This window comes from Galeopterus variegatus, unplaced genomic scaffold (genome assembly GCF_000696425.1).
Source record: "Galeopterus variegatus unplaced genomic scaffold, G_variegatus-3.0.2 Scaffold87, whole genome shotgun sequence".
Classification (NCBI taxonomy): Eukaryota; Metazoa; Chordata; class Mammalia; order Dermoptera; family Cynocephalidae; genus Galeopterus; species Galeopterus variegatus.
Genome location: NW_007726198.1, coordinates 854,790 through 910,330, shown reverse-complemented (window position 1 = coordinate 910,330; position 55,541 = coordinate 854,790). Strand labels below are relative to the sequence as shown.

General features: G+C 35.7%; 1 pseudogene; it reads right to left on the bottom strand.

Annotated features, from left to right (window-relative positions):
* Positions 1–30,521: 30,521 nt before the first annotated feature.
* LOC103596992 lies at positions 30,522–32,860 on the bottom strand (annotated as a pseudogene).
* Positions 32,861–55,541: the final 22,681 nt, after the last annotated feature.

Below are 55,541 nucleotides of genomic sequence, written 5' to 3'. Positions count from 1 at the left end.
TTGCGCGCAAAGTTATGCCCAACAAAGCCAGAGCAATCAGGCAAGAGAAAGAAATAAAGGGAATCCAGATTGGAAAAGATTAAGTCAAACTGTGTCTATTTGCAGATAACATGATACTGTATATAGAAAAACCTAAGGACTCTATCAAAAAACTACTAGAGCTGATTAATAACTTCAGTAATATTGCAAGATACAAAGTAAATACTCCCAAATCAGTTGCATTTATATACTCAAACAATGAACTAACAAAAAGAGAAATAAGAAAGTAAGCACATTTACAGTTGTCACAAAAAATAAAATAAAATAAAATACCTAGGGATGAATTTAACCATGGAGGTGGAAGATCTCTACAATGAGAACTACAAACCACTACTGAAAGAAGTTAAAGAAGACATGAAATGATGGAAAGATATTCCATGCTCTTGGATTGGAAGAATTATCATTGTGAAAATGTCTATACTACCCAAAGCAATCTATAGATTCAGTGCAATCCCCAGTGAAATACAGATGACATTCTTCACAGAAATGGAAAAAAACAATCTTAACTTTCATATGGAGTAACAAAAGACCTGAATAGCCAAAGTAATCCTGAGCATAAAAATAAAGGCAGAGGTATAACACTACCTGATTTCAAATTAAACTACAAAGCTATTGTAACAAAAACAGCATGGTACTGGCATAAAAATAGATACTCAGACGAGTGGAGCAATTGAGAACCCAGAAATCACTCCTCAGTCTTACAACCATCTGATATTGGACAAAGTCAACAAAAATCGACATTGGGAAAAAGACTACCTCATCAATAAGTGGTGCTGGTAAAACTGGATATCCATATGTAGAAGAATGAACTAGATATGCACCTCTCACCATATACTAAAATCAATTCAAAATCAATTAAAGCCTTAAGTTTAAGACCTGAAACTGTAAAAGTACTAAGGTAAAATGTAGATGAAACACTTCAGCAACGAGGTCTGGGCACAGAGTATATGAACATGAGCCCAAAAGCACAAGCAGCAAAAGAAAAAAATAAACAAATGGGACTATATCAAACTAAAAAGCTTCTGCACAGCAAAGGAAACAATCAACAGAGTGAAACAACAACCCTACAGAATGGGGAAAAAGTTTTTGCTAACCATGCATCTGACAAGGGATTAATATCCATAATATACAAGGAATGCAAGCAATTACACAGTAAAAAAAACAAATAATCCAATTTAAAATGGGCAAACTGAATAGACTTTTTTCAAAGAAAGACATACAAATGGCCAACAGGCACATGAGAAAATGCTTGACATCACTAGTCATCAAGGAAATGCAAATTAAAACCACATTGAGATACCACCTTACCCTGGTTAGATAGGCTATAATCAAAAAGATGGTAAATAACATATGCTGGCGAGGGTGTGGAGAGAAGGGAACACTCCTGCACTGCTGGTGGGACTGTAAATTAGTATGAGCACTATGGAAAACAGTATGTAGGTTTCTCAAAAAACAACAGACATATCTTTCATACAATCCAGCAATCCCACATCTGAGTATATACCCTGAGGAATGAAAACCATCATGTCAAAGGGATACCTGAACTCCCGTGTTGATCTCAGCTCTGTTTACAATAGCCAAGATATGGAACCAACCTAAATGTCCATTGATGGATGATTGGACATGGAAACTGTGATATATATACACCATGGAATACTACTCTTCCATAAAAAAGAATGAAATTCTCCCATTTGCAGCAACATTGATGAGCCTGGAGAAACTTAAGTTGAGTCAAATAAGCAAAGCTCAGAGGGATAAACATAACAGGTACTCACTTGTAAGTGGGATCTAAGAGAGAAAGAAGGAAGGAAAGAAAGACCACAGTTGTGTGTTGGTCTCACAGAGGGAGAGAGCATACCTTGGGATGCAAAGTGGAATGGGAGTGAAAGGGGGAGAGGGAGAGAGACTGAGGACAATTTGGTGGGGGACACTGGTTACGATCGCGATTTGTAGTGATGGGCATGCTGCTAGTATGGATCTGGCCTTTACTCTTTGGGTACAAGGGGTGACAATCTGGTTTGTATATCATGAATATTCATAACCAGTAATAAACAAACAAACAAACAAACAAATAAAACCAAAATACTATTGCAGAGAAAAGAGTATATATGGCTTTCAGGATATGGGTGTAAGCTCACTATGAAAATAAATGTGAGCTCACATGGTGGTAATTTCATTCACACATAAATGACACAGGGATCACATGGGTAGTCTCACCACCTTTAAACAGAAACGAAAATAAAGTATTCTGTCATCTGCTGGACTAGATTCATTATTTACGTCCTTTGACACCATCAATTTGGTACATTTCTATTTCTCAAAATGAAAAATCAATGTCTTCAGTTCTTTGTGATATACTTTGGTGTAGTTTGAAAGTTGTCCTGAAATCCTAAGATTTAAAGAACTGAAATATTGAAATAACCTTTGGAGATTACACACCCTTTTGTGACATTGACTATAGAAATCGTAAGTTAAATTGTTCTGCAATTACAAATAAGAAGTCAGCAGTTAAAAAAAATAGTGTGGCTATTTCATACTGTGTATTTTTGGTTTGATTAATTTGTAAAACATAAAGTAAAAAATATTGTAGTTATCTTATTTTAAATGACATGAACTGTAGTATGGTAAAGAAAAAACATGAAGGTATTAGGATGCTAGAAGCCCACAAAAATAAGTGACGTGCTTTAGCCAGTCATAAATTATGTACTTCACTCTAAAGAATTTATTTAAAAGAAAATGTGCAAATTAACATAACTAAAGGAAATAAATTGTCATCTGAGAAGGAAATTACACATAGGGAGCAATAATGTCATCTTACTAGGCTATATAAGTGTGTATATATCCACATTCGTATATATACAATCACATATGAACATGGTTAGTATTTATTAAAGTGTCGCATAGAATATTGAAAAAAATTGTTATACACCTGAAATGTGAATATTGAAACTTAAATGTGGACTTACGATATTGCATGTATCTCTTTGTTCTGTATCTAAATATACGTCTAAAAAGAATGCAAGTCGTATTAAACAAAAACTGTGTTAGTTCCAAATTTTCAATTCCCTTTTGAAACAACCAGTGAATAAAAATCTTTAGTAATGATTGATTGAAGCAATTAGAAATGTAACTGAGGCAACTCTTTTCATAATTTCCATATACTTCTCTCAGCAAATCACAAAATAAACAAAATTACACATGTTGCAGTAAGCAGATTTAGACAAAGTAGTTATTTTTGTTTCTTTTGATTTTAAAATAATTACATATTTCTGCATTTTGTTTTGTCTATATACAGAACTTAACATTTTTAACTCAAGAAAAAATATTCATACAAAATTTTTTAAAAAGGTAAAAACAGAAAAATCCACTAGATTTATTCCAGGTATGCCATTAAAAAAAAATCCAAGGCCTGTCATCATAATACCTAGATATTATCTTATGTTTGTTAACAGTCATTTTCATCTGCCATTATTTTTATTCATTATTTGTGTATAATCAGAGCAAAAATAATTAAATGCTGACTATAGTTAACAGAATTTTTTCAACAAAATGTAATTCAAATATAAAAGCTTATGTACAAAAATGACTCTATAGATGCACACTATAATATGTGCATACTATTTTTCATTTGGATAAGCTTTGTTGACAATTTTAATCATATGAAACTATATTGAATTAAGAATAATTTATCAAGACGCAATGCTGGTTTTCTGCAGTTGAGTTATGCTGGAATTATTTCTCCCTAAGTTATGTAACAAGTTCTGTTTCTTTCATTTTTACTATTGCTAAGGTACTTCACATAGCTGCTTTGGCTTGTTAAAATTTGTGCTTGTGTTTTTGCTATGATTAGTGGTAGTGAAGGGATCTCTCTTTTGTAGGTGCCGTTGTGTTTATTGATTTTTCTCCTTACACCTCAACTTAAACTTATTACACCCACATGATAAAACTCTTTGAAAAAAAAAAAATATATATATATATATATATAAATCACCTCGAGAAATGGAGCAGTGATATACGTACTTGCTGCCAAATTTTGACAGACTTGGTGATCATTGGGTTAGCCAGGTGGTAGATTTGGGTCATTCTGATAGCATTCATTAGTCTAGCAATTTGGAAGTTTTCTTTTTCTTCTTCAACATCTTCTTCAGACCAATGTTTATAATCACACTAGCAGTTCTCCATGTAAAAATAAACCTACCAACTCTTATTTATCAGCACTGTAAATTGGAATAATGAAAATGATAGCAAAGTAGTAATCGCCTAACATAAAGACCCTGGTTTAATCAAAAGATGGAAAAGAAGTCTTATGGCTGCTTATTTCTATTAAATATTATTTGTTCTTCCTCTGAAAATTTTATTTGTATCAGAAACATCTTTCAGGGATGAAATTCTCAGATTAAACACAACCATTTCATACTAATATTGCCAAAAAAAATTTTAAAAACTGCACAAAAATAAAAATAGTTTTCCCCATATCTCCATAATGTCATAACAGGCTTAAAAGCTTTCTTTTCTTGTATTTGTTTATTTATTTATTTGTTAAATTATATTTAATTTTTTGTTGCTCTTTTCTATTTTGCCAAATATCTGATTATCTGTGCATATTTTTGTTGTTTTGCTTATTTTTTTGTAGTTTTGTTGTTAATTTAATTTCTATCAGTTTTAACTAAATCAAGAATTCACAGTATTAGAAATCTGACTTCATTATTTTTATGTGCACATGAAAAATAAATCATTTGGGAAGTCACTGGCAGCCCCCTCCTGCTGCCTGAGCAAGAGCTGAATGAGAAACCTGTGATTGGGCACCCAGCCAGAAGCCACTGGCAGCCCCTTCCTACAGCCTAAGCACGTGGCAAGTGAGTGACCTGCAACCAGGCACCCAGCTGGAAGCCACTGGCAGCCACCTCTTGCAGCCCAATCATGAGGCAAGTGAGTGACCCATGGCAAGGCTTCCAGCCAGAAGGCATTGGAAGTACCCCCCAACACCAGAACAGGAGGTGAATGATCATCCCACAACTGGGCACATAGCCAGAAGCCTTCACAGCCCCCTCCCACTGCCCAAGCAGGAGGTGAGTGAGCATCCTGCAACCAGGAACCTAAAGAGAACCCACACCCTCAGGCTGTCCAAACATGAGGCAGGGAACATCCTACAGCTGGGCAGCACTAAACACTGTTTCTGTACAGGTGGTCCACCACAGCCACTGCCACAGCTACTGCTGCTGCAAAGAGGGCTTACTGCCACAGTAATAGCCAAGACCACACTGCAGGCAGCCCACTGCATACTCAACTGCATCAACACAAGGAGAGTCACCAGCAGAGCCTGAAAATAGAGGAGGAAGTCTTTCTCCTCAAAGTCCACTATGGAGTAATAGAAGAAACAACTTCTCTACCAGATGACCAGGCATCAATGAGGAGACATTGGAAATACAAACAAACAAGAAAATATGAAACCACCAAAGGAATACAGTCATTCTCAAGTACCAGACCCCATAAATCAGGAAAACCTTTAAATGTCTGAAAAAAGAATTCAAAGCAATGATCTTAAGAAAACTCAAAGAGATAAGAGAAGGCTCAATTAGAGAACAGAGTGAAACAAGAAAAAGTATCTAGGATATGAAGGAGGAAATTTACAAAGAGATAAATGACTTAAAAAAGAATGTAGCAGAACTCCTGGAACTGAAGGATTCATTCAATGATGAAAAACACAACTGAGAACTTAAGCAGCAGGTTAGAGCAAGCAGAAGAAACAAATTCAGATCTTGCAGACAGTCATTTCAAAATTACCCTGATGGACAAAAAGAAAAAGGAAAAAAGAATTTTTAGAAATGAAGAAAATCTGAGAGGTAACAGACAACCTTAAGGGCACAAACATTTGAATCATGGGCACTCCAGAAGGGGAGGAGGAAGGAAAAGACATTGAAAACCTATTCAAGGAAATAATAACAGAAAACTTCCCAGGTACAGGGAGAGACATAGACATCCAGATCCAAGAAGCCCAAAGATCACCAAACAGATTCAGTCCAAAAAGAACCTCTCTGAGATATATTATCATCAAACTGGCAAATCTCAAAGACAAAGAAAGAATCATAAAAGCAGCAAAAGTGTCAGGTCACCAATAAAGGATCTCCCATCAGACTAACAGCAGACCTCAGAACTGAAACCCTACAGGCTGGAAGAAAATGGGATGATATATTCAAAATACTAAGTGAAAAAAAATACTATACAAGAATTCTATACCCAGCAAATCTATCTTCAGAAATGAGGGAGAAATAGTGCATTTCCCAGATAAACAAAAACTGTAGGAGTTCAACACCACACCACACAACCTGACCTGCAAGAAATTCCCAATGGAGTCCTGCATCTGGAACCTGAAAAATGATAATCATTATAATGAATACACAAGAAAGAGCAAAACCCACTGTTAAAAATGCAAATAAGAAAGAGAAAAACAAAATCATACCACCTCAAAAGACCAACAAACATTGAAGATGAATAATAAAAGGGTAAGAAAGAAGCAAAAAATATTTAAAACATCTAAATAAAAAGGAATAGAATGTCAGGAGTAAAGCAATACCTGTCAGTAACAACCTTAAATGTAAATGGATTAAACTTTCCATTCAAAAGACACAGACTGACTAATTACATTAAAAAGCTAGATTCAACTATATGCTGTCTTCAAGAGACTCAGCTCACCTGTAAGGATACACACAGATTAAAAGTGAAAGGATAGGGGCCGGCCCATGAAAGGATAGAGCGCGAGGGTTCGGATCCCACATACAGACCGGCCACTCACTGGCTGAGCAAGGTGCGGGCGCAACACCGAGGGTTGCAATCCCGTTGCCGGTCCCGGTCCGGTACGGGCGTGACACTGATGGTTGCAATCCATTGCTGGTCACGAAAAAAGACAAAAAGGAAAAAAAAAAAAAGTGAAAGGATAAAAAAAAGACATGCAAATGGAAACAAAAATGAGCCAGAGTAGCTATTCTTATATCAGATAAAATAGACTTTAAACCTAAAACCATGAAAAGAGACAAAGAAGGCCACTATATAATTATAAAGGGATCTAACCAGCCAGAAGACATAACTATCATAAATATGTATACATCCAATAGTAGAACACCCAGATATATAAAGCAAACACTACTAGGCCTAAATAAAGAGATAGACCCCAAAACAATAATTGTTGGGGACTGGAGCACCCCTCTTTCAGTATTGGACAAATCATCTAGGCAACAAATCAACAGAGAAACGAAGAATTTAACCTACACCTTAGACCAACAGGACCTGTCAGATAACGACAGAACATTTTGTCCAACAACTACAGAATATACATTCTTCTCTTCAGCACATGGAACATTCTCTAATATAGACCATATATTGTTACAAATCAAGTCTCAACAAATTTTTAAAAACTGAAATAATTTCAACTCTGTTTTCAGAGTACAGTGAATTAAAATTAAAAATCAATGGCAAGTGAAACTTTGGAAACCATATAAATACCTGGAAATTAAACAATGTGTTCCTGAATAACCTACTGGTCTAAGAAGAAATTAAACAGGATATCAAAAAATTTCTTGAAACTAATGATACATCACACCAAAACCTATGGGACACTGCAAAAGCAGTATTAAGAGGGAAGTTTATTGCAATAAACAATTACAGCAAAAGAATAGAAAGACTTCAAATAAATGATCTAAAGGTACACTTTAGAGAACTAGAAAAACAAAAACAATCCAATCCTAAGAGTAGTAGACAGAAAGAAATAATTAAGATCAGAGCAGAAATAAAAGAAATAAAGACCCAGAAAATGATACAAAAGATCAATGAAACAAAAAGTTGTTTTCTTACAAAGATAAATAAAATAGACAAACCATTAGCTAGGATAACAAAGAAAAGAAGAGAGAATACCCAAATAACAAAAAACAGGAAATGAAAAAAGAGGCATTACAAACAATACCAAAGAAATACAAAGAATCATTAGACACTATTATAAACAACTATATGCTAACAAATTTGAAAACCTGAAAGAAATGGATAAATTTCTGGACACATACAAACTACCAAGACTGAACCAAGAAATAGAAAGCCTGAACAGACCAATAATGAGCAATAAGATTAAAGCAGTAATCAGCAGACTTTCAACAAAAAAAAGCCCAGGACCTGATGGCTTCACTGCTGAATTCTACCAAATCTTTAAAGAAGAATTAATTCCAATTATTTTCAAACTATTCCAAAAAAATTGAAATGCAGGCCATACTCCCAAACTTATTCTACGAGGCCAGCATCACCGTAATACCAAAACCAGACAAAAATTCAACAAAAAAAGGAAATGACAAGCCAATATCCTTGATAAACATAGACAGAAAAATTCTCAACAAAATATTAGCAAACAAAATAAAGCAACACACTGAAAAAATTATATGTCATGATCAAGTATTCGTTTGTTTTTAAGAGTGGCTTATTTAGTTCCAAGGAAGAGGCACACTCAAGTTGATTCAGGTAAAGAGAAGCTTAGTGTAATGGACTGGCAGAGCAAAAACACTTACAGAATCTCATGTATATCCAAAAATTCCATAAAGAGGATCTGGTTGTAAAGGCTTTTTAGGAGACCTCTAAAACAGGAATTTGGTTAAAAATAATGATTCAGTATCAAAATTGCTTAGAGCTCATTCTAGGCTTCAGCACTCATTAGGAGAGTGATTTTTGGAAAATTACATAAGGCTTCAGGGTTATTTTCTTTTTTTTAATGGGAATAATAATATGTAACTACCTTGTAGAGATGTTGTGAAAATTAGACAAGACCCTGTTGTTACATGTTTTTCATGGTAGATTTATTATTTGGTAAATGCTATTTATCATTATTAAAATGATGTATGTTCGCTTTTTTTCAGCCCCACTACAGAGTGCCAAAATCTTTCTGTACTTCTAGATTTAATCCCAAGAGAGGATTTATTCATTTACAAGTATTATGTCTACATGAGTGCAGCTCTTTCCATCATGATATGTCATCACTTGCTGGCCAGCCTATAGATGACTCACTGTTAGGTGCAGTTAGCTGCAGTTAATTAACAGACCAGAGTCACCTGGTATAAAAATTGGCTATCTAGGCAACAGGGACTTCAGATGGCAAGATTTCCATAAGAAGAAGATACGGACGTAGCAGGCAATGTTGATGGCATTATATCTAATGTAATTGCTTTTCAGTTATGAAAATTTATAACATAATTTTCCAACATTAAAAACAACAATAAAGAATGAGATATCTCAACAACAAAGAGGTAAAAAAGCACATGACCTTTTGGGAGAGCACCGAATAGGATGAAAGAGCTGTATGAAACAGAGAAATTTTGCTCTTGTTGTTGTTTTTATAAAGGGGTAGTGAAGCCTGAGAATATATTGCAAAGCACTTTGATTGCCAAACCAAAGTATTCGAATAAAACCTTCCCACTAATGATGCAATTCAATTCTAATTGCTCACGAATAATTTTCTGTCTGTATTATAATTGTTATTCACCAGCAATTGAAAAACTGATACTGAATTGTGTAGTAGCCAAAATTATCAAAGGCCTTTTTTTTTTTTTTTTGGTACACCAGTTAAGTGTTTCCATTCTTTCTTTACTTTCATAAGAATGTAGAATTTGAACAGATTCTCACCCTCTGTTTGTATTTCGTACAACATTTCTGTATCTCACTTTTCATGAATACACTACTTGCTGTCCACGGGTAGTCTGAATTATGTTGAAAATTGAGTAAAATTGGTTAAATTGGTGGGTGTTTAAAGAAAATAGCCAAAGAAATTGAAAACAACCAGAGCTGGAAAACAATAATGTAAATTTATGTTTCTAGTTTTAACCTCATAAATATAAGTAGTAGGTCATGTTATTCCAGAAAAAAATGGAAATTATTATTGTCTGAATAAAACATTCAAATCAGGAGGGAAAGCAAAGAAACCTTCTATTTCAAATATCTCTCAAAATAGGAGTAGAGAAAGCTCCCTTTCCAGTCCGTTCAGAATGCAAGCATTACAGGATGCAAAATATATTGCAGAAGATGGTACTTCTGGTAAATCCCAGATAGTCACTATTATGCAATTTCAAACATTTTCTTTTCTCTTTCTTTTTTCCCTCTGGTAAAAAGTATAGATGAAGAAAAAATAATATTTCACAAATACAGCATGTTTAGATCTGGATCCATAATAAATATATATTGTGCTTGTTTACAAAATCCACTGGCAATTTTTAGAATAAGGTTAATAGATTGGAGCATCAAGTATCTCTAAAAATTGTTATCTATGACAAACACAATATAGAGGCATTAGCATCTCCAGATCATTGAATAAAAAGATTTGTAACCTATTTTTTATTTCAGAATTCTGGTGGTCTTTTATGTTTTATTATTTAAATAAATATATATATATTATAATAGATTTTGAATTAGTCTGCATTTGCCAAACATTTCCACAGTAGTTCAGGAGCAAAAGTCTTTCAATTAAAAAACCATCTGTAGAACTGAATCCCAGAAAGTTAAAATAATGAGTTGTTTTCCTCTTACAGATAAAGTAACTTTTTTACAACCAGAGTGATTACTAAGACATCATCATTCCATCAATTAGGATTTTAGTAACCTCAATTTTTGCCTAATTGCTCTTATTTTTTCTCATTAAAAGCACTTTTATAGAATGATGTATTTCTTGTTGTAATCAAAAAGGTGAGGTGACATCAAATTCATTTCTGTTATTTCATTAAATTGGGTTAACAAGGTAAATATTTCACATTAGGACAAAGGTACATAATCTAGTACTTGTCAATGTCATTCTTAATAATTTAATCTCTTATCTCTGTTTTATGAATTATGTTTCCTTTGAACTATTTCTGTAGTTTTTCTTTTAATTTTACTTTTATGTTTAATTGATATGGCTCCATTCAGCCATTATTAGAAGTCTCCCCAATGCTGTTCACTTCTTATAATTGTTTCATTATTCAAACAAGTTGAAATTCAAAAAGCTGTTCTTTAGTGTCTCTTCTAATTAGTCCAGTCTATTCACCCTTGCCCCTTGGTCTGCTGCTATTGGCTTTTTGCTCTAACTCTGTTTACTCATGTCAAAAACAGCCTGTTTCAATTTACCTCTGTTTTTCTTTTTACTTAGCTATTGCCACAATTTAAAAAGTGACATTTTCTTTCTGATAATGAAAATAAATGAACGAACCAGTAAGTAGGATGAAATGTAAGAGTATATGCTTCTAATAAAGGATTTCTGTGAATAAGAAAATGAAAAATAAAAGAGGGAGTTTTCTACTACTACATACTACATATGAGGGTACTTCAAAAGTTCTTGGAAAAATTGAGTTAGAAGATAATATTAGTCTTTCCATGAAATTCTTGAAAACCTTTGTATTTTTTAAGCAACATATGCCTTCCTAAATGAGAGATTTGTGCTGATGAGCTTACTTTAAAGAGTACTAACAGGATAATACACTGATAAATTTTTCCATGATAAATTTGTATCAGGTTGAGCTACTGAACCTACAAAAATGAACTTACAATTAGTTCTCAATCTGACAACAAAAAATGCTTTCATTTTGTTTAAAACAACAACAGAAATAATTGAGCCAACAAAGTGGGTTGACAGCTGCTTAATACAACCAGATCTGTTACTTTAGAGTCAAACTACAAAAAAAAAAAAAAAAAAAAAAGGGTCTGAATATGTATGTAAATTTGGCCTTTCATACAGATTTTTAAAGGATATAAATTTCAAAGACATTACTACTATACAGTGATTTCTAATCATCCTCACATTTTTCAAGATATTTACACATATACACGTGTACATAGTACTTTGGACAAAGATTCCCAGTGCCAGAATTGCACTAAGTCTGGATGAGAAAGATTTTTGTCCCAAAGAGCAAGAGATTGAGTCTGAGTAAAAAGTTCTTAATTTCTGCAACCTCAAGTTTCTGAAGGGGTGGAAACATTTTTAGTTTTCCAGTCAGTCACTTCTTTCATATGATGATTCTCTTCCATTTGTATTACCCTAGTAAATCAATATAGAACTCATAGAATTTTTTAAATGTAAATATTAATTCAATATTAACCTACCCAGCAAATTATAAGTATACCATTTGAAATAATAAAAATCAGAATCAAGTGTACATACATTTAGATGTATGAGTGCTGACATTTGTTAACTCTGAAAATGCTACTGAGCAATAATTTTTTTTATGAACGAACACCTTGTGATTTCTGTGAAAGGACTGACATTTCTCATTTTTACTAATTCATAGAGCTCCTAAACAAGCAAAGTTAGTGCTGATTTATTACAATACTGTAATTGAGGTTATGCTTTTTGTTAAAGAATTAGACGTTATTGTTAGTTATTGTAGTGTTTGTGTGATGTCAGTATTAAAAGTGTCGAGGACGAATTCATATGGCTATCAGTCTAGAGATCTGTTGATCTACAAATGGTGATCTTACCAGTAGCTGTCGAGTTCAACAAAATTGAATTGAACGCTCCCTACATGCTCTTATATTCCTGACAGTGACATATGTAAAAATCAAAATGTATTTATATGCACAAAAGAAATGTTAAGAGAATACAATACTCACAATTGCTGTAAAAGATTGAATATTACTTGGTTTCTACAATTACCTTTATTTCTTTCTCTCTATGTAATATATATATTCTTTCCTATTGAAAAGTTTCATAAACATACCCTATATTCAAAATACACTCTAACTATACTACTACCCTTCATAACAAAACTCCTAAAAATAATTATTTTCTCTTTTTCTCCTTTAAATCACTGCTCATTGTCTCCTTAACCAGGTCTTCACCCACACCATTCCAATGACACTGATCTTTTCAAGATTACCAGTATGTACATTTTTCAAAACCAGTGGTGAATCCTTTTTTATCTTCTCGCTTCTCCTTTCAATAGTTGATACAACTGAAAGTTCTCTCATTCTAGAAACATTTTTGTTTTCTAGGCTTCTGCAACATTTTGTTTTCCTCCTGCACCATCACCTCTTTAAATATTAAATGTAAATAAACCTTCTTTAGTTTTCTTCTGTTTTCAATGTATAGTTTTCTCTAAATAAGTTTATTTAATATCATAGCCTTAACATTAATATTCAGTCACTGACTGAACATTTAAACCTGGATATCAAATAGTAATTTCCAATCTAAAAAAAACTATATTTTAAAACTGTTCCTCACTTAATCTGCTCCCTCCAAGGTTTCCGCATTTTTATAAATGGTACCATTCATCACCTATTTGTTCCACCTTTGATTCCTCCCTTTCCTCATATTCAAGTCCAATCTATCAATGTATTCTATAGACTCCACTTCTAAGAAACTATCAAATCCAAACATTTTTTCTACTACTACTACTACTGCTGCTGCTGCTACCACCACCACTACCTATTTAAAACCACCCTTATACCTGGTCGGGATTACTGGAAAAAAAAAAAATACTTCTAACTTCTCTTTCTGCCTTTATTCCAGTCAGAACCTGTTTCACACAGCAAGCAAAATAAGCTTTCTTAAGGGTAAATTAAACAGCATCACACCCTTGCTTAAACTCCAGTGGCTTCCCACAGCAGCCAGAATATTAACCAAACAGCTTAGTATGGCTTATAAAACCCCTGACCATTGCCCCTGCTTCACCTCCCTCCATTCTTGCCACTTATCACTATATTCAACATCACTGGGCTTTTTCTGCCCCTTAAATATTCCAAGACAATCTCTTATCAAGACAGTTATTACTAAGCCTTCCTGGAACACCATTATCCTAGATTTTTGCTTGGCTGCCTCATTGTCATCATTTAAGTTTCAATTAAATAATCCCCTTTCAGATGCACTTTTCATAGCCACTATATTTAAATCAGTTCAATGCTGTTTGTTACTCTCTATTATATTACTTAATATTTTTATTTAGTTTATTATAAACTGAAATTATCTTATTTACTTGTTTATGTGTGTATAGGGCATGGTCTCTCTCTCTCTCCCTTTCCCTCTCCTTTTCCCTCATTCTCTCTCTGATTCATTGACAGCTAAATCCCCAGCATGTAAACTAAGGAATGGAAATTGTTAGTTGCTCAAAAAAATTTATCGACTAATTTATGCGGGGCTCACTTTTATTTGTATTTACCAAAACAACTACTATATCAGGCATTCAAAAATATATTTGCAAATAGAATCATATTTTATTTGCATGTGATGATAGTTACAAATAGGTCACTTGAAGTTTCAAACGTGCTAATGTTGTGAATAGAAAGCTATTTTGATACTTTTGTTTTTAGGATTCAGAAATTTCCTCACTACTGAAAGTTGTTGCTGTTATCTCTTGGCTGGAGACTTTTTACAAAATTCTCACATCATTACCAGGTTAGTTAGTTGCTCCAGCAGCTAAAAAATACAAAACAAAACAAAACAAAACAAAACAAAAACCACACACACACAATGGAAAAGAAAAATTAAAATTCTTTCATAGATGAAAAAGTTAAGGTTTCAAAAATATTCTAATTCCAGTCTTAAGTCAAATAATAGAATAAAATATTATATCAAATGATATCAATCATTTTACTAACTACAGTGTTCAACAGATTTTAATAGGAACTTCTAGAGCCTTGTGTACAAGACCAATTACTTTTATATATTTCCTGGGCTCTGTGACCCACATAAGATATTAAATTTTACTAAATGCAATCAGTGGAATGAGTTGTGGTTCTTTTCATACATTTATAAAAACAGAAACTAGGCTTGTAAGTGATTAACCTTATGTCTAAATATATCACTGTATTCATTATGTACTCTTTTTTCTTCTATCATTAGTATCAATGATTTCTTCCTTTTTACTGTATGGAAATACTAAATCCAAGCTTATTATATTGAATCTAAATTACGAATTTTCCCTGAGACTGTTTCTTTTTTTTCTTTTTTTCCTTTTTGTCTTTTTTCGTGTCCGGCAACAGATCGCAACCCTCAGTGTCGCGCCCGTACCGGACTGGGACCGGCAACGGGATCGCAACCCTTGGTGTTGCTCCCACACCTCGCTCAGCCAGTGAGCGGGAACCGGTCTGTATGTGGGATCCGAACCCTCTGCGGGAGCGCCACCGTGCTCCCAAGTGGCGCACTGTAGCAGTGCACCACCAGGCCGGCCCCCTTGAGACTGTTTCTATTAGTAATTATCATTGATTCTTACAACACGTTATTTTTCTGAAAAAAAAAGTAAGGACAGGGCTCCCAAAGAAATTTAAATATCAGAAAGAAAAAAAATAGTAATATTTGAGAAGTAGTATTTCAATGACTGTGCAATGCAGAAAACAAAAAGTACCCCTAATTGGTTGAGAGCTACATTTGCAATAACTTAACTTGCATGAGATACGATAAACTGTCATACCCACATTGCACGACTATCCACAAGGCTGAATGCTGAATTTCAAAGTTACATACAGAATATTTCCTTAAATTTGGTATTATTTCTGCCCATCATATCTTCAATATCATGCACTTCTTTACCTTTTTTAGTTTAAGTTCAGCTTCAAATCAGCTAAACAAGATTCTGATAAATGTCTTCACGTGCTAAGCACTACCCTATAGACTATGCATACAAATATGACTAAATAAGAGTTGTTGTCCCCAAGCGCTTCACATTCTTAAACAGAAGCCAGGCAAGTAAAGAAAAATAAAGTATACTGTGATTCATATGATAATTCAGTAATGTATAAGATACGGAAATAAGAGAGGAGGGTAACTAACTGTGATGAGGAAAGGGTGTAGGGGAGATTTTATGGAGGATTTGGCACCTGATTTAGATTTTGAAAGCAGATGGACTTTTTACTAGCAGAGGAAAAATATGGGACATTTCAATTCTAATGATTTCAAAGAGATTTTTAGTAAGGGTGGGAAAAGCATGAATGTCACAAGATGAAATAATGACCTTGAATTTGCTTAAATGAAAAGTGTAAATAGGAGACTAGCAGGAGATAAAACTGAAGAATTCATTAGACTTTGAAAGCCTCCCCCTGATATTCTTAGGATCTTAGAATATATAGAAATAGAATTGCTAAATGATTTTCCCTGTCAATTACCCCTTCATCATGATCTTTCTCTTGAGTTTAGGTGGATACATATAAAGAATCTATTTTCTTCTTCTGTGACTGTATTAGTCCATTTCTGTTGCTTATAAAAAAAAAATACTTGGAACTAGGTAATTTGTAAGAAAACAAAATTTACTGCTTACAGTTTCAGAGGCTGGGAAGTCCAAAGTCCAGGGAACACATGGGGTGGAGTCATTGTTGGTGGTGACAGTGACACAGGGATCTCACATGGCAGAATGGCAGAGCACAGGGAGAGAAAGTAACCTCCTCATTCATTCACCAGAACTGCTCCCATTATTCCAAAAATGGATCAATCCATTCATGAGGGTATAGTCCTCATAATCTAATCACCCGTTCAAGGCCCTACCTTTCAATTACCATAATAGGATTTCCCAACCTCAGCAGTTACAGTGGGTATTAAGCTTCAGTGAATTTGGGATGGGGACATTCAATCTACAGCAATCACTCTATACGGTATTAATCAAAAGCTCCAGTTTAAACACAGTTGCTGCATTTGTCAATCAAGGTATTGGTAATTTCATATTCATCCACCAAATGTCAAGTAGTTTTAATACACATAATATTTCTCTTTATCTGTTAATGTAGTAGAGAAATAATAGCAGCAAATAAGAACAAAAGTGCCTCCAAATAAAACTTTATGTAATATCTTTCTTTATTGTGTGTCATCCTAAGGAACAAATAGAAATAAATTCTTTTTCAATTCAATGATTAGGCACTGGATCCTTGATAAGATAGTTTAATAGACATATGATTATATTATAATATCATTATTATTATTATATTTCCATTTTTACCCACATATTACATGTAAAATATGTAGCCAAAGAAATAGAGCCTTGGATGGATATGGAAAAATTCTGAGTGCTTTTGTGTGTGTTGTTGATTGCTAATTATGATGATTACAAATATTGCCTAGCTTATTAGGTATTGACCTCTAATTTTCCATTCATAATTTTTCACATTAAAGCATCCTATTGTAGATAATTAGGTAATTAGTAATTAAGGCACACAGTCATGGTAACCATGTTATTATCTGAAAGCTAATTAGGCATACAATGGATGCATTCTGGCACAAATACTGAGTTTTTTTAAGCAAACATAGTCAGAAAATGCACAGATTGTTGTTAATTGCAAATCTTGAGATCAAAATGAGTTTGCATCTTCTGGTGAATTAATAGATTTAGGCATTGTCCAATGTGTTCTAATATCACAGAAAGAAAGACAAGTAACCAGACATCAGTGCCTCTAAGATGACAACAAAATCTACGAAGCAATCTTGTTCAACTCCCCGACCTGCCACACCCAACTTCTTAAATCTGATTAAGCCTTTGGATACACTTAGCAATTTACAGGAACTACAGAAGACACAGGGACACATTAAACACCATTACAGAGATGCAATCAGCAAAATCCAGACTGTGGGAAACTGTACCACGTACATGATCTATGTTCTTCAATAAATAAAATGTAAAGGGAAAATATTAATGGAAAACTTGTGGATAAAAGAGGCTAAAAAGACATATAAAACCAGTTGCTTTGCATCCACATTATTTTGATCATCACTCAAAATACATATTGAATCACGTGTGTGTGTGTGTGTGTGTGTATGTGTGTGTATGTGCTGAGAAAGAGAGAAAGAGAGTGAGAAATTTGGGGGACAATTGAAAATTTGAACACTTAATATTTGATAGTAGTAAGAAAATACTGATGATGTATTTATAGGTGTAACAATGGCATTGTAGTTATGAGTTGACAACCCTTTCTCCGTGTTGCCAAAACAGTAGAGAAAGTTCCCATGTACCCCTGTTTCCCTCAATGGTTAAATCTTAAATAAATGTAGTAAATTATCAAAACCAGGAAATTGACGTTGGTAAAATCACCGGTCTTATACAGATGACACTAGTTTTATATGCACTCATTTGTATGTGTGTATGTGTGTATTTAGTTCTTTGTAATTTTATGACATATGTAGATTTGTGTGACCACAACCACAGTCAAGATACAGAACAGTTCCAACACATCAAGGATCCCTTCTACTGTCCTTTCGTAACAATAGCCACTTCCCTTCTTCCTCCCTTTCTAACATCTGGCAATAAAATATCTGCTTTCCATCTGTATAATCCATCTCTATCACACCCGTTTGGGGTTGTCACTGTATTTCATCGTACACATTCTGATAGATGCATAGTGATATCTCATTGTAGTTTTAATTTGCATTTTCCCTGATGGCTAATGATGTTGAACATCTTTTCATGTGCTTAATTTGCCATCTGTAAATCCTCTTGTTGAAATGTCTGTTTATGTCTTTTGCCCATTTTCTAATTGGATTGCTCTGTTTTGTTTTTATTATTAAGTTTTGAGAGTTCCTCTTTTATTCTAAATACAAGTCTATTGTCAGGTTTGTGTTGTCCATATTTTTTCTCTCAGTCTGTGAGCTTCACATTTCATTCTGTTATCAGTTGCCAGGATCTTTCTTAGGGCAAACATTTTGAATTTTGCTGAAGTTCAATTTATTTGTTTATAGCTCTTGTCTTTGTTGTGATGGGACTCAGGACATGATACCCTAAAATTTGGCACCTTTGGCATTTGAGAAAACAGCAGAAGAAAGAAGATCACTCACATCTTTCCCTCATTCTTCTCCCCTGAAGCAGGCCGTAAGAACCACATTCAAGAGATGCCCTCCTTATACCTGGAGGAAAGGTTTAATTTATAACTTCTATTTCTTTTCTTAAATTTTCTACATTTTTATTTATTTCAAGAGAATTTATAATTTCTTGTTGAGGCATTTTTTTGATGGCTGTATTAAAATCCTTGTCAGATAATCCACCATCTAAGTCATAACAGGGTTTGTATATGTTTTAGTTAGGGTTCTCCAGAGAGACAGAAACAAGAAGTTCTCTCATATATAGAAGAAAATATATAAGAAGGGATTTTTTAATTAGGGGAATTGGCTGTCTTGATTATGGAGATTGAGAAGTCCCGTGATAGGCTATCTGCAAGCTGGAGAACCAGGGAATCTGATAGTGTGGCTCAGTCCAAGTATGAAAGCCTCAGAACTAAGAAAGGCAGTTGCATAGCTCTCAGTCTAAGGCTGAAGGCCTGAAAGCCTGGGAGGCTGCTAGTCTAAGTCCCAGAGTCCAAAAGCCAGGGAACCTGGAGTTCTGACATCCAAGGACATGAGAAGAAGGGCACCTTGGCTCTGAAAAAGGGAGCCCCAAATTCACTCTTTTTCTCCCTTTTTGTTGCATCTGGGACCCCAGCTGACTGGATTGTGTCTGCCCACATTGAGGGAAGATCTTCCCTACTCAGTCTACTCAATCAAAGGCCAATCTCCTTCAGAAACACCCTCACAGACACACCTGGGGCAACCAAATCATTCTAATCAAATGCCAAACTACTTGGGTTCTTTCCTAAACAGAAGAGGGATGGATTCAGTACCCACTGAAGCACTGAGAATAATTAATACCTTGCTAGCTATCTAAATACTTAATACAGTCAAGGTGATACCCAAAATCAACCGTTATAATTCCTCCCTTTGTAAACTTGGCATCACATGCATCTCCTTATACCATACTTAACCTGCAAATAAAGACAATAACAAGGTCGTAGTTTCCTGTAGCATGATGCCAGTATCCTTCATAAAGCCAAAAATGCACTAATCGCCTTCTTAGAAAAGGACATAAAATCCTTGAGTGATGTTTATTCCTCACTTGATATCCCACCACTTAAACACTATGATGTAAAATTTACAATACTTAAATATTGATATAAACTCAATACATTTTATGTTATATGGTAAGGAATGACAGATAAAATAAAAACCAAAGATATTTGCTTGACACATGCATTTATACACACAAATGTATTCTTAACAAAATAGAAAGGACATACTCATGTGTATTAGTCAGGGATCTCCAGAGAAACAGGCCAATATGATATGTTATAAATATATGTGAGGGAATTTATTAAGGGAATTAGCTCACGTGATTGTGAAGAGAAGTCCTACCATACGCCATCTGCAAACTGGATGCCAGTAGCAGGGTTCAGTCCAAGTCCAAAGGCCTCAAAAGCTGATGATATCCATGGACAGGAGAGAAGAGTGTATCCCACCTCCAGCAGAAAGAGAGAAAGATTTACCTTTTTCCTCCATTTTTTGTTCTCTCTGGGCCACCAGCAGATTGGATGGTTCTCGCCCACATTGAAGGCAGGTCTTTCCCACCAAGTCCACTCAGGCTGTCATACTAATCTCTGCCCGAAACACCCTTATGGACACACCTAAAAAGATAGCTTTACCAGATTTCTCAGCATTCCTTAATCTAATAACGTTGATACCTAAAATTAACCTTCACATCATGATAATTACAGACCTCATTTCTATAACTCGTCACATGAGTGTAGGTGGTATTTATAGCCACCTTCTTCTACTATCCACTCTGTATTCCCATTGTCTACAGCAAACACCTCAGCTGGTCACAGTTTTTTACCTGGCAGAATGAACCAAAACTCCATTCCTGAAGAGTCTGAGACATTCATAGTCCTGCCTGGATTGGGCTGTTATAATTTCTCATTAACCTTAATCACAGGTCATGGTAATACTAAAAGATGCCCTAAAGGATTTCCTGTATTCCAGGCATACTGTTTCTTACCTCTGTTGTGAAGTAGTAGTCAAATTTCCCCTTAGTAGTTTGTATCATTTACTCCAGCCAACACCATTACTCCCTTCTTAGCCTGCCGACTCAAAGGTATGAGGAGCTCAAACAGCAGGTAACAGTTTTAACTTCCAGTTCAATGGAATTCTGGTTGTGTTTCCTACTGATGGTATTTATCCCACTGGAACTAAGATTTCTTTTGTGTGTGTGTGTGTGTCTTTTTTGTGACCAGCCGCACCGTGCTCAGCCAGTGAGTGAGTGCATCGGCCATCCCTATATAGGATCCGAACCCATGGCGGGAGCGCTGCTGCCCTCCCAGCGCTGCACTCTCCCGAGTGCACCATGTGGTCGGCCCTGGAACTAAGATTTCTAGGCCAGTAGATCATAAGTTTATGAAAACAGGAAGCAAAATTTTGCTAATGGGATGTTAGGAGTAATGGTAAGTGGTTCCACTCCCATTTCCATCTCTTCATTCTTGGGCCCATGAATCCTGGCTATGGGAGAAATAGTACCATTTTAGAAAACCTTGTTCAAGGCTTGCATAGTATTGTCACTTAGCACACACTGTAATTGTATCTTCAAAAGGCCATTCCACTGCTCTCTCAAGCCAGCCATATCAGGATGATGGAAACATGGTAGGACCAGTGAATTCCATGAGCATGGGCTAATTGCCACACTTCTTTGGCTGTAAGTGAGTTACTTGGCCAGAAGCAATGGTGTTTGGAATACCATGACGGTGAATAAGGCATTCTATAAGTCCACTGATAGCAGTTTTGGCTGAAGCATTGTATTCAGGAAAGGAAAATCCATATCCAGAGTAAATGTTTATTCCAGTAAGGACAAAACACTGCCCGTTCCATGAGGGAAGCAGTCCAATGTAATCAACCTGCCACCAGGAAGCTGGCTGATCACCCCATGGAATGGTGCCATATTGGGGACTAAATATTGGTCTCAGTTGCTGGCAGATTGGGCACTCAGTGGTGGCTGTAGCCAAGCTGACCTTGGTGATTAAAATCCGTATTGTTGAGCCCATGTATAACCTCCATCCCTGCCACCATTTCCACTTTATTCATAAGCCAATGGGGCAATGACAGAAGTGGCTAGGGATGGAGGCTTATTAATATCCACAAAATAAGTCATCTTATCCACTTGATTATTAAAGTCCTCCTCTGTTAAGATCACCTTTGCCCATTTACAGAGGTCTATCCACATAATTCTTCCCCAAATTTGTCACCAAGTTTTTCACCATGTTCCTTCCACATCACTAGCCCAACCACCTGGGTTTCCCTTTTAGCTGAAGAGGAACTAGTTCGGTGTCTACTGAAGCACTGAGAAAAATTTTTTTACCAGTTATTTGGTTATCCCTTATTCCAGTCCAGTTGACACCCCAAGTCAACATCACAATATGTGTTCATTGTCATTTCTTATTCAAGTTGTGAGTGTCATGGTTCATGGTAAAATAAATGGTTTTCAATTGTATTGTGGACATTTTGGATGTTGTATTAGGATACTAGATCTTATTTAAATGCTCTATTTTAGCAGAAAATCATCCTGTTTAGGTTTAAACCAAAGGTCTCTGTTCACTTTTGTGGACTCATGGTCCAATGGCACTTTAGTTTTGAGCGCCCTTGAGGTGGTATTTGGGTCTGTTTCATATATGTACTACTTAGAGTCCACTGAAAATATGGGTGAAATTCCACATTGTAGTTTGTTTTTCAATCTTTTGGCCTGTCAAATCCGGTCATATTCACATTTGGGCCTTTCAGGTGTTTGCCCAGAACTTCTCAGACTATTTCTTTCTTTCTTTCTTTCTTTTAAACAACAGACATTTATTTTTTTCACAGTTCTGGAGGCTCAACAGCCAAGATCAAGGTCACAGCTGATTCAGTTGATGAGGACTTTCTTCCTGACTTAAGGATGGCTGACTTCTCACTATGTCCTCACATGGTGGGGAGAAGGAGGGCTCTCTGGTGTATCCTTTTATGAGGATACTAATCCTATCAGATCGGGGTTCCACCCTTATGAACTCATTTAACCTATTTACTTCCTTATTTCAAATACATTCACACTGATGGTTAAGTCTTCCACATATAAAGTTTGCAGGGACACATATATTCAGTCCATAACAAGTAGATAAAAATTATCAAAGGAGAAATAAAACAGGCAAACTAGATAAAAAGACAGGCAGAAGCTTCAACATGTCAAAATTCTCATATTATAGCACAAGGAAAACTAAAACTCCAATGGTGCATGTGTTTGCTGGGAACCTTCAACTTGTATTTTGTTAAGAAAATAGAACCTCTAAGATGAGAATGTTCCCATCTTCTTTCTTTCCCACCGCTGCATCTACTCACCCATGTGCAGCTGCCCCCAGATTCTCTCCTTGCTTTCTGTATTAGGCCTCTTGTCTTGCATATAACAGAATACACGGAACTGGGTGATTTATAAGAAAATGAAATTTATTGCTTACAGTTTCTGAAGTTGGGAAGTCCAAAGTTCATCCGGAGGTGGTGACAGTGACCCAGGGGTCTCACATTGCAACATGGTGGAAGCAGAGACAGCAGAGAGAGAGCAAGACAGACTCTCCTCTTCTTTTAAAGCCCTCAGAACCATGCCCCTGACCACCATTTGTAATCCATTCACTACTGCATGGTCTTATAATCCAATCACCCTAGAAGAACTTTTTACACTCAATGTGACCAGATCCTTCCTTCTATTTACTCTCAACCTTCTCCAATAATGTTTATCCCTAACACTTCTTGGTAACTGCTCTTGGCAAGGTCATCAATTACTTCTGTGTTGTTTAATCCAAACTACTTTGTAATCCTCTTATTACTCTCTGTAGCATTTGACTTGTTTGTTCACTGTGCCTTTCTTAAAACACTTCCCTAAACTTCTATGAAGCTACGTGCTCTTGGTTTTTCTATTACCTCACTGGCCACTTCTCGTTTTTCTCTGCTGGCTCCTCTTCTGCTTAATCTTTAAATGTGGAAGTGTATCAGGGTTCTCTATCTATATTCTTCCGCCACCAAATTATCTCATCCATTTCTAGGGCTTTATATACTATCTATATGCTGAGAATCCACACCTTCTGAGGTTCATATATTTGTGTAATTCCTCCCACATTTTATCAGGGTTGGTCTATGTGACTAAGAGAATTTGGTGTCAGTAATGGTATGCTGCTTTTAAGACTAGATCATAGTGTGGTTTCTGCCTCTTGCTCTCTGTTGTATTGCTTGCTCTAAGAAAAGGTAGCTGCCATGTTTTGAGGATTTGGGAACACAGGGGCCTGATTTGAATAGGGAGTGCACAAAAGACAAAAGCCTTAAGTGCACAGAATCAGAACATTACGTGCTGAAAACAGGACACATTGAAAACAAAACAGCGAAGATGTTCTGATTCATTAGTAGGAAACACTGAGATCATTCTCTGCCCTGTTCACACACTCCTTTCTGTACTTCTTTTGATACTATACTCATCTTGTTACATAGACAAGGTCTTGATATTACAAAAGAAGATGAGACAAGCCTGAGCTCGGGGCTGCACCTACTCTCTCCTTTCTTATGGGAGTTAGTGTGGTGTAGTCCCTTTGGGCCTCTCGTTGCTTTCAAGTATTTGGGCTCTGAGTAATCCTTGCATCTCTGTCACTGAGAGGATTGTGACATGAGGAAATTCAAGCAGTCTCTGTATGCATGTGGTGGGAATGAGGCCTTTTGCCAATAGCCAGCAAGGAACATAGGACCCCTGCCAATAGCCATGTGGGTGAGCCATTGTGGATTTGGATTCTCTAGCCCCAGTCAAACTTTCAGGTGACTGCAGCTTCAGCTGCCATCTTGACAACCTTATTAACTAGAGCTACCCAGCTAAGCTGCTCTCAAATTCCTGATGAACAGAAACTATGACATAACAAATATCTGTTGTCTTAGGCCACTGAGTTTTGGGGCAAATTGTTATATAGCAATAGATAAATAATACAATCCCCAAGTTTGTATCTCTAGCCTTGTCTCCTTCACTGACTTTCAAGTTCATTTATTAAAGTACTATCTGATCTCAATCCTTAAAAATCCAAGAGCATCTTAAATTTAACATGAACAAACCAAAACTCTTGATTCAAAAAATTTCACTGCCACCCAGTTTCTACTCTGGTAGAAATCTCTATCTTAATAACTACTTAGCTTCTCAGGTAGAAATCTAGGAATCATTCTTGAATCCTTCCTTTTTCCCATCCTTCACATCCAGTCTATCCACTCTACTTCCAAAATTAATCTTGCCTATGCTTACTTCTTTCCATTTCTATTGCTACTACCTTGGTCCAGGCCACTGGCATCTCTCACCTGGTCTATCAGCTCTTAAGTTATCTCTCTTTTTCCATTCTTGTCCATCCCTCAAGAACAATCATAGCGAATGGTCTTTATAAAAATTATAACATGTTATTTGGTGAAAAACCTCCAGTGCCTTCCCAGTATACTTGGAATAAAATTTGAACTATTTACCATGGCCTACAAAGCCTTATGTGACCCATCCTCTACTCTACTCTTATTCTCATTCACCATTCTCTGAAAATTCAAGCCATTTTTCTATTCCTCAAATGCTTTAAGCCCATTTCTGCCTTAGGGATTTCGCACATGTTGCTTCTACAGTTTCTCCTTCTTTGTCATTTAAGCCTCAGCTCAAATATTGTGTTCTCATTAAGTTCCCCTCTACTCACTTTTTAAATTAAATTATAATATGTAACCATGGTAGTCATTAGTGCTGTTCACCAAATATTTCTAGTTCTCCTCCTTTTTAGTAGAATTGCATGTCTTTGCCCCTAGAAGTTAGGTGTGACTGGGGGGTGACTATTTTGGCCAATAAAATGTAGACAGCAAAAAAATTTAAGAGCCAGTGGCTGATTTCCTGTGTTCCTTTTTCCTGCCTTTGTGATCATGGGTGCATGGGCCAAAATTGAGCATCCATCAGCCCGCATCACCGAGTGTCTTAGGGAGATCAAAATCCCCATTCCAACTTGTGATGGAAGTATAGCAGGAGTGAAAAATAGACTGTTATTGTTTCAAACAACTGAGATTTTGGAGTTATTTGTTATTGCAGCATACCTAACCTATTCTGACTGATAAGCTATGTGTCAGGTCCTCATCTGTGTGCTTTGTATGTATTAAGTCATTTACTTCTCACGACAACTGGATGAAATAGATACTATTATTATTTTAATTTCCCAAATGAGGTATCTGAGACACAACAAGGTTAAGTAACTTGTTTGACACCAAAGATCCATGCTGGTTTTAAATAACTTATTTCTCAACCTCCCTCTTCTCTTCCATTCTTTTCCCACTCTGTAGTTGGGAGTGTAAGTGATGCTGTGTGCCTGTGCTAGGCTGGAGTGGGGGTCCAGACTCTCTACTCTGTCTCCACCGGCAGCAAGTTAATGAGAAAAGGGAAGTCTTCCCTGTGTTACTTGCTGCCTTCAGGTCAGGGAGCCAGAGATGGACTCTTTGCTTGGACTCTACAGACTCCTTAAATTGCCAAGAAAGTCATTTACTTGGGTCTTCCTCCAGTTGCTGGATAAGGTGTGGAAGTTGAGGCTTCTTTCTTGGTCCCTTATGGTGTTGCAAGTAAGGGAAGATGGTGCTCTCCCAGGCTCACTTGTTGGAAGACTCTGTCTTTTAAAGATACATACTGGGATTTGCTTCAAAATAAAAGGGGTGTCCAGTAAATGGGAAATAAGTTTGACCAAGAACTGATAATTGTTGGAAATGAAGAATGAATGTGTTGATGTCTGTTATAGTATTCTATGTGTGTATATGTTTAAAATTTTCCATAAGAAAAAGTTAAAAGAGATAATTAAATTGAAATTCTGACTTAAAAGATTGTTTAATATTGATTCTTCTAAAGTTTATTTTTCAAAATAAAAATTTCTTTTTGATAACATAAAATTGTAATTAACTCCTATCATCTTGCAGAATATATATTTTTAAATCCTCCCAGCCACCTGATGACATTTATTTAGAAACATTTCCTAAAAAGAATATATAAATTTGAAGAAATGACTTGTGCATATAAAGCTATCCCATACACAGTAGATCATCATTTATTTCAAATGTTTGCTAGAATTACTATTATAAATAACAGCCACATATAGGTAAAATATACTTCTCATGAATGATAATCAAATGGAACAGATCTATTTACTCTGCCCCCTTAAGGGATTACTAGATTCTTATTACTAACGTAAAAACAAAATTCATAATATGTGCATGTGGTAGGTTGATAGCAAAAATTTCCCACACATTTCTCTATCCACGCCTTTGTTGTTGTTGTTGTTATTGTTGTTGTTGTTTTTGGCAGCCATCCAGTGTGGGGATCTGAACCCTTAGACCTTGGTGTTGCAAGGTTGCACTCTAACCAACAGAGCTAACCAACCAGCCAGCCCTACCTGTGCCCTTTGAATTTTGACTTTGTAGTACTCCTCATCAAGGGATAAAGTCCATTTTCCCAAACCTTACATATCAGCTGAGATTGTGACTTATTTGAGGAGAAGAATGCAGTAGAAGAGACTTCAGTCAATTCTAAACCTAGGACTTAATAGTCCTTCCCTGTTTCTTCTATCTTGAAACCTTGTCACCTTGAGAACAAGCCCAGGTTAGCCTGCTGGAGGGTGATTGATCATGTGAAGGACAGTCAATGCAGCAGAGCCAACACCCAGCAAACCACCCCGGGAGCAGAGATGCCCAGCTGAACCACAGCTGACCACAGAGACATGAAGGAGCCAGAAGGATCACCTGCTGAGTCCATCTTAAATCATGATCTACAGAATAGTGAGTTAAATAAATTGCTGTTAATTTTAATATAGGGGTAGTTTTTGTTATGTGGTGATGTTTAACTGGTTAAAGTATCAAAGAAAATTCAAAGCAATATGAATTTCTCTAAAATTTGCTTCTTATATTTGATTACTAAAAGTCATAAATGTTAATGAAACATTTAATATTTATACAAGTAATTCAGTTGGTACTTTTAAAACCTAACCATATCTTTTTTTTTTTTTTTTTTTTCCTTTTTGTCTTTTTTCGTGTCCGGCAACATATTGCAACCCTCAGTGTCGCCCCCGTACCGGGCCGGGACCGGCAATGGGATCGCAACCCTTGGTGTTGCGCCCGCACCTCGCTCAGCCAGTGAGCAGGAACCAGTCTGTATGTAGGATCCGAACCCTCGGCAGGAGTGCCACCGTGCTCTCAAGCGGCGCACTGTAGCAGTGCGCCACCGGGCCGGCCCCTAAAACCTAACCATATCTTGATGGGCTTTGAAAAACAGAAGATTATATAAAATTAACAAATAAATAGAAGCAGAAAGAAGAAAAGGAAAGAGGTAAGGAAAGAGGGAAACGGTATTAATTTCCTATGGATGCCAAAATAAATAAACACAAATTTTAGCAGCTTAAAACCACACAATTTCATTATCTTACAATTCTGTAGGTCAAAATTCTGACATGGTCTCACAAGGCTAACATCAAGCTTTTACTAGGACTGCATTCCTTACTGGAGGGTTCAAGGTTGAATCCCCTCTCAGGATCATTCAGGTTGTTTACAGAATTTAGTTCTATGCAGCCTAGGACTGAGGTGCTTGTTACCTTGCCAACTGCCAACCAGGGATTATTTTCAGCTTCTAGAGGCCACCTACATTCCTCGGATTATGCTCTTTTCATCTTCAAAGGCAACATGTGCATAGAATTCTTCTCATGTCTCATCTCTCCAACTTCCTCTTCCGTGGAACTCTCTTCAACCAAAAGGTTCTCCACTTTTAGGGACTTTTGTGGTTATATTGGGCCCACTAGAATATTCCCAGGGTAACATTCACATCACAAAGTCCTTTTTGCCATATAAGGTACCATATCTCCATGTTCCAGGGCTTAGTATATGGATATCTTGGGGGCAAGCACTATTTTCTCTATCACAGAAACTAGTATTTATTAAGCATCAACACTGTGCAGGGAATTGTGTCAAATATTTTCCATCCATTATCTCTTTTAGTTCTTACAACAAACTTATGAAATATATATTTATTATCTATACTTTTAAAGGTGAAGAAAATTAGACTAATAAAAATAATTAACTTGCCTAAGTTTATAAACTTAGTATCAAGCTAGGGTTTGGATTATTTGAGTTTCCATAAATTCATAACTGTACAACTGTCTCCCAAGAAGCAATAGGAACAAAAATTGAATGATAAGTGAATGAAACAAAGGGCAGAGTAAATGAAGAAGCAAAGAAAAAATAGAAAACAGAGAAGAAAATGAAATGGGTACATCTGTTTGGTTGTTCAAATAGTCTGTGCAAAGAGGATAGTTTTGATATCTGAGGGCTGTGGATGCCTGATGAATCCCCTTGAGACCACTATTTCTGCACAACAATTTCTTCACAGCAGTAATCCTTAGTTTCTTACTGCAAATATTCTTTTTTTCTTTTTACTATATTTTTTATTCCTTCAATGAAGTCCTCTCATTTTGAAAAGAAATGCTTTTCTTCAGCACCAAAGGTGGTGGAGGACAGATTCCTCTACTTCTCAACAAATGTAGCATTACACTGGCCTCCATAAAGCACCAATTAAGAAATCCTAAGGATAAAATGTTGCATTTCTTTTAAAATAATTGAAAGTATTTTAAATTTTCCTATGGCAGACATGGTCTGAATGTGGTGCCTTGATTAGATAACTATATACTACTAACAAGTACTTTTAAGAAGCAGTTTTTGTTTAGGGGTTGAGTCAAAACTGGTGGATTAGTCTGATGAGCTTAAGCAGCAAAAACAGATCTAATACCTAAGAATATTAACTGACACTGAAAGGTCTTTTAATAAAACTGAGTCTGTAGGGCTTCCTTTGGTGCTCAATACACTAGTCAGGTCTTCAGTGCTGCCTTCCCCAATGTTAGGATTCTTGAGGGCCCTCCAGATATCTGCCACTGTGATTAGACCATTATCTTCATCAGACTCAATTTTCATTTTCTTTCCATTGGCTGTGCTAACTCCACAGCAGCCATGTGACAGAGAGAAATGGACACAACCACATAGACATATTCCAGTATAATGGGAATGCCAACACCAAAATTAACTGCTGCAATAACTGAGGATGCAATGACTGACAAAATCGCCCTTCCTGTGATAGCCAAATTCATCTTGTGTTTGTAGGTTTTTCTTCTTTCATAACTGCTGTGAATCGTCCTGTCAACATAAGCAGGAATGCTGAGAACCATTGCACGAATGGCAATGCCAGCAATGATTGGAGCACCAATCAATGTGACCAGCTACCAAAGAATTTTCTTCTTTTGGCTCTACCATGGCTTCTTGCACCAGAATGTGCAGCCAGAGAGTTGTAATTTTTTAATTACTACAGAAATCTTTATTAAAATGTGTTTTTCAGTAATATGTTAGCACACATACAATATACACACATGCATATGTACAGTTTTTAACACACCTCACAGATTGCTACCATCAGTTTAGCATATAAGTTAAAACAAAAAACTGGGAGGGGGAAAGGGAAAGGAACTAAGGGTAAAATTTCCATGTTGTATCCAGAGAATTGCAAATTTCTCTGTATATCCCTGGGGAAAATCTGTAACCAGAGAATCTTTGAAATAAAATACATAAATCCCCATCTCTTCCCCTCCCACAAGCATTCCAGAAAATGCTGTTACAACAAGTGTTCTTCTCAGAACATGAGCATTCACTCCATTTCATACTCTGGCTTCAAGACCTTCTCTGCTGGGACAGAGAAGTTTATATGGGCACTTGGGCTCAGTGGACCATGGGCTCCAGGAGCCAAGGGGAAGGCTGCAGTATGGGAGCAAGGGGAACTACAATCATCTGAGGTGATGTCTAGCACATCATCTGACTGCATACAACACTCTCTAGGTCAGTGTGGATGCTCCTGGGCTGGGCCAAGTTGATGCCTCAAGGTTTGTTGGCCAGGCAGTCTTTCTGTTCACAGCTTTGGTGTTTGCAGGGGGATCCTCTGCAATTGCCTCCACCAACACTGCCACCACTACCTTTTTCTTCATTTTCTGTCATCTGAGTATTAATGTGGACTGAGTTTTTTTATGTTTCTTCCACTCACCAGCTGATAGTGGCTTGGTTTGGCTTCAATTTCTATTCAGATTTTTATATTGTTACATTCTCTGTCCTGTGGGTCATAGGAACTGATTATGGAACTGCCCATAGCAAGAGTGCTTGCATTGTCATTACTTGTACCAGGACTGCCTGTGTCTTTGGACAAAAAATTACTTTTTGGACACCAGCTTGAGCTTCTAACCTACTGTATTTTCCTTCTCTATTGGAAAGAATGCTGCCAGTCAGTGTGCCCCCTGAGAGTGCTGCAAAGCTGGGTATATAATGACAAAGAAGGTCAGTATATAATGATAAAGAAATCAATAAACCAAAAAGATGTAACATTTATAAATTTATATGCATCCCAACATTGCAGCACCAAAATATATAAAGCAAATAGTATTAGATTGGAAGAAAGAGATACACTACAATACGATAATAGTAGGGAGCTTTCCTACCCCATTTTCAACAATAGGCAGATTATCCAGACAAGAAATCAATAAGGAAAAAAGTAAACTTCAAGTAAACTTTAGATCAAATTGACCTAACAGACATATACAGAGTATTCTGTCAAACGGCAGCAGAATGCACATTTTTCTCAAGCACAAACAGAAAATTTTCCAGGATAGATCATATGTTAGACATCAAAACAAGTCTTAATAAGTTTAGGAAGACTGAAATCATATCATGCATTTTTTCTATCCACAATGGTATAAAAGTAGAAATTAATAATGGAAGGAATTTCAGAAAATTCCCAAATATGTGGAAATTAAACTACACGCTCCTAAACAAGCAATGGGTCAAAAAAGAAATTAAAAGAAAAATTTTAAAAATATCTTGGGACAAATAAAAATGGAAGCACAACACAACAAAGCTTATGGGATGCAACAAAAGCAGTTTTAGGAGGAAAGTTTATAGCAATAAACACAGACGTCAAAAAAGAAGAAAGATCTCAAACAACTTAAACCTGCACATCAAAGAACTAGAAAAAGAAGAATCAAGCCCATAGGTAGGAGAAGGAAGGAAACAACAAAGATAACAGAAAAAATAAATGACATAGAAACTAGCAAAACAATAGAAAAGATCAATGAAACTAAGAAGTGGTTTTTGAAAAGATAAGACAAAATTAACAAATTTTTAGCTAGACTAAGAAAAAAAGAAAAAAAGACTCAAGTAAACAAAATCAGAAATGAAAGAGAAAACATTACAACTGATACCACAGAAATACAAAGGATCATAAGAGAACATGAACAATTGTATAGCATGAACAATGATATGTAAACAATTTGAATGACCTAGAAGAAAGATACAAATAACTAGAAACATACAACCTACCAAGAATGAATCATGAAGAAATAAAATATCTGAACAGACCAGTAATGTGTAAGGAGATTGAATCAGTAATTAAAAGTCTGCTACCAAAGGGAAGCACAGAACCTTCTGGCCTCACTGGTCAATGCTATCAAACATTAAAATAAGAGTTAACATCAGTCATTTTCAAACTCTTCCAGAAAAATTAAGAGGAGGGAATACCTCCCAACTTATTTCATGAGGCCAACATTTCCCTGTTGCAAAGGGAGACAAACACATTACAAGGAAAAAAAAAATTACAGGACAATATCCCTAATAAGTATAGACTCAAAAATCCTAAAAAATACTAGCAAACTAAATTCAACAGCATATTGAAAGGAAAATATAGGCCAGTCCCACATACCCACCTCACCACTGCTACTGGCCCACACCCAAGCCCCCTGGGAGAGGCCCACCAACAGAACGGGAGCCCAGGTGAGTGCTGGTTCCCTGCTCCACCTCAGTTGCCACTGTGGGACCACACCTGAGTCCAAGAGAGGCCTGCCCACTGATTGAGCAGGAGCTGAGGCAACCCACGGCACACTCAACTGCATTGATACAAGAAAAGTCAACAGCACAGCCTCGTATAGAGAAGGAAGTTTTTCCCATCATAGACCACTACAGAGTAATAGAAGAAACAAGGGCCCTACCAGATGCCCAAACATCAACGAAAAATTACTAGAACTACAAATAAACATGAAGATATGACACCACTGAAGGAATATGGTAATTCTCAAGTACCAGACCCTATAGAGCAGGAAAACCTTGAAAAGTTTGAAAAGGAATCCCAAAAGAGATAATAAAAGAATAAATTAGAGAACACAATAAAACAAGAAAAAATGTCCAGGATATGAAAGAGGAAATTTACAAAGAGATTAATAACTTAAAAAGAATGTACCAGAACTCTATGATAAATGGACCAGAAACATTTGAGAAAGAACTGAATTAAACTTCTCTACATAAAAACCGTAAATACTGATTTTAAAAGCTCAAGAGTTGGCTTAAGTTATGAACTGAAGAAGTAAAGGAATTTCAAGGGTTAAATGATTGTTTTTACTGAGTAAAATGTGAAATGAAAACACAAAAATCATTTTTAAGTGTTTTATACATCAGACCATGTTGTATTTTTCATCAAAATAAGTACATTATAAAGAGTATATTTTGCAAATATGTTTTGGCAAAAGGCCATAATCACAAATTTTTAATGTAACTGTAAGGTGAAATTTTTACATCAAAACTCTCAAGCATATTCCACTAAGCTAACTTAAAAATAAACATAATTTTAACATCGCCATCTTAAAAACAAGTATTATACCCCTAATATTATAAGTTCTCTATATTACAAATATACTCATATATACATATACACACACACACACACACACACACACGTACATACTCTTATTTATGGTGATGTGTGATCATTGTTCTTTCTAAACTACAGCAAGACATAATATTGGTTCTTCTTATGGCAGAAATCTGATGCAGTTTTTAGAAAATAAATATGTGATACATTCTAATATTTCTTTGCCACATAATCTTGCCACTTAAGAACATGTATATAGTGCATCCTTTTCTGCATCTATTTCCTGTACTTTTAATATAGAAAGAAAAAAGTAAATTTATAACCCAAACTAGCTTTTGACAAAATTTATATCAGGCACTGACTTCACATTAATGCAATTTTCAGCCATGGTTGTAATACTCTCAGTTCAAATGTTCCTTTAGAAGGTATTAACTGCTGATATTTTAGAGAGATGCTATTTGTACTCAATATATCTTTGTGACTCATGCTTGACTTTCAGTCTCGGAGTTTGAGACAGTTCTGCTAAGCACAAGAAGTGGCATTTGTGTCATCCTGCATTATGCGATATTTTTAATAAAACTAAAACATGCTTTCGTTATGCCACTAAAAACTGAATTAAGCAACAAGGACACATGCTACTAAATTTTCATAGTCTAGTTCTTTTCTAAATGTAACTTTCCTTTAGTTAACTTATGAAAGAATAAAAAAGACACTTTGCCAATTTGGACTCTATTTTAGTCCATTTTGTGTTGCTATAACAGAAACATCTGAGACTGAGTAATTTATAAAGGAAAGAGGTTTATTTGGCTTACGATTCTGGGACAGTTGCATCTAGCACGGGCCTCAGGCCGCTTCTACTCATGGTGGAAAGTGGCAGAAAGCCAGTGGGTACAAGCAGATCACATGGCGAGAGGAAGCAAGAGAGAGGAAGCTAGAAAGAGAGAAGGTGCCAGGGTCTTTTTAAGCAACAAGCTCTCGCGGGAACTGATAGAGCGAGAACTCACTCATTAATCCCCTATTCCCCAGGGAGAGCATTAATCCATTCATAAGGGATCCGCCCCCATGACTCAATCAGTTTCCAACACTGCCACATTGGAGATCAAATTTCCACATGAGTTTTGGAGGGAACAACACATCCAAACTCCATCAGATTCTTCATCTAATCCAGTGTGAGGAAATAATTGCAGTTCCTATTTTATCATTTATCAATTCTGTCTCAAATGATAATTTTTCAATATTACCTAGAAATAGAAGAGAGTGCATGTAAAGTTTTAAAATTATGTCTGGCTTTTGCTGTATTTAACACATGAAATAACAGCCCAATACTAGGAGTCACAGTTTTTAAAGTCTAGTTGAATGTTTAACATCTTTTCTGTGTCTGTCGGTACCTGGGTTTTAAAGCCTCACTACCAGCAATTAGACAGGAGGACTTGGCTCATAACCTTAAGATTCAAAAAAGAAGAATTTTTGTGGCCTTTTGCTATACCATATAGATGATAGGATAATTTTTTTTCCATTTCTGAGAAAAATGCCTTTGGAATTTTGATGGAGATTACATTGACTCTGTAGATCACTTTGGGTAGTATGGACATTTTCACAATGTTACTTCTTCCAATCCAAGAGCATGGGATATCTTTCCATCTTCTTGTGTGCTCTTTAATTTCTCTCAATAGAGGTTTGTAGTTCTCTTTGTAGAGATTTTTCACATCCTTGGTTAACTTTAGTCCAAAATATTTTATTTTTTTGGTGGTTATTGTAAATGGGCTTCCTTTCTTGATTTCTTTTCCTGCATGTTCGATTTGGGACTATAGAAATGCTACTGATTTTTGTGTGTTGACTTTGTATCCTGCAATTTTGCTGAAATCATTTATCAACTCTAAGAGTTTTTTTGTAGAGGTTTTAGGCTGTTTGATATATCGTATCATATCATCTGCAAACAGGGACAATTTGACTTCATCTTTTCCAATCTGCATGCCATTTATTTACTTCTCTTCTCTGATTGCTTTGGTTAGTACTTCCAACACTATGTTGAATAGGAGTGGTGAGAGTGGGCATCCTTGTCTACTTCCTGTTCTTAAGGATGACATTGGCAGTCTAGTCTAGTCCTTGTCCACTTCCTATTCTTTAGGATGATATTGGCAGTGGGCTTATCATATATGGCTTTAATTATGTTGAAATACTTTCCATCTATACCTAACTTGTAGAGAGTCTTTATCATGAACGAATGTTGAATTTTATCAAGTGCTTTTTCAGCATCTGATAGAGAAGGTCATATGGTCTTTGTCTTTGATTTTATTGATGTGGTGTATCACATTTACTGATTTGCATATATTGAACCAAACTTGCATCCCTGGGATAAGTTCCACTTAATCATGATGTATAATTTTGTGTATGTATTGCTGTATCCTGTTAGCTAGTATTTTACTGAGGATTTTTGCATCTATATTCATCAAGGATATTGGCCTGTAGTTTTCTATTTTTGATGTATCATTATCTGGTTTTGGTATCAGGGTGATGTGTGCCACATAGGGTGAATTTGGGAGAATGGCCTCTGTTTCAATCTTTTGGAATAGTTCATAGAGAATTGGTATCAATCCCTCTTTGAAGGTTTGGTAGAACTCTGCAGTGAACCCATCTGGTCCTGGGCTTTTTTTTGTTAGGAGACTTCTGATAACAGCTTCCATCTCTTTTATATTTATTTGTCTGTTCAGATCTGAGCAAAAAATAAAGCTGTAGGTATAACACTAACTGACTTTAAACTATACAACAATGCTATAAGAACCAAAACAGCATGATACTGGCATAAAAACAGACATATGGACCAACGGAATAGGATAGGGAATCCAGCAATCAACTCATACACCTACAGCAATCTGATCTTTGACAAAGGCACCAAGTCTACAGATTAGGGAAGAGACTGCCTCTTCAGCAAATGGTGCTGGGATATTTGGATATTTATATGCAGGAGAATGAAACTAGACCTGTACCTCTCACTATATACCAAGATCAACTCAAAACGGGTTAAAGAATTAAATATATGCCCTGAAACAAACTTCTTAATGAAAACATAGAGGTAACACTCTAGGAAGTAGGATCGGGTACAGAATTCATGAATATGACCCCAAAAGCACAGGCAACTAAAGGAAAAATAAACAAATGGAATTATATCAAACTAAAAAGCTTCTGCACAGCAAAAGAAACAATTAACAGAGTTAAAAGACAACCAACAGGGCTGAGCCCATGGCGCACTCAGGAGAGTGTGGCACTGGGAGCACAGCGACACTCCTGCCGCGGGTTTGGATCCTATATAGGGATGGCCAGTGCGCTCACTGGCTGAGTGCGGTGCGGCCGGTCTCAAAAAAAAAAATTAAATTAAATTAAAAAATAAAAGACGACCAACAGAGTGGGAGAAAATATTTGCAAAATATATTTCTGGCAAAGGATTAATATCCAGAATATACAAGGAATTGAAACTTTACAGCAAAAAAACAAAGTAACCCAATTAAAAAATGGGCAAAGGAGCTGAACAGGCATTTCTCAAAGGAAGATAGACAAATGACCAAGAGACACATGAAAAAATGCTCAACATCACTCAGCATTTGGGAAATGCAAATCAAAACCACTTTGAGATACCATCTCACTCCATTTAACATAGATAATATGCAAAAGACAGAGAATGATAAATGCTGGCGAGGTTGCAGAGATAAAGGAACCTTCCTACACTGCTGGTGTGACTGCAAAATGGTGCAGCCTTTATGGAAAATGCTTTGGAAGTTCCTCAAACAATTCCAGGTGGATCTACCATATGACCCAGCTATTCCACTACTGGGAATATATCCATAGGAATGGAAATCATCATGTTGAAGGGATACCTATACTCCAATGTTTGTTGTAGCACTATTTAAAATAGCCAAGAGTTGGAACCAGCCCATATGCCCATCATCAGATGAGTGGATATGGAAAATGTGGTATATCTATATAATGGAATACTACTCTGCTATAAAAAAGAATGAAATATTACCATTTGCAGCAAAATGGATGGAATGTAATTAGAAAAAATTATATGAAGTGATATAAGTCAGGTATAGAAAGAGAAATATCACATATTCTCACTTATTTGTGGGAGCTAAACATAAATAAATAAATACACAAACAAATCGAGGGGCAGGGAGAAGACACTACAATCACAATTCCTTGAAGTTGTTAAGACAAGCTAAGAGATATGATGTTGATGGATGGGAAGGGGGAGAGAGAGGGGGGAGGGAGGATTTGGTAAAAGGACACAAAAATCAACCACATTGTATATTGATAAAATTAAATTAAATTAAATTTTAAAAGAAAGGAATTGGTAAAGGGACATGAAAATCAACTACATTGTATATTGATAAATTAAATTTAAAAAATTAATAAAATAAAAAGAAGACTTGCTTCAGTTGTAATTTACAGAGAAATTTAGATAATAATATTTTATACTGTTATTTAACCTTCTCTCTATATATATATCTTTATATTAGAGATGCAAATTATGAAGTTAATACTGTAATTTTTATAAGTTAAGAAGCAATACTTTAGAACAATAATTACATAAATTGAAAGACCTATCTGTATGGTATCTCTGCCATTAATCACTAACTGTGTGACACAACACTTTGAATAAATCTCCAGTTTATGTATCAAAAATCACCCTGAATTATTTTTTATTTGTGCAGAGTCTGTCTGTGGTTATGAGAGGCCTAGAAATTTTTGGCAGTTAAAAATTCTACAGCCTCACTATGTCACAGATTTTAATTGTAAGAATTTAGATGGTCGTAAGCTTTTTCATTTTGTGTTGTTATTATGCATTCCACTTTGAATAAATTTACCCAGTCTTTGTGAGGAAGCAAAACTGTATTTTGTTTTGCAAATGGCTTGGAAAAAGTTGTTTGAAGGAGATATGGCCCACGACATATATATGTATTTGTTCAGTGTAAACCTCGTGTTAGATTTTTGTCAATTGGAGATCTCCTTGGCAACTCAGCTTTATAATCTCTCCCTAAACTATCTCTTCTATCAGGGTGCTTGAACTTGACATTTTTTTTTTTAAATTACTGTATGCCCCCTGAGGTTCTAATACCCCTTGCTTCTCTTACTGATTATTGATATGAATTGGTCAATCTTCAAGAGACTTTTACCCTCATTTCCCAGAGTATACTAACCTTAGCTTTTATTGACATGTGAAACACAATATAGCACAGTTTAAAAGTAGATATAAAATAGTATTCTCATATTATGTGCATATATTTTAGTCTGCTGATGATAAGAATAAGACCCAATATTTTGAAATATTTAATGTATTTATCCATGTGATTTTAGGACCTTAATTCACAGAATACTGCCAACATATTACTTGTTAGTAAAAATTTATTTTTAATAATACTAAGAAATCTATAAATCTTTTTCAAGGATTTGATAAATGATATTAATATCTCATTTGCTAAAATTAGCAAGCTGTATCATTTTAGGAATACCTTCAGAATATGCATTAACTGACACATCCTAGGGCTATTTTCACCCTGATCCATGGAACACAACTATTACTGCTTATGAGAAAACACTGAACTATATGTTCCTTGAGGTTAGAGACTGTGCTTTGTTTACCATTTCACAGATGAAAACCTCATTTAGTGCTTGGTTATGGAAGAAAGTAAGAAATGAAAATTTTGGTTTCTTTTATTTCTTCTTTTTATTCAAAGACAAGCAGATAGGAACTGCTTCAAATGCCAATATTAATAGCAAAGAAAGGTTTCACCACTGAAAAACTTAGCTACACATACTTAAGGCTAAATTTAAGGACCACGACAGTAAAAGGAAGGTCCCAATAAGCAGGGAAAATTCTCTGCAATTTAGTTCATGCTATCTCCCCAAAATCAAATATGCTCTTGTAGCAAAAAGGAAAATTGCTAAAAACAAAACTAAACTAAATAAATAAAAATAAATGTATTAAATGCTCATTGGAAAGCTAAATTTCCACAACATTTAGAGCAACACAGTTAGGCATTAATGGATAGAGGTTATTAGGCTGACAGATAGTTGAAGCTTGCCGAACTATCTCCTTGGCCTATTCTTAAGAATCTCAGGTTTGAAGTTTTAGACTTTTCTCCCTCCCAAATCTCCACTTGTTCAGAGGTCTCAATAGAAATCAAAATAATCTTTTTCCTTTATAGTAAGGTGGAATCAACTGATAAGGTCAGAGACAGCTGGGTGCTGTTTATAATTTTGTTCAGCAGCCCACACTAAACAGACTCTATATGGGAAGATATCAGCCAGGGAAACCAGGTGATATTGCATATAAATTAGCCCTTTTCTCCTGACACATATTGTTGTTGTTGTGCTACTAGATAGTATAAAGATCTAAATTCTGTCTCTCATTCTCTATGGAATCTTTGTGTTGAAGCCACAAAGTCTACGAAAGCATTTTGTTGTTGTTGTTGTTGTTCTGAGCATACCCAAGAACAAATCAGTTAGTCTATCTTCTTTGACAAGTCTTATTACTTTAGAATTGAACCGGGCATTTTTTTCTTCACTCAACTCATTGCAAAGATAGTCTGGAAAGAAACTGAGTATGGAAAGAAGTAAACTGAGAGGTAGTAATTATTCTAAATTTTAAGCATCTCATTTATAAAGCTAATTTTAATAACCTACAATTCTTATAGGCAGTTCTTGAGTTCATTTCTCCAACAGTTGCAGGCATAGTAAACCCAGAGAAAAATAAAAGAGGCTTCTATCCTTCTCTTTGAAAAAAAAAAAAGAGCATAATTGACTATATGTATTTGTGAGGCACAGAGCTAAATATCATTACCTGTGTACAATGTGTGATGGTCAAATCAGGAGAATTAGCATGTTCATCATAACAAAATGTAATCATTCCTTGTGTCTATTAACCAATTTCTTGTTAGTCCCCTCCCTCCCCCTTTCCTACCTCTAGGAACCACAGTTCTGTTCTCTCCTTCTCAAAGTTCAGCATATTTTTGTGATTATTGTTTCATTTATTTATTTATTTATTTATTAGCTCCCACTTATGAGTGAGAACATGTGGTATTTCTCTTTTGGTGCCTGACTTGTTTCACTTCACATGTTTTTCTCCAAGCTCATCCATGCTGCTGTGAATGGCAGAATTTCATTCTTTTTTGTGGCTGACTAGTATTTCATTGTGTGTATATACCACATTTTCCTTATCCAGTTGTCCATTGAAGGACACTTATTTTGGTTCCAACTCTTGGCTATTGTAAATAAAGATGTGATAAACATGTGAGTGCAGGTATCCCTTTGGCATGATGATTTACATTCCTTTGGGTATATACCCAGCAGTGGGATTATTGGATCATATGGCAGTTCTATATGTAGTTGTTTGAGAAATCTCCATACTGTTTTCTATAATGGCTGTACTAATTTACAGTCCCACCAGCACTTGCTGTTCTTTGTCTTTTTGATAATAGCCAGTCTAACTGGAGTGCAATAGTATCTCAATGTGGTTTTGATTTACATTTCCCTGATGATTAGTGATGTTGAGCATTTTTTGGTGTACCTGTTGGCCATTCGTATGTCTTCTTTTGAGAAATGTCTATTCAGTTCCTTTGCCTTTTCTAACCACCTGTGTATAACTCTTGAGAGAGACAGAGAGTAGATGATAACTTGCCCCTGACACAACAACTAAACTGTTCCATGGTGGATCTATAGTTTTCCTTTCATTTAGGACCAAAAAACAGTCACATATGCCTAACGAGATTGTTAAAGTAGCTAGAATAGTGTGGTTTATTACCAAATAGCCATATTGATCATACCTTTTAATTTCAGGTGAAAACAAGTTTCAAATCAAAGATAAGGAATTTTTTTTCTAAGGTTCAGTGCAGCACAATTCAACAAACATTTAATGAGTATATAATAGGCAATGTTCTAGGTTCCAGTGATACAGTATTGTATAAGATATATTATCAGCACTCAAGGTACTCTCGGTATGGTAACAGAGTTATGTTAATCAACTAAATACATGATAGTGTTACACATTAATAGTAAAAAAATATCAATATTCATGTTGTATATAAAAGCAGCATAGAGGAAGGAGTCAGTCATTTGGACACCAGGTCCACGGATATTTTCAGAGAGGGTATGATAACTGAAAAATGTAAAGAATGAGCAAAAGTTTCCAGGCAGATCTGCTATTGGGACTAACACTGTTGCTATAATCTGCACAATCATATCAATTGTATTTACATATATTAGAAATTTTCATGTTTAAAAATCCTTATTTTTCTTGACCAGTAGTCTAGCTTATGGGTTTCAACCTCTACTGACATTTTGGGGTGGATAATTCTTTGTTTTGGGGTTGTCTCCTATGCATTGTAAGATGTTTAGCAGTATCTCTGGCTTCTACCCGCTGGATGTTAGTATTACGGCTCCCAGTTGAGGCAACCAAATATGTCTGCAGACACTGCCCCCAGTTAAAAGCTACCAGTCTTGCTGCAGTTCCTATTACTTATTTAGTTTCCAGAATATTATTTTACTGACATACTGAAACTCTGATCTTATTTGGTTGAGTTGCATTCTCTCATCTGCCTTTTATCACTTTTGTGTTGTGGGGGTACAATTCAATTTTTAAATGGATTTCATTTTAATGTGTTCAAATTGCTTCCCTGTGTTTCATTGTCAACAACTGCCATGATGAGGAATAAATTATGGCTGTCAAAGTGTACTGTTTCTCTTCTTGTTGATTTCAGTGACAAAATACACTTAAAAGTTACCTTTTAGACACAAAATAAAGAACTAGGGATTAGGATAGATTTTCATTACCAGAACATACAATCCTAAAATCAAAAGAAAGTTGCCCCTGTGAATCCTACTTTTCTGTAGCATTGTTCTTCGATGAATCTGATGATAGTATTAGAATTATTGGCCTTTCTTTTATCTCAATGTGTTTAATGATGCACTCTAAATTCAGTAGAATATCCTACATGCTGGAAGCCCTGACTTGCATACTCCACGTACTGTATTTCCTTTCCAGCCCTTAGCATGCTATTTGAATTCTCAATGTGATTACCTGTTAGTGAAAATTGTAGACATGAAGTATTGTTTCTATTTCATTTATTTTTTTGCATTAAAATTGAATATAAAAAGTAAGTCACAAATTTGTTTACAGATATACTTAATTATAGGCACTCTTACCAAGTGGAATGCATAAATCTAACAAGATAAATTAGTTCTAGAACACAAAAAATACCTGCACTACCTTTTATGCCCTCCTATTCACTCTTTCTTTGAATGATGGTATTCTTAGATCCAGGCTAACCACGAATATAACATAAAAGAACTACCATGATGTCATGACCTGAAAATAACTATTATACTCTGGAAAATACCTCTCCAAGTCCACATTTTAAGGCCATGTGTTTGGTAAGGACTAATTTTTTAAAAAGTACTTGAAAATACTGTGAATAATCAGAGGTGATGTGTATAAATAATCAGTTTTCCTTCAAGTAAATTCAATTTATATATATATATATATATATATATATATATATATATACACACACACATATACATAAAATGTATGTGTGTATATATATAATGTGTGTATATATCTATATATACATATATATACACATGTATATACATATATATACACATGTATATACACATGTATATATATATGTAGCTTTGCAGTCCATGTCCAGATCTAACTTAAAAAAGAAATAATTTGTAAGTATGTGTGTTTACTTTGGCCAAAAGAAGGGAAGTAATACGCTAGTTGCTTTTGCATGCTGTTTTTTATAAAAATCCTTGGGGAAAAGAGACTTTACTAATTTTTGTTTAATTATTCTGTTATTAATCTTTGTTTGGGCTTGTCTCTCTTAAAGGGAGTAGGAAAAGAGGGGAGGAGCAGAGATGCCAAAGAACTATGTGTCAAGACTTCTGTGAGTTGTGTGTTAATTTTGTAATGTATTTTCCCTTTAGAAAAAAAGAAATCGGTGTTTGGAACTGTACTGCTTATGTATGCAAACTAGTTTGAAATGCTAATTCTTACTTCAGGAATTAAAAATAAAGGGATGATTACCTGGAGACAATTCATATGAGTGAAGTCTGAATGCAGTGCTAGACAGGAAAAACCTATAGAGGCTTCAACAAAGATTTTTATGTTAAACATGTAGGATTGTTCCTTTGAATCCTGGTTTAAAAATAATTTTGCTTATTTTTTAGCTTTGTTTTATATTTAATCCCATTTTGCCCAAAACCTTTGGATGTTCTTCCATCCATGATCTCTAAATTGCTAGGAAGAAAGATAACAAAATAAAACATATATCTCTGTATTTTGTTAATTTTCACTTTAATTTTTTTAGTTTATATACATTTTATAAGTTTTTTTAAAGTATATATTATACACATTTTCTTATAAAGTATATAGGCAACAAAGATAAAGAAAAACAGGTATGCATTATTTTGGACTCAAAGTTGGCACCCATACACATGCATAAACAGGGTGAGAGGTATGAGTCTAGTTTCATTATTCTACACATAGACATCCAGTTTTACCAGCATCATTTACTGAAGAGGCTGTCCTTTCCCCAATGTATGTTTTTGTTGGAGCCTTTGTCAAAGATAAGTTGACAGTAAGTACCTGGGTTGATTTCTGGGTTCTCTATTATGTTGCATTGGTCCAGGTGTCTGTTTTTATGACAGTACCATGCTGTTTTGGTTATATAGCCTTGTAGCATAGTTTGAAGTCAGATAGTGTAATGCCTCCTTTTTTTGTTGTTGTTGTTGTTGTTTGTTTGTTTGTTTTTCCTTTTTGTCTTTTTTTGTGACCAGCCACGGGATCGCAACCCTCGGTGTTGCTCCCGCCCCTCGCTCAGCCAGTGAGCAGCCGGTCTGTATGTGGGATCCGAACCCTCGGCGGGAGCGCCAGCGCGCTTCCCAAGCGGCGCACTATAGCAGTGCGCCACCGGGCTGGCCTTGTTTGTTTGTTTTTTAACTGAGGATGACTTTGGCAGTTAGGGGTCTTGTGTTGTTCCATATGAATTTTAGGATTTTTTTTTTCTATTTCTGTGAAGAATGTCATTGGTACTCTGATGAGGATTGCATCAAATCTGTAGATCACTTTGGGCAGTACAGACATTTTCACAACATTAATTCTTCCAATTTGTGAACATGGAACGTCTTTCCACCTTTTGGTGTACTCTTTCATTTATTTAAGCAGTGTTTTGTAGTTCTCATTGTAGATATCTTTCACCTCTTTCATTAAATTTATTCCTAGTTATTTTATTCTTTTGGTAACTATTGTAAATGGACTTGCTTTCTTGATTTCTTTTTCTGCTTGCTCGTTGTTGGTGTATAAGAATGTTACTGATTTTTGTGCATTAATTTTGTATCCTGCAAATTTACGGAATTTGTTTATCAGCTCTAGGATTTTTTTGTAGAGGTTACAGGTTTTTCCATGTATAAAATTGTATCATCTATAAACAGTGACAGTTTGATTTCATCTATTCCTATTTGGCTGCCCTTCTTTCTTTCTCTTGCCTGATTGCTCCGAGTAATACTTCCAATACTATATTGAACAGGAGTGGTGAGAGTGTGATGGTGAGTTTGTCATATATGGCTTTTACTGTGTTGAGATACTTTCCTTCCATACCTAATTTGCTGATGGTCTTTATCATGAAGGTATGCTGATTTTTTTTAAAATGCTTTTTCTGCATTTATTGAAATAATCATATGGGTTTTGTCCTTGAGCTTGTTGATGTGGTGTATTACTTTTATTGATTTGTGTATATTGAACCATCCTTGCGTCCCTGGGATGAATTCCACTTGATCATGGTGCATAATCTTTTTGATGTGCTATTGTAGTCTTTTCCTTAATAACCTGTTGAGGATTTTTGCATCTCTGTTCATCAAGGATATTGCCTGTAGTTTTCTTTTCTTTTCTTCTTTTTTTTTTTTTTTTTTTTTTTTTGTCATGTGTTTGTCTGGGTTTGGTATCATGGTGATGCTGGCCTCACAGAATGAATTTGGGAAAATGGCCTCTGTTTCAAGTTTTTGGAATAGTTTGAAAAGGATTGGCATTACTTCTTCTTTAAAGGTTTGATAGAATTCAACAGTGAAGCCATCTGTTCCATTGCTTTTTTGGGAGACTGCTAATTACTTCATCAATCTCATTGCTTGTTATTGGTCTGTTCAGGTTTTCTATTTCTTCTGGATTCAGTCTCTGTAGTTAGTATGTGTCCAGAAATTTATGCATTTCCTCCAGGTTTTCAAATTTGTTGGTGTACAGTTGTTTGTAAACGTCTCTTACGATTCTTTGTATTTCTGTGGTATTGGTTGTAATGTCTCCTTTTTCATTTCTATATTTTGTTATTTGGGTCTTCTCTCTTCTTTTTTAACTAGTCTGGCCAATGGCTTGTCTATTTTGTTTATCCTCTTAAAACAACAACTTTTTATTGGATTTTTTTGGTATCTTTCTTTTGGTCTCTATTTCATTTAGTTCTACTCTGATCTTAATTATTTGTTTCCATCTACCAGTTTTGGGATTAGATTGTTCTTGTTTTTCTAGTTCTTTGTGATTTAATGCTAGGTTGTTTATTTGAAGTCTTTCTATTCTTTTGATGTTAGCACTTATTGCAATAACCTTCCCTCTCAGTATTGCTTTTGCAGACTCCCATAAATTTTGGTAAGTTGTGCTTTTATTTTTATTCATTTCAAGGAATTTTTTTATTTCCTGCTTTATTTTATCTTTCACCCATTGGTCATTCAGGAGCATGTTGTTTAATTTCCATAAATTTGTAGTTTCCAAGATTTTGTTTCAGGTTAATTCTAATTTTTTTCCATTGTGGTCTGAAAATACACTTCACATGATTTGAATCTTTTTAAATTTGTTGAGGCTTAATTTGTGAACTAACATGTGGTCTATATTGGAGAATTATCTGTGTGCTGAAGAGAAAAATGTATATTCTGTTGTTCGATGAAGTCATTCTGTATATTCCTTTCAAGTTCATTTTGTCTAATGTGCTATTTAAATCCAATATTTCTCTGCTGGTTCTTTGTCTAGATGATCTGTCCAATGCTGAGAGAGGCATGTTAAAGTCCCCAACTATTACTGTGTTAGAGTCTATCTCTCCCCTAAGATCTAATAACAATTGCTTTGTATATCTGGGTGCTGTGATGTTGCATGCATATGTATTTATGATTGTTTTATCTTCTTGCTGCATTGATCTGTTTATCCTTGTGTAGTGTCCTTCTTTGTCTCTTTTTATAGTTCTTGGTTTGAAGTCTGTTTTATCTGATATAAGTATGGCAACTTTTGCTCTTTTTTGTTTTCCATTCACATGGAATAATTTTTTCCATCCCTCCCTTCATCATTAGTCTATGTGTGTCTTTTTTGGTGAAGTGAGTTCTGGGTAGCATATAGTTGTGTCTAGTTTTTTAATCCATTCAGCCATTCTGTATCTTTTAACTGGGTAATTTAGTCCATTTACATTCAGGGTTGTTATGGAAAGGTATTGCCTTATTCCTGACATTTTATTAGTTTTCCTGTGGTTGTTACATATTTATTTTCCTTTCTTTCCCTTTTATTGTTTACCTTTGCTATTGGGTGTTTTGTGTGTTTTTTTGTAGTGATAAAATACATTTTCTTTCTCTTTCTCATTTGTATATTTGTTCCACTAGTGATTTGTATTATTTCTTGTGTATTTATATATATATATCTTTTTTGATTCTAGTTGTAGGACGCCCTTGAGGATTTGTTGTAGGGCTGGTCTTATGGTGGTGAATTCCTGCAGTTTTTGTTTTTCTGGGAAAGATACTATTTCTCCTTCATTTCTAAAATAAAGATTTTCTGGATATAGTATTCCTGGTTGGCAGATTTTTTTTTATTTAGCATTTTGAATATGTCATTCCATTCTCTTCTGGCCTATAGGACTTCTTTTGAGAAGTCTGCTGTTAGCCTGATGGGGATTCCTTCATAGGTAATTTAATGCTTTTCTTTGACTTTTGAAAATTTGATTACAGTGTGTCTCTGGGAGGTCCTTTCTGGGTTGAATCCATTTGGGGATCTTTGAGCTTCTTGGATCTGTAAGACTGTCTCAATAATTGATAAGATTTTTAGCAATTATTTCATTAAATAAGCTTTCAATGCTTTTTCCTTTCTCTTCCCCTTCCAGTAGACTCATAATATCAATGTTTGTATGCTTAACTTTATCAGAAAGATCTCATAGATTGTCTTCATTTTTAAAAATTCTTTTTTTCTTTCTTTCTTTCTTACTTTTTTTTTCTTTTTCTTTTTCTTTTTTTTTTTCTTTTTTTTTTTTTTTTTTTTTTTACAACTGTGTTTATTCAAAAAGCCTGTCTTCTATTTCAGAAATGCTTTCTTCTGCTTCTTCTAACCTGCTGTTTATGCTCTTGGTTGTATTTTTTATTTATTTGAATGAATCTTTCAGTTCAAGGATATCTGCTATTTGTTTTTTATTGTTTATATCTCTTTGTTGAATTTCTCATACATGTCCTCAAATTTCTTTTTGGGTTCATTGTGATTTCTATCTATTTTTTCATCCATTGAGTTCCTTTAGTATTGCCATTTGGGATTCCTCCTCAGGAAATTCATCACTTTCCTGTTGTTTGGGGTCTGGTATTGAAGAGTTGTAGTCTTCCTTAGGGGGAGTCAAGCTTCCTTGTTTTTCATGCTTCTCATATCTTTGTGTTAACCTCTGGGCATCTGGGGGTGTAGTCACTTTTAATTCTAGGAGTGGCTTTTGAAGGTGGAGACAGTTTCCTGTAGAAATGTTCTACATTAATTGTCAGGTTGGGCATTTTAAGTTCGGGTCTAGGTGAGTGTGGTAGTGCAGGCTTTGTGTGACTTCTTTAAATGTATTCAATCTTTGAGTTGTCTGTGGGTGCCTTTGTGTTCTAGGCAGAGCCCTCAGCAGTTTTTTGTTAGTGTGGGTTTGTTGTTGGGGGTAGGGGATCCACCTCAGTCAGTGAGCAGATGTATACTGTTGTAGCAGTTCTTTTTAGATCTGTAGAGGGCCACTGGCTTAGCTGTTGAGCCTGGACAAGCCTGTGTGGATGCTGCATGACCCAGTGGCTTTCTAGAGGGGTGCTGTAGGGAAGAAAATCTGCTACCAGATCACTGTTGGTTTGGGAGTAGGTGTACACAGCTGTCACAGGGCCTCTGAAGGTGGTTGCCTTATCAGCTTTTGAGCCCAATACAAGCATGTAAGTGTGAAGCTGAGGCCAGCAGCTTTGCAGAGGCATGCCTTGGGGTATCAGAGCTCCTACCTGGTCTACTATTGGTGTGAGCACAGATATACACTGAGTCAACAAGTCTTGAGAGCTCTCTAGAGGGTCCCTGCCTCAGCTGTTGAGCCTGGAGCAAGCCTGTCTGAAAGAGGCAGGACCCAGTGGCTCTCTGGAGGGGTGCTACAGGAAGGGAAAGCTGCTACCCAATTGCTGTTGAGTCTGATGCAAGCCTAAAAAGGTGCAGCTGAGGCCAGCAGCACCATAAAAGCCTGCCTTGGGGAGGGGGTACGGTGTAAATTCAGACACTGGGGTCTTGGTCCTTCCATCTGTCCTAGGCTCCAGGAAGTCTGTGCCTTGGTCCCACCTGAGCCCAAGTAAGCATGACAGAATGTAGACAGGGCCTCCAGACAAATGGACTCAGGCTTGCTGAGTCTGGTGCAGAAGTCTAGGCTCCAGATAGCTGGGATTTTGGCCTTGCTGGTGCCCATGTCAACATGTGGAGGGTCATGGAGGGGAGGGATGGTAGGGCTTTGACCAGGCTAGCTGTAAGCTCAGCCCCCATGGTCCATGCAAGATGGGCCCATGAATGCGGGAAACCACTGCATTCCAGCAGATTTTGTGCTCAGCCAGTATGCTTGCTCTCCTGGGGATAATTGGTGCTGAGTGAGTTCAGATGCTGGAGTCTCAATCATTCTGCCCATCCTAGTCTCCAGGCAGCCTGTGCCCCAACCCCACTGGAGCCCAAGTGAGCACTGTAGAATGCAGGCAGAGCCTCCAGACAAAGGGACTCAGGCTCATCATGTCTGGCACAAGTGTCTAGGCTCCAAATAGCTGGGATCATGGCCTTGCCAGGCACCTATCCAAATTTGTGAAGGGTCCTGGTGGGAGGTTAGACTGCCACTGGGTTATATGAGTTATCTGTGGACCACACAGGCTGTTGTGGGTTCATGTAGAGAGCACTATCATTAGTAAAGCAAATGCATTTCACAGGGCCTAGCCTCCAAAGCCCTGTAGTTTCAGGTTTAGCCTAACTTTTTAAAATTACACATAGAAATATTAAGCTTGCAAAAGACAGGAAAATTTCCCTGGGCTAAAGTCTCTATTGTAGATAAAGAATTGTAACACAGCAAAATTGCTGGCTCAAAGACAGATGTCCTTGGTGCTGATTAACCTACTGATTGATATGTTAAGAAAGTTACTTGATTGTTATGTAAATATGCTAAGGAAATTGCTGTAGGGAAAGAAAGTGTTTGCTAAGAACAAGTTTTTGTTGGTGGACCAACTTAACTTTTTACTAATTGCATTATGGAATGTCACTTTGTTATTTTACTGTTACCAGCTTCTATTACTAAACTATACTTAGCCATAACTCTACCAATGTTCCTTTTCTGTAACTTTCTGGCCGGGAGAATAAATACTGAGAAAGAACCCCAGTTCAGTGTTAATTTCCATAGGAGGAATGCCTCTCTCTTGAGGGATCCTAGAAATTAACCCATTTGGGACTTCTCACTGCTCAGAAAAAATGGGCTTTGAGTAATCCTTTGCATCTCCAACACTCTTGGGGTGTGAGCTGACGGGTTCAGCTCCTACAGGCTATGCAAGGTGAGCTGCAAATATGGGAACCACTGCAGTTTAGCAGATTTCCCATTCAGAAAGTCTACCTGGCCACCTTGGGGAGGTGGGGAGCAGGTGCTGTGAGTTCAGACGTGGGTCCCAAAAAGACTGGGGTACTCCCCCAAGGTGGGGATAGCTGGTGTTTGTGATGGTGGTGGAAATAGTTGTGGTCTTTTCCAGCTTACCTTCTCTCTGCCTGTTTCTAAACTGATTCCTGTGGCAGGGCTGAGGCAGGATGCCCTGCTCTGCTATCTATCAGATTTTTAATTAGCAGATATATGTAGTGAGTGAAGATCAATGTAATGAGTGAAAACATGGAGAACTTCAGGAGTGACATGGAATATCTAAAATAGAACCAAACAGAAATCTTAGCTCTGAAAATGACAGTATCTGAAATAAAAAAAATAATTAGATGGGTTTAACAGAAGATTAAACACCAAAAAGAAAGGCTTGCTGAATTAGAAAATAGGTGAGTAGATTTTTTTTTAATTGAAGCATAGAGAAAATAATATATTTATGAAAAATAAACAGAGCTCAATGATATGTGGGACAATAACAAGTGACATTACATACATGTAACTGGAGTTCCAGAAGGGATGAAGAAAAACAAAATGCGAAAAAATTTTTGAAAAGAAAAGATTGGCTGAAAAATTTCCAAGTTTGATGAAAAATATCAAAGTACAGCTGCAAGAAGTTCACTAAAACCCAAGTGTTATAAATACAAAGAAAGGCAAATCTAAGCATATCATAGTCAAACAAATGAAAAATAAAAGAAAAAGAAATATTAAAACCAGAGAAGAAATATTAAAACCCGAGAAGAAAATAAAGATAGTATATAGGAAAACAGCAATAAAAATATTGAAACTATTCAAGTCTAAAGATAACAAAAAAAATTTTAAGTGTTCAAAAGAAAAACAAAAAAGCTTTTAAACTAGAATTTTATAACAAGCAATATATTTCTCAAAATGAAGACAACATAATTCATCACCAGCAAATCTCCACTACAAGGAATGCTGAAGGATGATATTCAGCAAAGAGAAAAATAATTTCATAAATTTAGATCACCAGAAGGAATGAAAAGCATGGAAATGGCAACTATATGGGTAAATATAAAAACTTATTTTTCTTAATTTTAACATTTAGTTGATTCTTCACAGCAAATAAAACCAATGTATTATTCACTTTATAACTTACGTAGAAATAGCATATATTACTAAAATAACAAGAATATTGGGAGTAGGTAAATTGGATTGACATGCTGATTCTAAAATTCATATGGAAATCCATAAGTTCCAAAAATTATTGAAAAGAATAAAGTTGGAGTACTTATACTACTTATTTCAGGATTTATTATAAAGATACAGAATTCAATGTGTTGGCTGCAAAAGCATAAACAGGTAAAAGAGACAGAATACAGTTCACATATACATATATCTATAGATATATGGTTATTTGATTTTCATTAGTAGTGTCAAAATAGTTCAATGGTCAATAAGCAGTGCTGGAATAATTCATTGGGAGAAAGACAATCTTTTAATAAATGTACTAGAACAACTAGATATCTATATACAAAATTATGTACCTGAATCTGACCTCATGCTATATACAAAAATGAATTTGAGCTGTATCACAAATTAATTTGTGAAAGTATGTGCTAAAACTTTTAGAAGAAAATTTAGACGAATATATTTGCCATTTTGGTGTAGGAAAATACATTTTAGACAGGAGACAAAAAGTGTTAATCATTAAAATATAATTATAATGAATTATGCTTCATCAAAATAAAAAACATATGTTCCCCAAAAGGCATGAAAAAGCAAACCTCACACTTGGAGAATGTATTTGCATTACCTGTATCTGACAAAGGACTTATATATAGAATATATAAAAAACTCTTACAAATCATACTAAAAAAAAATTTCAATTAAAGTGGGCAAAAGACTTGACCAGTGGTTAATAAGGATGACTAATAGACATACAAAAAAATACTCATCATTAGTCATAAGGGAAATGCAAATTAAAACCACAATAATATGGTACTTTACAGTTACTGGAATTACTAAAATTAAAAAGCTTGACAGAACCAGATGCTGGCAAAATATGGAGCAATAGAATTTGCATTCAGTGCTGAAGGGAAAGTAAAATGGCACAGCAATTTTGGAAAACTATTTGACACTTCCTTGTAAGGTTCAATATACACCCACAGTATAACCAAGCATTTCTATTCATAAATATTTAATGAAGGGAAACGAGTCCATATGTTCACAAGCAAAACACACACACACACACACACACACACACAAACACACACACACACACACACACCTGTACGAGAATGTTCACAACTTTACTTTTAATAGCCAATAACCAGAAACACTGAAACACCAATCAACTGGAGAAAAGACAAACAAGTTTGTGGTAATTTCATGTACATTATATCGTGACAGAAGAGTGTATACTGTGTGATCCCATTTATGTAAAGTTCTGGGATGTACTATACTAATTATGGTGAACCAAATCAGAACATTGCTTGCATCTGGGGTGTGGATTGATTAGAAAGGAGCATTAAGGCAAACTCATGGGTGGGGGAAATGTTCTTTATCTTCATTGGGGTGGTGGTTACTGAAGTTATGGTCAAAATTTATTCAACATTTTTTAAATATTTTTTTTTTAGTTTAATTTTATTTTGTCAATATACAATGTGGTTGATTATTGTGGCCAATTACCGAAACCTCCCTCCCTCCTCCCTCTCCCCCCTCCCTCCCAACAATGTCCTTTCTGTTTGCTTGTCATATCAACTTCAAGGAATTGTGATTGTTGTGTCTTCTTCCCTCCACCCCACCAGGTTGTTTGTGTATTTATTTGTTTATTTTTAGCTCCCACAAATAAGTGAGAACATGTGATATTTCTCTTTCTGTGCCTGACTCATTTCACTTAATATAAATCTCTCTAGGTCCGTCCATGTTGTTGCAAATGGCAGTATTTCATTCTTTTTTATAGCAGAGTAGTATTCCATTGTGTAGATATACCGTATTTCTGTATCCACTCATAAAATTTATTAAATATTAAAATGTATTAAATATACATAATTCACTGTATATAAATTATGCCTTTATGTAAAAGTTATTCATAAGTGATAAATGTTTGAGGTGATGGATATACTAAGCAGCCTGATATGATCATGCACACAGTATGAATGTACCCAAATATCATATTGTACTCCATAAATATATACAATTACCATGGATCAATTAAGAAAAATAAATTAAAAAGTGGGGGGGAAGCGAAATAGAGAGTAGAATAGTGGTTACCAGAAATAGGGAAAGGGATGGGGAGGAAGGACTGGGGAAAGGTTGGTAGACTGGTACAAAGTTACAAAGTTACAGTTACATAGGAAGAATAATTTCTGGTACTTTAAAGTGACAATAGCTAATAATATTGTATTGTATATTTCAAGATAGCCAGAAAAGAGGATCTTGAATGTTATTACAATGAAGAAATGATAAATGTTTAGGTGATAGATATGCTAACTATTCTGATTAGATTATTATATATGTATTATATAATATATTCCATGTATTGAAACAACAAACTACCTCCAAAATTGTACAATGAAAAACATAAATTGAAATACAAAATAAAAATTATCCATCAAAGCCAGATGAAAGATGAAAATCCCAACTGCTACCATCTACTGGAAAATAGGGATGCCATGCCTTCTCACAAGTAAATGTCATCTTTCTTCTAATTTAAACTTAATTAAAGAAAGGGACAGAGAGAAAAGCAAATTCAGTAAAAAATAATTGTTAAGTTTTGTTTGGAGTAGTGTTATATTTGTTCCACTAAAGTGAAACTGGAAATCCTTTTACTTTTAAAATTTGTAACTGCCAATCAGTTCTATTTCCAAAATAAATTTATTCCTTATAAAAGTTGCCAAAATAGTCTTAGATGGATATTTTCATGTATTTCCAAAAATTGACATATAGTTTTTGTAGATTGTAACTACTAAAACTTTTCTGTTTTGTTCTTTGCTCTTCTAATGAAAAACTTTTAGAGGAACACTAAGTATGTCCACCTAACACTCTAAAATTCACCCCAAGATTAATTGGGGAGTAATGAAAGGGGCCATTTTCTTGTGTTTTAGATTGTTTATGTTATTTTAGACAGAAACCACTCAGGTTGTAAGAGTCACTTTAATCTCAATTTCACATGTATTTATTGTATACTTCCACACTGTGAAGGATACTCTGCTAAGCAATGCAAGAAATATGTCTAATTAATTTGAAGTCCAGGGTCCATGCAGGAGAGTCATTGCAAGTGAAACCAACGATAAAGCAGATACCGATGTTCACTAAGTGTTTTCCTTATGCCAAGCACTGTTAGAATCCTTTGATACTAACTGACATAACCCTTACATAAGGCTATGAGGTATGTTCTTTAAACGTAAGGATATCGAGACACAAAAAAATTAATCAGTTTCGGGCCGGCCCGGTGGTGCACTGGAGAGTGCGCCGCTTGGGAGTGTGGCGGCGCTCCCGCCGAGGGTTCAGATCCCATGTGGAGACCGGTTCCCGCTCACTGGCTGAGCGCGGTGTGGGCGCAACACCGAGGGTTGCAATCCCGTTACCGGACAGTAAAAAAGACAAAAAAAAGGAAAAAAAAAAAAAAAGAAATTAATCCTGAGAGTACACAGAGAAGCAGAGCTGGGACACGAACCTACAAAATAAAGCTCTAAACTCCATTACAATCATTAAGCTCTGGAGTCTATATGTAATTGCAATCCTTAGATCACCTATTCACAAACTTTGCTGCATATCAGCTTCCTGTAAGGAATAATAAAAAGTATTGCTTTCTGTCATTTCTGAAGTGACACCTGGAAAACCTGTTTTCCTACAGAAGCTTCTAAGGTAATTAAATGATAAATTCAGGGCCGGCCTGGTGGCGCACTGGATAGTGTGCCACTTGGGAAATGTGGCGGCGCTCCCGCCCGAGGGTTCGGATCCCACATACAGACCGGTTCCCGCTCACTGGCTGAGCGAGGCGCGGGAGCAACACCGAGGCTTGCGATCCCGTTGCCGGTCCCCGGTCCGGTACGGGGGCAACACTGAGGGTTGC